This window comes from Fukomys damarensis, unplaced genomic scaffold (genome assembly GCF_012274545.1).
Source record: "Fukomys damarensis isolate Sample0158 unplaced genomic scaffold, DMR_v1.0_HiC HiC_scaffold_21, whole genome shotgun sequence".
NCBI classification, from domain to species: Eukaryota; Metazoa; Chordata; class Mammalia; order Rodentia; family Bathyergidae; genus Fukomys; species Fukomys damarensis.
In genome coordinates, this window is record NW_022900933.1 from 33,938,077 (window position 1) to 34,001,479 (window position 63,403).

A 63,403-nucleotide genomic window follows, 5' to 3' on the forward strand; every position below is an offset into this window, starting at 1 on the left:
ACATTTGATCCCAAAGGATCTTCAATACCTTCGACCCTTTGCCAGGGTTCCCCATTCTAACTCATAAAGAGGCTCTCAAAGGCCTCATTGTAATGCTGCCCCTGCCACAGGCTGTCAAGACTTGCCTACCCAGGAAAGGTAGCCGGGGCCGGGCCACACAGTGGCCTCTGTGTAGAGTGCAAAAAGGGCACCAAGATCCAGAGCTCAGGGGACCCCAGAGAACCCAGGCAGTGGTCCCTGCAGTTTCCCAATATTAGTATTTGGTGGCACAGGGATTTCTCCCAATCCAGTGTTACTAAGGGGGCAGCTCTGGCTGAGGCAGGAAGGAGGGAGGACAGTACCCTCCCTTCCCGGCAGCCACCTCGGTGCCTGTGCCACAGCTGGGGACCCTGTTTCTACTGGTGCTTCCTTCAATTTGGCTACACATGAGGATATTGGGCAATTTGTTTTAAAAGACAGGTGCCCAGGCCTCATCCCGGACTCTGGCTTTGTGTGCTTCGCTGGTGTGGCTGAGACCCATCTTACATTTGAGGAGCCAAGACTCCGAGAGGAAAAAAGATTTGCTTCAGAAAACAGTTTTAAACTACAATCTAGAAAAATACAGTCTGTCCTTAGGTTTGCAGGGATGTCATTATCCACACTGAAATTGTGACTTTGGGTTAAAACGTAAGTTAATTTTGGAGGATGTATAGTGATCACATACCTTAAATAATTCCTCAGAAGTATTCAGGGCTTTGTGAGCAACCCTTCACTGATCATCTAAGGAATAACATGGTCTCCTTAAGGGGCCCCAAATGTCCACGGCCCCACGAACCAACTACTAAGCGGAGATGCTCTGTGACAGTCAAACTGGTTCTTCAAAACCCTTCTGTGATAATCCCCTTAATCCTCTAATTGTTGTCTACTGTGCACTGGTCAGTCTTCATCAAAGGTGAAACTGTGTGGAAATTCAATTACACACGAACACAGTCACTGTGCTGAGCTCTGAATGTGGGGTCTGGGATACCTAGTTTTACTCATCTGTAGAATGGAAATGGTAGGGGTACCCACTCTTACATGAAGAGGGGAAAGTGCTTAGAACACGAAGCACTGAATCAATGTCAATGTTATTCAAGCTTAGTTACATTGTCACTCAGGTTATGTCCCTGTTTTAATGACCTTAGAGCAAGTGTCATGCCCAGAAGGTGCTAACCACATCGGACAGTGATCCGATGGTCATGAGTGAATGAAGTTTCTGCAGAAGAGAAAGAATGTGAGCGTGGTTTCAGGAAACTGCAGTGTTGACCATGATTCCCATTTCCCTCATTTCACAATGAAACTCTGGCTTTGAGATCTGTGAACTGTTGGTGAGGCCCTGAGAAGGCCAGGAGAGCTGGAGGCCTGGGTGGAGAGAGGCTGTGCAGAGCCACGGCCTTGCTCCCTCCCAAGTCCTTGGCACAGGAGGGGAAGTCAGATCGCCCAGGGGTGTGTCCAGGACACAGCAATTCCAGATGCCTAGAAATGCTCCACACTGCCTCTGTCAACAAAATCAGTCTCCATGAGATTGTGTTCTGGAAAGCCTGGGTTTTCTATTTATACACACAACCTCAAGTTGGGATGCTGGCTTGTTGGGGGGACTGACTCAGCCCTTTATTCCAAAATAAGCAAACAGAAGTTAAAAAAAAAAAACCCAATAACAACTAACCACCAAGCAAAACCCAAAGTGGGCCTTGCGGTTCTGAAAAAGAACGTAAAGCTCAAACACTCTTTCCAGAAAGCAGCTTACCTCCCACTGCCTGCTCTCGCTTCAGCCTGGGCTCTCAGGGCAGGAAAATGAGAATGCAATGTCCCAGGGTGGGGAGAGCACCTCAGCAGCCATGGGCACACAGCAGCACGAGCACAGGTGAACCAAAGCTGTGGCAGGAAGCCCCACCCACCTCCTCTGGGACGGTGTGGCTCGCCCGGGTCAGCGCTTAAGTACATTCTGGACCACAGTAGCAGTGTGTCTGTAGCCCATCCCTCTCCCAAGGCATCCACAGACCAGCGCAACAGTGCTGAAGCCAACATAGGGATGAGAGAAAAGGAGACAAATGGGGTGAGGAAAATGAGAAACTACTTCTCATAAAAACTCCGTGCTTTATAAACTACTACCCCTTGATTTGGCTGCAATTTTGCTTAGATAAGGAATCTACGAGGTAGATTCCTGCCTATGCAAGGACAGGAATGTCATGCTATTCACCGCTCGGTCCCCAGCTGCTAGAAGAATGCCTAAACGCTGAAGGTGAACAGCTGGACCCTGAGCTGCCTAGCAGTCAAAGTAAGAAGGGAAAGTATAGTACCAGCTCCAAAATGTATAATGTCCATTCCACTCAAATCTTCAGGGACTGCACGGGCCACGTATCCACTGTGTCCTCTCCAGTGCACACAACCTTGCTTTGTCAGACTGTCGGGTAGCCCACCCTTCTCCAAGACTGCAACGCGACAATATTCAGGAGGAACCTCCCCCAGCCACTTGGATCCAACATTAGTTAAAAACACAATCAAGAATTGTCCCAGCTCTCCTCTTCTGGTGGCCCTGCCACTCCTCTGTCCCTCTTTGCTGCCCTTCACCTCCCAGGGGGCCACTACTGCTGGCAGAGGCCAATGAAGCTGGATAGCACCTCATGACAACTGACAGACAACTACAGAGGCATGGCCCTCGGAGCTCAGAGCGTGTGGTGACGAGACACGAGAAGACGGTGCCCAGAGGGTGGGCGGTGTGTCCAGCACCTGGGCTTGGGCTGAGGAGGGCCTGGGCACAGGAGGTGGCACTGGGCACACAGAGGGACCTGTGAAAGCTGTGCAGGGGGTGGTAACAGGAAGACACGGCCCCTTGTCCTGAGATGAGCAGAGATGCAAGGGCTTGTGAATCACACTCCTCTGCCAGCGGTCAGCGTCTGCATGCGGCTGACCAGTACTGGAGGGCAGACTTGTTAGCAGGAGGTTCATTCACTCCATGGCCAGGAGCTATGAGCCAAGTTCAGCCAGCCACTGACACATTGCCTAGAAAACTTCCAGCTCACCCACTTTGGGGCTGTGACCGTGGGCCTGCTGGCTGGGCCACTAACAGGTGAGGTTCCCAGGTACCAACAGAGCTGGCTCACCCAGTGTCGGGTGCCCTTGGTAGGGCAAGTCTGATGCCTGCAGTTCAGGACCCACCAGAACCACAGGTCTACTGGGAAGGTGTCCGTGGCCTCCTAGGTTTCCAAAATGCAGCCCTTCAGAGCCCCCACGCACTTAGCAGAAGGACCTGAAAAGTCCTGCAAAGAATGTCCTCCCACTTCCTTTAACCCTGGATTGCTTGGATTTAGTTAACCAAGAACCACTTCTGTGGTCATATGGATTGGTATCCGTGGAAAAATCTCATTTATATCCCACAGGGCAGACTCAGGCACTAGAGAGAAGTAAGGAGGGGCCGGTGCAGCATCTTACAGTGAAGGGCAATAGGGCAATGTTCAAACCAAACCAAATGGGAGATGCTTGATGTTAGTTTTCTGCAGTCTCTAAGTGCCGTTTTTTTGTTTTGTTTTGTTTTGTTTTGGTACCGGGGATTGAACTTGGGTCCTTGCGCTTGCAAGGCAGGCCACCGAACCACTGACTAAATCCCTGGCCCGCCATTTTCTTCAGTTAGAAAAAATTATTCAAGATACAAATAGCGCCATAGAAGTGCCACTTCATTATCTAACGACTTCCTAAAGAGAATAAAATTCTCCATCACACTCATAACGACCACCACTACTCAAAGCTGGGAGAAGTTTCCAAGATCAGCAAACATCCTGTTCACTGCTGCTGTGGGTTTTTGCTGTGAGGCTGTGCATGTGTGTGCACGTGTGCATGTGTGCAAAGAGCAGGCACTCTGGAACCGCGGCTCCAGTGCCACACACTCAGAGCAGGGAGGCTCACTACCTTCCTTGTGCCATCTTGTCACCCAGCTGCACAGCCAATAAGCAGCTCCTTCGTTTTGGTCCTGAGACAGACACCTTACAGCATGACAGATGCAGATTACTGACATATGGCACCTTTTCATTTTCTTCAAAGTAGTGATTGTGAATCCGGAGGGGACAAGCAGAGGCTGAGACAAACAGGAGCTTTTTGTGGGGTTTAGCAGTGTTATTTCAATGAGGTGCCGTGGCTTACCATACCAAGACCAGCCTCGTGCACACAGCCCCGGAAGGCAGCTGTGTCCCTAACTGCTCTGGCGGATGTGAGCTGCGTAACATGTTGAGGGCCAGTAGGGTCCAACGCTGGCTGTACTCTAAGGAGGGAGACTAGGAAGGTCCTGTCTCCTTTGCAAAATAATTATGCTACAAGGGTTACAATATACAGCAATGAGTAAGTCCCATGATCGTGGCTTGTCTGGATTTCTTCTCAGCAGGAAATGTCTTACATACAACTCTGTATCCATACCTCTGAACACATTTTGGAGGCCCACCTTTATTTCAATAATACACACATACCTTCGACTATTAGAAAGTGGCTAAAATGCTCTCATGTTTAGACGGCCATGGGCTGTGTCTCACGCGAGTCACTTCCCTTGCCCTGCTTCATCTGGCCTTCTGTGGATGAGGACTGTGGGGACAGCTAGCACCGGCCTGGGCTGAGCTGCACACAAGGCAGTGCACGGACGCAGACCAACACGTAATCCTCATGACTCACCGTCTCTCAACCTGCCCAGAATCACCCAGTCCTGAAAAACAGGCAGGTGATCTGGGACCCACTCCCAGTCTGAGTGTCTGCAATCCATGCTCCAAAAGTAACCATTTTTACAATTGCTGTGGAGAATAAATTGCAAAAAATGTAGACATGTTAGCTACTTCAGGTCCAGAAGTTCTTATCTGAGATCTTTGAGGTCTTCAGACCAACATGTTTTCCAACCCTTTTTGGTTTTTAGAAGGGTTAACTCAGTGCATTTCCCATACATTGATAACAGCCACAGAAGGGTCTGCTTCCAGCTGGGAATGAGACATTTCTGTGGCAAGGCCCGTGAGCAAACACACTACATGGCACAGACCGAACAGGCACAACTGAGTGCAGCCAGGTTTTAAGTCAAGTTCCACAAAGTTGACTTGCAGTGACTTTCCAGACCTCGGGATTAGGAACCTGTCTGAGTGGCCAAACGTGTGGTGTTCTTCTCTATGCAGAGCAAGCACACGTGAGAATAACTATGCCTTTGTTTCTAACAAATAACTGCCAACAACAAAATCTTACAGGGAATGAGACAGTTCAGTGAGGGGACCTCCCTGCAGTGGAATAGCATGTGTCTGTTGCCAAGAGAGAGGCAGCCGAGCAAGTGGGTGCTCACACACACGTGCATACCTGCCTCACAGATATACATGCACAAAAATTCATGCACTGCATTCTGAAAATCAACATACTGTTCTCTATGAACATTACTAGGTTTTACTTCAATCATAAAGGTGAATCTGATAAGGATTATTCTCAAGTATGTTGATGTGTAGAAATGTGCTTAGGGACAGAACCATTTGTACTGCTTAAAATGTCTCTAAATATTCTCAAAGAGCCGGTTAGAGGTTGCTTTGGGAGAAACTACTGCACAGGGAGCTGTTTTCCACTGTAGAACATTCTGCACATCTTTAGGTGTTAAGCATGTGACTCGTTTCCTAAAGCAAAAATACTCTTCTAGAAAAACATGTTTACTATCTGAACCACTGAGATGAGCAGCAATTCCCCAAATTCCTTCCACCTGAGCCAGGGAGGGGTAAGAGCAATTGATTTCAGTGGCACTAGGGTTGCAATCAATTTGCAGGGTAAGGGGAGACACAGAATTGAAGTCATTAGCTGAATGGTGCTTTTAAGAGAGCTTAGGCTCTGAAAATGAGGATGCACAAAGGTAAATGCCCAACCCAAGCCGCCAGGATCTATGCTCCAGGTCAGGAAGGCAGCAACGAGCAAGAGCACAGAGCTCAGCACAGGTTTCTGGTGAGTGTGTAAAGAGATGTGCACCAGTGGGTGTTGGGCCCGGCGAATGCCCACCACCTGCCAACCGCCACAAATGGCTGGCTTAGGGGCACAGAGGATAATTGGGGAAACAAATGATGTTTGGTCCTGCGGTGATGTAATGCTCCTTATTCAAAGCTGGGTTTAGCCACAGTGAGTTAGACGAACATTTTCTCAAGTTTGGAGCTAGGTGCTGGGTCTCAGGTGTATAGCAAGACAAGGGCCTACTCTCAAGGAGAACCCCCTCTAGTCTAGGAGGTGTGAGACAGCTGGACGTAGGTGACACTGAGTGCACATGACAAGCACTCTCTCTAGTGGTGGTGAGAGCTGCCTTATATTCAATCAGGAGGAGACAGCTGAGTGGGGCCCTACGCCACAGGACCGAACATGCGAGGACACTTCCCCCAACCTGTGCTTCTCACACATCACGTCCAAACTGAATGCCTTCCCAGCACTCTCACCGCCACCCCTGCTGTCAATAAGTTACTAGGCACAGGAGTGTGTCACACCTGCCCCAGGCCACTCAGTGACCCCAGAGCCCACAGCAAGTTCTACACTAGACTAAGCTCAGCTGGGTCACTGAGGGAGGACTCGGACATCCAAGCCTGGCTCCCACAGGGCTTGGGAGGTCATAGGACGGATTTGCATCTATTTTAGTTTCTGTTTTAAACAGATTACTCTGGCTACAGAACAGGACAGAGAGGTACAAGGAGTGGAAGAAGGAAAGAGCAGTCAGGATGCTGTGACACAGCCCAGGTAAAGGCCAGGATGGGTGGGAGCACTGGAGACAGAATGAGGTTGTGTCTAGGAGGCCAAATCAACACCATCTGCTGACAGACCAACAGGATGCAAGACAGGAGGGAAGGAAAGAAACCAAGGATGACCTGTGTAAGCTTAGAGTTTGTGCAGCTGGAAGGGCAACCACTGTTTGCATAACGTTTGAACAGCTGAGGACTATAAAGATTCAAAAGAAAACCGGTGCTGGCAAAACAGGAAAGTTACATGCACGAGAATGAAGTTGAGAGAGAGAGAGAGAGAGAGAGAATATGAAGAATGAAGTTAAATCCTTACCACACACAAAATTAAAAAGAAGCAAAGTCCCAACATAAAAGCTAAAATTGTAATTCTTAGAAGACTAGAAACGATGCACTACAATGGATTTGGCAATGGTATCTTGGATAAAATACCCAAAGTACAGGAACAAAAGAAAAACTAATTGATAAATCAGATATCACCAAAATGAAAATCTTTTCAAATACCATGATGAAGAATAAAAAGCCTACCCAAAGAGTGGGAGATATTTGAAAAATCACGTATTTTTCAAATACCATGATGAAGAATAAAAAGCCTACCCAAAGAGTGGGAGATATTTGAAAAATCATTTGATTTTTGATAACATTAAATATATAAAGAATATATGTTAAGGCTACTACGCTGCTATGAAGAGTGACAAATCTGAGACATTTGTACAGAAGTGGATGTACCTGGAAACTATAATAACGAGTGAAATGCATCCGACACACAAGCTTAGATACTGTATGGTATCCCGTTTGGGTGAGGCAAAGTAGAAAGTGTTACAGAATGGATAGAAGGGACAAGGGGGCAGATCTCATCCAACAGGGAAGTGGTTCAATGAGCAGGAGGGGAAGAAGTGACAGGAATAAGGACGCACACTGCACAGGACCCTCATAACCGAGCGTAAGCACTGTGCCATGACAGCAGTCAAGACAAACAGTATCAAGGAGTATGCAAAAGGTAGGGGAAGATTAGAAAACAAAAACAAGCTGTAATCTGTACACGTAATCACTCCCAAGATGACCGTAAACTGTGTAAGTTGCAAACATGTACTAATAAAAATTTTAAAGTATATGTGCGTATGTAAAGAACTCCTAAAACAAACACTGACCTAATTCAAAAAAGGTAAGGATGTAAGACGTTTCTCCAAAGGAGATATACCAACCACCAAAAAACACCTGCACATGAAAAGGTGCCGAATGTTCTTAATCACTTGAGAAATGCAAATCAAAACCAACAGAAAAATACCACCTCATACCTATTAGGAATTATCAAAAACAGTGTGTTGGCAAGGTTGTGAAGAGACTGGAGCTCCATGTACACCCACTGGGATTGTAAAATGGTACATGTGGTGACTCATCAGGAAGTCACAAATGGAATTCCCACATGATCCAGCAACCCACTTCGGGGTACTCGCTCTGAAGAACTAGAAGCAGGGACAGGTACAGATATGTATCTACCGTGTTCGTAGCACTACTCACAACAGTCCAAATGTGGAAACAGCTGTGAAGGGCACATGAACGAACACACAAGATGTGGGATACACTGGAATATTATTCAGCCTTAGAAAGCAAATTCTGACACCCAGAACACCAATGAACCCTGACATTATGCTCAGTGAAATAAGACCAAAAAAAACAAAAAAAACAAAAAAACAAACAAGGCCTCCGGATTCCACACGTGAGGTATTTATGAAATTAACACAGACAAAAAGAACGAGGCTGTGAGAGACTTGCAAGTAAGGAAAAAGGGAGCTAGTGTTTTAAAGAGTACAGTTTCAGTTTGGGACAAAGAGAAAGTCCTAGAAATGGATGGATGGATGGTGCTGGGTGGTGCCACAACCCTGTGAAGATGCTTTAGGCCACGTTACAATGGTTGAAATGCAGCTTTATGTATACTTTACCACAGAAAGAAAAACAATTTAAAGGTTTGTGAACTGTCTCAAAAGACAGGTTAGGAAGCTTTTCCTCTGCCTGCACGTGTTTGTTCCTCGTGCCTTGGTGAGGACAAGTGACAGACAGCACGCACCTGAGATGACTGCCCTGGGATGCCCGGTCCATGTGGAGCCTGCACTGTGCCTTCAGACCCCAACCCGGAGCATCCCACTCCATCTGGATACTTTCCACGCACATCCTGGTCCGCAAAGTGAAACCCGTGGCTTGGCTGTTTTAGTCAGCATCAGCGTGTCTGTGGAGGGGCAGAGGGTTGGTGGGGGCAGGAAGGGGAGGTGGTACTACGGTGCAGCCTGAACTGTGAGTTCTGGGCAACAACCGGCACTCACCCAAATTCCTTCGATTCAAAATATATGCACTTTTCTTTAGAATAATCAGAGGGAGGGAAAATGAAGGGATTAATTTAAATTTATAAAAAGAAAACTAAATCTTTTCTCATTCTAAAAAACTTCTGCCAGGCTGGGGATTTAGCTCAATGGTTCCACTGCCTGTCTCTCAAGCGCAAGGAACCCAGTTTGATCCCTGGTACCAAAAAACCACAAAACACAAAAAACGAAACAAACTTCCGCCTACCATCTTCCTATAGCCAAGTGAACCCTCTTACTGTTTAGCTGCCTTATAAAAAGGTTGGTTCAAAAGCTTGAAATAACAGAGTTCTTAGTCGATTATCAATGTTGGAAATGTGTCCTAAAAACCTGAAGCCGATTATTCCGTCCACTCCACTTTAGAAAAACCAAATTCATGTAAGGAATGTGTCAAATATATCATAAATAATCCAGGGCCTGGAACATATCAATCAATTGTGATGGAACTGCAGAAAAAACACACTGGTATCATGTAAATACCAGGTCTTAAAAAAGACAATTGTGACCAAACCGTTCTGAAGGAGGACATGAAGCAGAGCTTAGTAAACACAACTTTATCATATTAAAACATGCATTTCCATATGATTCGTCATGGAATTAAAACATTTTAGAGATCCTCTACGCTACCACTATTTAAATATTATCATCCACTTCAATGAAATCAAAATAAGAAAGGAACGAGATAAAAGGACACAAAGTGAACAGACCATAACTTTATTGAAGATTTACTTGGCTACAATTATTACAAAAAAGAAAGAAAGAAAGAAAACTAACAGTAACTGTGATCCATAAGGTGCAGCCTGCAATTTTTTTGCAGTGTGATTACTGGATGAATGAATTACACTGTATTCCTTAAAAAACAGCTACAGCATGTGATAGTAAATATTTTATTGTCAATGAAATTACGTGTTAGTTTTGCTTGATTTTAGTCATTTTCCTTCATTCTATTTACAGCAGAAAAGGCAGTAATTTTCTTTCTGTTCACCTTTGCATTTCTGTTCTGCAACCTGCTCCTGCAGTGAATCGAGTGCATCTATAAAATTGAAATTGACTATAGCTGATGCCCAAATAGAAGTGGACCAGAAAAAACAAACAAGTAATGATTAAAATATATTTACAAGTTAGTTCTGAAAGGTCATTTTCACTGCTAGTAGACAATACAGCAGTCTCCACATAAATTCCACAGATACTGCTACTGGCATTTCCGATGACTTTGAAAATGATTTTACTATTCTTGGTCTTAACACTTTTATGTTTTAAATTTCTCATCACAATATAAAATAAAGAAGTTTATTTGGAAATAATTAAATTCCATAAAGACAATCAGTGGTTGTAAAAATATACCTAATTAAGATCATCACACAGATGCTAACACACGGCTGAGCTTCTCCTCCAGACAATGCAAACGCGTTCAGGGCTCAAACAGAGGTTTGGATGCAGATAAACGAAGATCCGTAGTCAGTCTGCTGTCTTACATTTTATGTAAAAGGATTAGAACCCCAAACTGAGTAAAACTGGGCCTTAGGAATGAGCTATGGTGGGCCTGGGTCTCCACCCTTCTCCAGGTCTGCAGCCCTGGCCGACTGCAGGTGCCAACTGAAGAGCAGACGGCTGGGTGAAGAGCGCTCCCAGGGACAGGGATGGAACCAACAGAGCCAAAGCAGTCTCGAGTCTCCCGCTACTTAGGTAAAGGGATCTGAGTCTTTCTGAGGGCGAGCTACTATTAAGGGAGTAAAAACATCAGTATGTTAAAGGTGATTACAGGAGTATTAACGGTCATTCTCAATTTAATCATTTCACATAATGCCAAACAAAAAAATATAACAAACATTCTTAAAACATAATTCGGAGTTAACAAATCTTTGCCATACGTTCACAAATAGTAAAAATGCCACAGACAAAAATGACCTATTTAAGTTGTGCAAGTATATGACACATCGCAGGCATTATAATTATCTTTTTAAAATTCAGTAAATTAGAACAGCAGCAAGGCCAAACCACATGTTCTCCTCTCAGTTAAGCTTCTGTTTCTTGAAATGAGGTAAAGCATGGTACCAAGTGCAATGCTTATCTGTGCTACATGAACAGAACAGAGGGGGAAAGCTATTCAAATGCAGCATAGTTAGGACTGCAGAAAGTCTATTATAAACGAAATAAAAACATTTACAATGAAAGTTCATGCCAACTGACCTGTACACCATCATCATAAGGAATTTCTGCAGCTGCTTTTTCAAGCTGCACCTCGCCAGTCCATTACACATGAGAGGGGCCATAGCCACACCCACCAGCCATGTCTACACTACACTCTGTCTCACACCGCAGTCACAGAGCCAAAAGGATGTACACATTTCGCAAAGTGGGGCAACAGAGAATGATGTTTTTCTTAAGTGACAAATGCAAAACATCTCAACAAACTGGGGAAAACTGGACAGCATTAAAATGCAGCAGCACAAAAGCGTTCATAACCATTTTGCAGGTCTAACTTATACATTTTATTTTTTAACTTAGCCACCAGGGGATCACAGAATAGTTCAAACTGTTAAAATCAGCTATTTTTCTCCAAAAGGGAGGGGGCTAAAGTTTGTCACTGATAAGACAATTTGATGGTAGCAGGAAATGTGAACCCCTGAGAATATATGACCTAATCATACCCAAGTCTAAACTTTTAGTATTAACACAAAATACTCTTCTTAAAGATTATAAAATATATCTTCTTCCACCAGGACTCACAACTGTGAAACAATCTGATTTTGGTGCCAAGAGGCAAGAGAATCCTGTAACCTGGGATGGGTGCATTACACACAACGCAAAGCCCTAAGCTCTTGGCATCAGGTAGTTTATAAATTAAGAGATCTGTGATATGATCACAAATCACCCTCATAAAACTCTTACCCAGCCTTACTTGTTAATTGTATATTTTACAGTTATATAATTCAAGAACTACTTGGTTTTAACTTGCCATGATATCTCATATTAAGGTGGTGTTTTCTATTTTTTTAAATAAAATAGATATCTAAGGTTCCAAATCAGAATTAAACATTTTGAAAACAAATCACCTCCATTAATTTGCTTAAAAACTCATTTAATACTTTAGATCTCAATTTAAATTTAAGGTCAGAGATAACAAGTTAACCTTGGAGAAGGCTCAACACCCCCTTCACCCAGGGCCCCTCCGAAAGCAGAGCCAACAGTTTCTCTGTGTGCACACAGGCGTTTCTCTGAAGGTGGATGGTGCAGGAAAAATCAACTGTAATTTAAAACACAAATGCAGCATTACATGAAGCATCAACTTCAGAACATTGTGCTGGAAAACGAGACCTCTGCTCAGCTTTCTTAAACTTCAAGCATAATTAATGGGGTAAATTGCAGCAAACCTCTACTGGTACATTGATGAGAGTGCAAGACTGACCCACAGCTTTGAAAAGGTAAATTAAGAGGTATTATAGTTACAGTGCAAAAAAAAAAAAAATTACATTTTCAAGCATAATACATAAACATAGCACCAACAGGGGAAAAAAATGCATGCAAAAGAAAAGAACTGAGGTATTTAAGTGAAGAGTGCCCTACAAGTCTAATTAAAGAAACTTAGGCAAATGCCTAAAAATGTTTTTTTGTCTTTTTCCTTTTTTCCCAGGATGGAAATAATGAGCTAGTTTATCTAAATTAATAACCTAAATCACAGATGTATCAAAATTATGGCAGTTTATCTCAAACTTCGTTAAACTTCCATGGCATTAACAGCACAGCTTTGGTAGGTGAAATACGCATGCAACATATGAAAAGCACAGTTAAGAAACTTATGTGAGAAGACTAAGGTAAAGGTGCTCTGTTTTGTTTAACTAAGTAACCAATCGATTATAAAATCTGCAGCATATTTTAGGTGTGATATGTCTAAGGTTTATTTTGTTAGAACAACAGCCTACAGGGCAAAATTTGCCACAAACATTTCCACCAGTGGAACTACCTAACAGGGGCTTTTACCAAAACTGAGTATTTAACCAAAGATCCATTTTATTATGACGTTTAAGAAAATCCAAAGACTACATATTCTGGTTGTTCAAATGTCTTCAGTACACATGACAGAAATGCTAGTATAATCCTGTAATAATTTAAGGTACAATGACACTGGCGACTATAAATATTACTGTCTCAACATCTAATGCATGAAAAATGAAGGGAATATAAAATAGTTCATTCCAAAAGGTCAGAAATTAAAAAAAAATACCCATGAAGATTTTACTTTTAAGGCAAGAACCTTTGTTATGCAAGACTATGTGGCATCGGAAAACTCAAATTTGATACACCAACATGCCAGCCAATGTTGAATGAGAATCTGTCCCTTACTGTCAAGTGCAATAGCGACCAGGAACATCCTTACACAAGGTAACACGGAAAGAAGACAACGCTGGCACATAGCTCTTGCAAACCATATTGTTCTACTGGGCTTTCCAACGATCACAGGACTGGCACCATGGCACAGATGCAGGGGTGTTCAGAGGCTCTACTCAATCTAGGGGCCGTTGTGAAGTTTAAGCTCCATGGCATCCTTAACACAAAGCAAAGCAGACAGAAAGTACACACACACACACACACACACACACAGAAAACAAAATAAAACAAAACCAAAACCAAAACCTGTCAATAATTATTCTGACCATTTGCTAAATGTCACCATTAAAGCACTCTTGTGATTTCAACAAAGCAGAAGTGAGGAAAGAAGACAAGATTGTGTCTGCGCAAAAAACTAAAACTACAATTAGTTCCAAAAGTTTTATACATACGTTAAATGTTTTATTCTGTCATCTATCTTGTTACCAAACAGATTTTAAATTCTGCTTTCAATTCATTCTGCTCAACATCCATTTTAAATCACCCTTCTGATTCAAATATTTCCCCTTAATCCTGTTTTTTGGGGGGCTGTTTTTAAAAGGGGCTTCAGCTGTTGGGAACCTGAGGTTGATTAGCTTTGAGGCTTCGTAGGGCTCTTCGTGCTGCTGCAGATTTGGCAATCCTATAACTTCGGCCAACACCTTTAAATTTCCCCTTTCCCACTACTTCCACGGTGACTCTGACCTTCCCATCGTAAGTCCTCTCAGCCGGGCTGTAAAAAACCCAAACAGCTTGAATTAGAAGTCAGAAGTGTTTACTATCATTGTCGGCCCACAGGCCAAGGCAAGCACCACGCACAAGCTGCAATGTACAATAGGACTTGTATAGGCCACCGACAGACAGGGCTGCTGTGTCTTCTTTAATTCAACTTTGCTTTGTAAAACCAAAAGAAGAAATGAGCACTCAGACTAAGAATGTTGCAGTGTAAATATTTTTCAGAACCATTAGTTTACGGTATCTTTGAGAACTGTGTGTTTCCGTACACATATTTTGCTTACCTAAATTTGGCAGTTTCTGGTTCCATTTCAAGTAATTCTCGCACAGGGGAACGGGGCACATTTGCAGAAAACTTTTCTGTTATCAAATTGAAAAAACAGTATGAATAATACTCTGGAAGTATGTTTTAATTTTGTTTTTGTTTCTTTTGAAAAAGAGCCAACAATACCTATTAGCGGCCTCATCATAGGATAGTACACCTGCCAGACCATTTCCAGTGACATCCCGCTATCCATGTAAATGGCACCAGCGAGTGATTCGAAAATATCCCCCATGGCCTTTGGGACTTCAATGTCCTCTTCCTTCTCTTCATCCTCCTCGGATCTCCTAAGCTATTATAGAGAAAAGTGACTCATAAGCAGAAAGGCCATTTTTTATTAATGACTTCTGCTTTCTTACAGTTTTCTAACAGTGTTATTATTTATTTAACAAGGGTAACAATAGATTCATTTATAGCATACCTACTACAATGTAACAGGTTTTCGCATAAACACCATTTTATCTTTAAAAAAAGAAATGAAAAAAATTCCTACCCCATTTAGTATTCTATACCTAGCAAAAGAAAAAAAAGATTACTTCTAAATTAAAACACACACATTCAATACAGAATTAGAAATAAAAGTAGTCAATAAATGTATGGGAAAAACTTCTCAAATTCACTGGGAAGCAAAGGATTGCACATTCCAACAGTTCTCGTCCCAGGGCTTGGCAAGGGCTGGCCAGGGTGTTCCTCAGGACAAAGCTGGCCTGGCTGGCCTCACACTGCTCTCGTGGCAGGGAAATTCTTTCTGTAAGATTCTTCCCTCCAGGCTCTCATGTCTCTACAACAGAGTTCCTAACACATTGTAGGTACTGTAGTCAGATTAAGAGAATAAAATCTTATGCATGTAACAAAAGCCTCTTGAAAGTTCTTAATTCCTTGATGTACCAATTCTGTCTCCCTGAACTTATCTTTTAAAAAGTGGAGATATATATCTCTATAGAGATATATATCTATACCTATAGATATATATATCACTCCCATGTTTAGTAAAAATCCTAACTAAAAGCCATAAAGGATCATTTAAACAAATCAGCCATATACTGACTAGAATGTGACTACTTAAAATCTTAGTGCCAAGCAATACATGGAAAGTCAGCTACAATACATTAAATAGAAAGAATAGATTCACTACGCACATATAATTCCATTTTCTACTGTATAAGTTAACCCACATATATATCAACAGTAATGCATCCCAAAAGGTTGACACTCAGGGTAGTATAACTAGATGACTTCATTTAATTTTTTACTTGCATTTTCTAATGTTCCTAAAACACAGATTATTTGTGAGATTTAAAGATAATAGAGAAAAACAATTTCTAAATAAACTGTTAGCCACACAAATTCTATACATTTAAAATCCTGACTGCTAGCAAAGATGATTGTTTCTATCATGATTTTTAACTAAAAAGGAATTTTAAAATTTACCAAGCTCAGTTCTCTCCATTTACAGCTGAGACCCAGACAGAAAGACTTCAGATCAAATACTGCTACAAAAGCCAGACTATGACATTTCTAATAAGTGTTTGTAACTTCCATACATACATTTATATAAACAAAGGGCAATAAAAGAAAAACAAGAACAGGACCAGGATGCCCCACAGGCATCAAAAGAGAACTTAAATCTCATTTCAGCAAACTCCTCACGTTTAGCCCTAACCCCTCCTCGAGGCAGCCAAGGAAGGGTGCTGGAGCACAGAGGAGATTGTCTCCCTGTGCGCTGTGTACTGTGCCCCCTGCACCACTCGCTGTGGGCATGTGCCGAGCAGCGCAGCAGGAGCCCTGCCTGTGGACTTGTCCTGCACACAACCTGCCGCTGCCCCAGGACCAGATCTCAGACCCTACACCAGTCGCAGCGAGAACACAACACGTGCACCGTCAGCAGCCTGGCCGTTAGCACTGAAAGCCCTAAAAGGTCCCCTATCACTGACCTAGACTCTCTTTTTTCTCACAAAAAGCGAAAGAAACTCATGATTCTCCAAAAACCAATGGGATAATATTTTTTAAAAAAGAGAAGGTACTAATTAAAGCGAGAACAAGTAAAGCAACTACAGAGTTAATATATTCTTTGACTCTTTATAAGAAACTTACCAAAATAAGGAAATGAAAGGCATTAAAAGGGGCAGAGTAAGAAATATGAGTGCTCTCCTGGGTCCACAGGTATGCAGATGGCTGCTACCGACAATCTGAGGAGACTGGCAAGACTGGAGCAGGATCCTTTCCTACAAAAATTCTTAGCTCACTGTGTACACACTGGAATTAGCTCCATCACCGAAGAACCTTTGGCTGAACTTACAGTAAATGCCTCCCAAATTTCAATGGTTAAAAATTTAAAAGTTTGGTTTTTAAATGAGATTTTCCTACTTCAAGTAAAGCAGAATATATATTTGTTATGCTTACCTGAGGTATCAAGAAATATTTGTTCTATTTAAAAAAGAAAGAAGCTACACTGACTTTGACTACGGTCAGGCTCTTCGGGGAAGGAGGGGCCACTTGGCACATCTGATCTGGAAGCCTCAGTGCGGGCTGGGACACCTCACTGAATACGGCTACTCCCGCCCTCCACCTGAGCGGCAGCACAGCACTCTCTGCGGGCAGAGGCCTCCCACACACTGAGGCCGTGCTCGGCTCTCCCCATTGTGTTGCACACGGGCTCATGGCCCTGACTGGCAGCTGCTCAGCTATGAAATCAGAGCTCAAACTACTGTGATCCCTACTTGGATGTCTTCCTTCGACACTGATTTCAGTGCAGTTTTAAACAGCACTAACCTCAGAATCCATCCCTTGCATCTCGTTCTTCTCAAGCTGAAACTGCACAAAGTCATCAATGACGTGGAAGAGCTCGGGAGAAACAGCTTTGAAGTACTTATGGTAGTCGTACTTCACAGCCAGGGACGCGAAGATGGTGTTGTTGACCAGCGCGGAGCGCAGGTCAGTCAGGACCCCAGGTGAGTGCTGCCGTGGGTCCTCGTAAAGGTGCTTGGTTATGAGGTAGTCCAAGATCGCATCTCCCAGGAATTCTAAGCGCTGGTAACAATCTGCATGAGGATCCAAAGAAGAATCAGCCTATGCAAAAATATTCATATACTATCCATGTACAAAGCTGACGTAAAATTCTCATCCCCAGGCCCATTTTAAAGTTTTCTACCTAGGATCATTTTCTCATGTCTTCCTCAATGAGAAAATTATTTGACATATCATACTTATTGGAGCTTCTGTAAAGTAAATTTTAATGGCAATTTAAAGCCAATTTCTTTAAAATAAACTGGGATTGGGGACAGGGATGTAGCTCAGTGACGTGTGCCATGCCTGCTTGGCAAGTGCAAGGTCCTGAGTTCGATCCCTGGTTCCATAAATAAATAAACAGACTAAACCGGGGTCATAAAAATCATTAAGTGGCCAATAGACTAATGTTTATTAAGAACAAAAGTGCTTTGCCAGGTATGGTCACTGTCCCTGGTGTCACTCTGGAGTCTCCACCACACCAGCACTCAAATGTGGCAGTTACTTGACACCACTCCTCACCACTCCTGAGTTACATGTGTTACACAGGGTGACCACGAGGAAAAGAACACTCTCTTCTCAACTTGAACTAGAAATGGTGACTCTGACACAATCCAAGACACTGAGAAAAAAGAGCAAAGGCCTTAGGCAAAAATGGCTGTCAAAATGTGAGATTATCAATGCTAAATGACATTACTGATTTTCTCATAGTGTCAAGAAGAACCCAACCTGCTGAGAAAACTGAGGCAGGGAAAACGTGGTGCTCCCAGATGCTCGGACTACCCACTGAGTTAGGAGGCAAGGGCTGCACCAGGCTAGATCCAGGTCTTACCACTCCCAGGAATGTGTGGGAAGCCATCTATCCTGTCTTCTCCTGAGAGAAAATCAGACTTTCTCATCCAGAATCAAGAGAGGTTTTAAGCTTTTTGGTTTTATATTAAGCAGATCATCTTAACCTATAGTATTCTTTTTGTTATATATTCTGCATACTTCTGGCTTTGCTTGTTATTTTGGATTTAAGTACTTACTACTCTTGTTTGTACAAAAAACAAAATACAAACTTTATGTGTGTTTCAGGTTGATTTTTGTTTTGGGGACTCACTCCCTTTCTACTCTTACAGATTAGGGGCTTATTAAATAAAGCAGGAGAAAAGTCACAGAGCACAATGGAAAGTAAAAGTTAACAGCAGAGTCAGCGAAAGCACAATGTAACCTTCCTATGAAAATTTTTTTATTTTGCCATCTTTGCATAAGAAAAGACCCTGAGAGGGGATCCTTTTTGCCCTCAACAACAACAACAACAACAACAACAACAGCAGCAAAGGTATAGAAACACATGCAGAGCATATGAAAAAACCAAGAACCAAAATCAGCATTAGACAGGCATCAGAAAGCTATCTGGGTAGAAGTAGATGGGCAAACACTGCAAAGTACTAAGGCCCAAATTTCTCTTAACTATGCAGCATATATACAATGACAACTACACAAGTAAACAAGATCACAGTACTCCCAAATGTCAAAGTTACAAAACGGTTAATGCTCCCATACAGACAAAAAAAATAAATAAAGATTTCTTTCCCCCAACCATGCATATTAAGCACAAAGACTGTACTGCAGAGAACCTTTCATCGCAAAGGCTCTATAACACAATCAACACAAAGCCTCTTTTTCAGGGACGGCAGGATGACCAGAGGCTCCTTACCAGTGATAGTGTTGTAGTGATAGGAAGCATGGGTAAAAGCCTGCAGAAGGTAAGCCTTATTCTTGAATCTGTAGTTGATTTTCTTCTCAAAGTTTTCAAATCCTGATATAAGATGAGTCAGGGTTTTATCTGCATCTGGATGGTCAAACATACACCTGGGTGGGATCTTCAAACAGCCGTACTCCAAGTCTTTCCATGCAGAGGAGCATGAGCTGGCCGCAGCCACAGAGGCATAGCTCCCTGAAAGGCTCTTTTGTTGGCTGCTGAAATTCTCCAGAGCAGGGCACAGGGCCTTTTCCCGACCAGTCCTTTTAATTACCGGGAGCACCTTCAGCCCCAGTGAACAGAGGAAAAGCTGAGCAGCCCTCTCGCCACAGCTGGTTAAATAGCAGCCCAGCAGAGCTTCCACACAGTCCGCTATGCTTTTGTCAGCAATGCACTGCTCGGTGTGCAAGTCATAAGAAATGGACTGTTTTCCTGTGTCAACACCACAGTTTTCTTCTGATGGATTCCAGAACCCCACCACGAAGTCATCCTCTTCAACAGCTTTGCTAGGATCCAGATAGCACATTGCATCCCAAGAGCTGTAGTCGAAATCCTCAAAGTCTGATGAAAACGGCATACTACCTATGGAGGATTTTTTGGGCATTTTCCACTCATATGCAGAATCAGTGGTTGAAAAAGGAGAAAGAGAAATTTTCTTTACAAAAGCTCCTGATCCCATTAACATGTTATCAATAAACTTGATATGTTCCTGATCATACTCCAGGAAGTCATCTTCATATTCAGCTTCCTCCTTTGGAGCCCTCCACATCAGGTCCTCTTCCTCCTCCTCCTCCTCCTCCTCTTCCTCCTCTTCTTCCTCCTCCTCCTCATACTCGTCGTCCAGTTTGCCATTAGCCAACATGCAGTCTTTTGTCTGAAACAAGGAATGGGGAAGGAGGGGAGACATAGCTGCTGTTTTTAAAAGGGTTTGAAACTCAATAAAAGCAAGGGTTACGGATAATTTCAAATGACAACCACAAATACTAAAAGGCAACTTTCAAATCATGGCCATTTGTTTTCAATTAACATAAAATAAGTTATTTAATCATATAAACAAAGTAAAACATGTTCTTTGAATGTTCATTTTCTAAGTTATAAAACAAACTTTATCCAGTACGAAGCTTAAAGTTAAGCATTTTGAACATGGATATAAAGTTAAAATTAATGTCCATAATGTGAAACCTCAACTAAGAAGCCTGACTCTGGCAGGACCCACAATGAAGGCACTCATGCTGATCACAGGGTTATTATATTTGTCTGACGAGGTTTTAAAACATGGTGACCTGATTTTCAAATTAATAAAATGAAGCTCCAGATGTAGAAAAAAGCATCATCTTTTTAATTAAGGGTATAATCCAAAAACAGAAAGTATTTTAAAAATTTTATAACACCCCCCCCAAAAAAGGCAGTAGGATTTTATAATAAAGTTTTTCTCCCTACTTCCACTTCAAATCAAAGTAAGTTTGCTACAACATAGAACTAAACTGCTTTGCTAAAAAAAAATAAATGTGACCACTGAAGCTATGAATTTTAAGAAATTATGCTTTTCCCCTCTACCCTGAGCTATAATAATCAGGGCAACAGATTATAGCATAACTGACAAAAATAGAAGAAAATTTAAACTAACATGAAACACAACAATCCAATTTCTGTCAAAAGATCCTTCCTAATTCCAATTTCTTTGGCAAAAGCTTATTTGTGAATGACAACCTTAATAACAGGCTAGGCTTCGGTGCTGATGTAACTTTTTGTAATGCTAGAAAGATGCCAAATTTCTGTTACCCAAGTTTTAAAAAACCAACAACAACAAAAATACTACTTTCTTTGGGGGGAAAGGCAGGAGGGGCACACTTCAATTTTGTAACAACGTTCCTGAGTATTCCGACAAAATGTTTTTCAAACTGTCTGCCAAGCCTTTTTCTAAGTAATGCAAGTATTTCATTTTAAACCAGACTCAAAAGATAGAAACACTATGTTTGTCTGAAAAGAAATTAACAACAGTAAGGCAAGCCATACATTTATGACTATACATCTTTCAAAGTTTTGTGGCGGAGCAAAGTTTCACATTTATTAAAGGTAGGGGAAAAAACAGGCTGTGTACAGCAAGTTTGGGCCAAGTAAAAGTAGCAAAAAATATTTTTAAACAAAGACCCTACACCAAATCGTGGGCTATCATGAAGAGACACCACAGCCCACCTTTCAAACTTTTAAATTAAAAAAAATTTTTGAAGAATAAAGAACACTGAAAGAAATTATAGTGGCAGACCTCAAGGAACTACTTTTTGTTAAAACCCCTACATTTTTTCAAAGTAACACAAGATGGTTTTGACTAATGTTTGGAGCTGAAAAGAGGGCAAATTACAATTTTAAAAGTCAGGCTGAATAATTTAAGAATTAATCTTTCAATAAGTTTTTCAGTAAGATGCTGGTGTAAGCTAAAATTGGCAGTGCACAAAAACATAAAGAACCGGCTTTTATCAGGAATAAACAGTGTAATCATGGGTAAAGTCCTTTAATGTCTCTAGCTTTCAGATTTTTTTAATCCATAAAATAAGAGGCTGTACCTCATGAAATGTTCCCTGAAATCACATCAAGCTCTTTCAGAAAAAAATAATGGAGTGCAAGCCTTTTCTCTTAGAACAAGTCACCCCCACAAGAGTTAATACTGAACTCTCCTTCCTTTGGAGGCATTCTTATGCAAAGGTGTAGCCCACACCCATCTACTGCCCACCAGGAGGAAGGTGGCCAGCACAGGAAAAGCAGAAGCAAGAGAACACAATGGAGCTTTCCCACGCAATGCAAGGGCCCACTTCAATACACACAAACCAGTGAATCAAAGACCGAACAGTATTTTTAATCTATTACAAAAATCAAAATCCCAAGTCATCACAGACAATAAAGAAAATAAAAACTTCATGTTTTATTAAAAAAAATAAAACTGACACGCCAATATCACCTTTATGCTACATTTTTTTAGAGTCAAATATATCATGAAACAGTATTTATAAAGGACAAATGCTATTGGAATGTTTTTCATAGAAATGCAATGTTTTTCTAAAGCTCAAAACTTACACACTTGCTACTAAAGTTTTATGTATTTACAAATTAATAACAAATGTAATTTTTGACCTATTTATAGTAAAACATTCTCTTAACCTCCTTCCATGTAAGTTCCATTTTTGCAATAGGCCAAACAGTTTATGAATTTAAAATGTGCTCAACAAATACAAATACTTAAAACATATCTAGGATCTACAGGTCAAAATGAAGGTATGAAGAGTACACTATTTATAAAATATAACCTGTGGGGAAAATGGTGTCATCATTGTCAGCCTAAAGTAAAAGCCAACTATGTAAAATAAATGTAATGTAAAATAAATGTGGAAAGCAAAGCTGCCGGAAGGCCGGAAAGATGGTCTGGAATTTGGAAGCAGCGCTAGGTCTCCCAGCCACCAGCTCACTCACTGGCCTTCAGCGCCTACAGTGCAGAGGCCCCAGCTGCCCTCTGGTGGCCTTCAGGACAAGACAAAGGGAAGCAGCTGGTGCTAAATACGAAGTTTCTGAAATCACTGGCAAGACTTAAATGATTTCCAGACGACTACAACCTTAGGGTAGATGATTTTTTTTTCAGTTCACAAGAGGAAAAATTGTCCTGAGAAAACCATGTACGAGTTCTACTGAAACTAATTATTTCAGACACAGCTCAGAGATTAGAGGGCACAGTATAGCCACTTCATTGAACAGAGAAGGATCTAGTAAATTGTGATACCTAACAGTACAGTGAAACTTTAAGGTTTCTCCGTCCCCTAGTCAAAACATAATGAAGTGTTCTGCCTTTGGAAAAGGAAGATAGAAACTGTCCTCCATCGAAATTATACAACTGATATTTCTACACACACAGAAGACAGTTTATTTTAAGAAGTTAATTTACTATATCAAATATTTACTCTCTTGTATATATTTGTAAGTGCCATGAAAACAAAAAATTGCACAAAATTGTCCAGCTCACCAGAAACTAAATGCCTCCCAGTTACCAAAAACTTACCATTTCATCTTTTTCCCATTTATCAGTGTTACTTTTGTCTTGATTTACTACATAACCAGGAGGAAGCCAATTCACAGGGGGATCAAATATTGACACCACCATGCGGCTGGGCAGTCCCTTCTTTTTGCCAAGGCGATAGAGATTACAGTTGCTGACCTTTGGCAGAAAAGATTCATTAAACACATCCATAAACGATCACTGCTGAAAATCCTACAAGGCATGTTAACATATTCTAGGCTAAATGTCCTACATTACTATTATGACTGTTCACCACACAGTTTTGCTACCTACTTACAATAGGAAAAGAATTTTAGATTCCCAAGTGTAAACGTTAGTGTAAATGTTTTTATATACAAAACGCAGTCTGCAAGAATCTATTTAAACCTCTTATAAACCAAAAGAAATGGTTTAATTTCAAAATTTTAAAAATACAACTTGATATAAAATGCAAGGTGCAAATTGGATCTATCAGAGTACACGAGAATATATTACAAAATTCAAGATATTACATTATCCTCAATGAATTAAGGGGAAAATACCATCAACCATAGTCACAAAGTAGAAATTGGGGTTGCAAAGAGTGAAAACCATGTTATATTCCCAGAATCTAAAGCACAGATGCGATTTCAACTGTAACATTTTCTCAAATACTATTCCTTTGTTTTGGATGGCGTTTTGAGACATTTTTGATCAATCATTTCAAAATGGAGCAAAGGTAATAAAGAACATTTGTTTATTCATGTCAATCGAATGGCTTTATTGTCCACCCTCCAGTCTATTTGCTTTTCCTGGGCCATCTTTATCTCTTCCCTCATTCGCTCAAATCAGTATATTTTTGTCTCATTTGTACTTGAAGACTGGAGTCTAGAACTGTTGCTCACAATTCTGTTTTCTAAAAATTTGCTATTGAAGTATTTCATGAGCTCTTTTCCACATAACTCAACTACTACTTAGCACCCCTGCTGAGCAGCACTTGGCCAGGCAGCCCAGAGGGGACATTCAGAGGGATAGAGAGCAGTCCCTGCAAAGTACAAAAAGCAGCAAGGGAAGGGGCTGCTAGGACTGAGTACTTGAAGCCCTTTCCCTACAGTCTAAAGTGCAACTGCTCAAATAAATGTTACTGCCCTACATTACTCTTCCATACTAGGAGAGTAAGGCAGCACAGAATGATGATGTGCAATGGGGACTCAAAGGAAGGGACAGCACATTCAAAGCTGTGGTTGGCAGGATGGAGAAAGGAGAAAGAAAAGGACTCAGGTATAAAGCAAAACTCAGGACAAGCAGAATGCAACAGGTGGCAATGGGAGAAGGCTCACAGAGAGAAGGACCATCAGCGTAGCCCCAGGGCTGGGAGGTGACTCTGTGGGCTCTAAGGAGGGAGCAGGAGGGCTGCAACCTGCTCAAGGCCTGCCAGGCAGTATCCTGACCAACCCTAACACCCGAGTCCTTTCTGGGGAAATCAGGAGTCAAAGCACATAAATAATGTATGAATTTTTACAACATAAAATAACCTGTTTCTTAATTAATAAAGTGTACTATTTCTTACTTCACACTCTCAGGCCTTGACAGCTTCTTCCTGCAACCATACCTTGGAAATTCCATTTGTCCTCAGTGCTTCAACTATCACTCTCAGGAAGACTAGTCCCCAAAATGTATCTGAGTCCTAAATCCTTGATTATCTGAACATTCTCACTGCACAGTCCATAAGGCCCAAAACCCCGATCTTAACTGACTTCCCTCATCTCCCCTCCCCACCCACAATTCACTGCCCCAGTGCCCAGCTTCCCAGCTTCTCCAGTTGTTATCTGGGCATCACCAGGCTGCCTCAAGCATCCAGAAGAAACAGCACTCTCTGGTCTCAGACACACTGACTATCCTGGCCCCGCAGGATGACCTTACACCTTAGCTTTCTAGGGATCAGTTTCCTCATCTGCAAAACAAGGACACGTTAGCTGCCTTTCAGAGGCTTATGGAGAAGATTATGCAGGACAGTATTTCTAAAAGGCTGTGTCCCACCTTGTGTCAGATAATACCAGACGCAGCGGAATGATAGTAATATGACAGTGAAAGACAAGGGCTCCAAAACCAGACTGCACTCCATCCCAGCCCTGCCCCTTACATACTATGTGACCGACCTTGAGCCAAATGAACCTCTCCTGCCTCAATGTCCTTATCTATACAATGGGGATAAGAAAAGTATACAACCCTCCAAATTATAGTAAGAACTCATTTAGGCAAGATATAAATAACTAGAGTTGGGTCTGGCAGAATAAGCCATTGTGTTAGCTAAATTTATCGTTTCTTCTGAAATTATCACTCACCTCATCCCTTCCTCACTACCAAAACTCTAGGCCCATCCCATTTTCTGCTCCTGCTTTTGATTTTGTTTTGCTTTTCAACCCACATTACATGCTGCTGCAAGGTTAGTCATTTCAAACTATTTATTCATTAACAAAATCCCTTTGTGCAGTGTCTACAGTGTTCAGACTACATGAAAGACTTGGGCCTGGGGCCACCCAGCATGGGCTTACACGGACTACCAGTCTTAGTGCAGCCATTTCCATTCTTCCAGCAACCCCCCGCCTTTATCCACTGAGTGAGCTAACTTGCTCTGTTGTTTTGTCTGCTCAGTGTGGCTCTGTACTGTGAATGTACCTTTTGCATTAATGGCTTCCCTGACTCACAAGTGAGAGTCTTTCCTCCTGAGCAGCTCTGTAAGCTTTTTAAATTATTCACCAAGGAGCCCACATTGCCTTGTGGTACCTGTTACTGTCATTTAAATATTGCACCTGAACTACTTTTTTCTACATTAAATTTATGAATGTGCCCTGCCTCGTGCCTATTAAGCAGTCTCTGTACACTGGTATTAACTGAGTTCTGTGAAGTCTTTTCTTTTTCTCCTGCATACTCCCTGGAACTTTACAGAGGATCTCCTTGGAAGACTTTGTCTTACATGTGGACACCTGTGTGCCAAAATACACCCTTCTAAGCTCTCCTGGGTTAAAGCATGAGCCCCTTGAACTGACTGCAATGTCTAGATGCAATGCCTTGACTGCAATGCCTGGATACTTCTCTCAGGATCTGGGTACAAACATTTGCACAAATGGGCACATATGAACTGAACTTCTTCAGTAAATAAGGAACACGGCAGTGAGTTAAGCTCCAAACCTGAGTGTGTCACCAGCATAAAGCACTCAAGTTACCTGCTGGCTGGTCCTCCATGGGCTTCAGCTGGCCCTGGCAGAAAAATGGAGCAATCTCTGGGAAACACTTCCCCATGCTCTGAGGTTCCCCAACACATCACTCAATTCTCAGGCACAATGAAGAATTATCTGCTCAAAATAAGAAATCATAACTTACCTTTTTGCTTCTCATATATGAAAGGCGGCCCTCATGAGCATCGGGGTAAGTGCAAAATAGGTATGTGGTGATGGCATGCTTTAAGAAGGAGTCACCAAGCATTTCAAGCCGCTCCAGGTTGAACCCATCACTAGCATTGGATAAAGTCAGAGCCTGAAGAATCAGTCCAGGATTGGGGCCAAGAGTCCTTGAGGAGTACCCAAGAGCAGGGCTCCGCTCAGAATCCATCCTGTCCTTGAGCACTTGAAAAGCATCTGTTGTACCGAGCATGGCAGCCATCTCGGGACTTCCATCTGAGGTAGATTTGTTAGCATTTCCATCAAGGTATTTATTACTCAGTAGAGTACATTCATCACTGGGCTTGGGCTGGTTCTCATAATTGTATAAATTCTGAATGGAATATGAGGTAGTTGGTTGTACAGGTATTTCCTGCTTGTAGTAATTCAGCTGATTTCCTTGGCAAAAGTCTCTGTTAGCTAAATTGTAACTGCCATTAGCCAGATTTTTATTGTATGCAAGACCATTAATTGCTGTAAGATCTGTCGAAACTTCAATTTGGAGCTTACCAGATGACTCGCTGAGTAACGTTCTGCAGTTCACAGACATTTGGTCATGATTTTCTAAGGAGGTTCTATTAGCACCTTGATGTGCAGCATTTTCAGGGACTACAAATGTGCTATGCTTACAGTAATTATCATTTTCAGCCAAAGAATTAGAAATTGAGATGAAAGATTTGCTGTCAATAGATTTTTTCCACCCGAAGTCTAAATTAGGGTATCTGCAAAGACATTTTTATAGATTTCATCAGATCCTTAAAAAAGACTAGGCTCAGAGAGTTATAGCAACATGAATTTTTAAAAAATATATAGAGAATGCTATAAAAATACACCTACTTTAGAAGAGGAACAAGTTTCTAAGCCATACCTGGATCACTCTACTGCTTTAATACATGTACGACAGGGACGTAATCCTTACATCTTACCCCACTGATGATACATACCTGTCCCATTGGGTGGCATAGGACAGTCATGCCCATACCAGTGGCAGTCAAGTCTATGGGGAGGGGTTGATCCCTACCCCAGAGCACAGCATAGAGATTGAGAAGATCACAGAGCCCAGAAGTAGCCTTCGGGGTCTGGATCCACAGAGCTCAAGGATAAAGCCACATGCCTGAATAACCAGGAAAGCAACTTTGGACAAGTGACACAGCCTCTCTGTGCCTAAGCTTCTGCAGTTAGGAACATGGCCTAAGGATCCTACCTCATGGGACCATCCTAAGACTTAAATGAGCTAATGCGGGCTAAGTCATTTCAAGTAGAGTCTGGTGCTGTAGTAAGTATTTAATAACTACAACTGTGATTTATCAATATTTAAAATTGTTTCACTCCCTAGAACTATGTGATTATTTATTAGATAACCAAAATTAATGTGAGTGATTAAGCCAAAAATTTATTTAAAATGCAGAGACTTTACTAATAAGAAAAAATAATGAGGGCAAAGAATACACTGAGGCAAGCAACTCCTTATTAATATATATTTAGTTTTTTGAAAGAAGAAGCAGTCTTAACTCTTGGTACTCTCACGTTCATGTCACCATGGAGAAGAAACAATAACTGGTATGTTAGGAGCGCACCTCCCCCAAAACTTCACAAGAACAGAAGGCTGAATAACTGAATGTGCAGATTTTCACTTAGGAGTTAAACAATTGCCCGTGATTTCTTCTCTCTGAAGAAATATTTTTATATAAAACTATGATTGTAACTTAATTCTGTTCTGTTGTAAATGGGATCTCATGACCTGTGTTCCCTCTGGCCAACAGCACAGGCATACCTAAAATCTGCAGGAAGTGACCTGACTCCCACACCAGCGTCACTAGCTGTCTGGGCTCTCAGCTCCTCTGCAGTCAAAAGGCAGTGAAGGCGATAAAGTATGCTGGGGAGACAAACTGCTTTTCTCCATAGTGATGCTGGAATTGGATGGATAGCACAGAGTTCTGGAACCAGTATCTTTGAGTAAGGAAAAAAAAAAGTAGGTAGATAAATATAAAGCACATACACAAAGAATAAAAAAAAGAAAATTAAAGACAAATTTCACTATTGGATAAAATTAAAGTCATAAATGTTAGTAAAATCTAATTTTAAAAAATATTTTTAAAGCCAGGTATGGTAGCACATGTTTGTAATTCCAGCTACTTGGAAGGCTGAAGCAGAAGGACTTCCAAGTTTGAAGTCAACCTGGACCTTAGCTGAGACAGGGAAACCTTATCTCAAAAAAAAAAAAAAAAAAATTTTTTCCCATAAAAAAAAAAAAAAAAAAAAAAAAGAAAAAAAAAAGAGGATGGGGGGAGAAGGGCAGGTGGGCGAGGAAGGAGGAGGAGGAAGAGAAGAAGAAAAAATTTTAAACAGCTTTCAATATAGCTCAGTGCTACCTAGTTGTCTCTACTACTGAAAAAAATATTTTTTGTTTTAAATCCTTTAAATCCAAATGAGACTTAAGCTAATAATTATGAGGTTGATTCCATGATAAAATTATATCGATGAACCAAGGGTAAAAGCAAAACTCTCAATACTTACTAATAAAGAGGGCATTCAAACAAGATGCAATAAAATTGATTAAATAAAACAAAATGTAAGAGTTGGATAACTTGCTAAATATTCACACATCACTCAGCCAACCTGATAATAAAAAACTGAAACTTATCTTAAAAATATTAAGTTATGCTAGTAACAACTTATCACCTGTTTATTCTGCAGACTTTCCCATTTGGCTTTTCTCTTTTCAGCACTGCTTAGCGGGAGCGCTTTCCCCTTCTGATTCAAATGCCGAGGTGTCAAAAGATTAAGTCTATAAAAATTTCAAAACAATTTTACCAAATACACAAAAATATACTCTCACAATGGTCTTCCAACTTCCACGTTCCTACGAATCAGCTAAAGAGCAAATCTAAACTGTAGACTTGTAAACTAGCCTCTGGACAATCTTTGTACAAAGGGGCCCTCGTGTGCAGAGTCCAGGAGTGGGTAAGGGCACAGTGACCCTCTGCGTGCCACTGCAAGCTGCAGGAAGAAAGCCTCAAGTGTGATCTAAGTGCTCTGAAGCTCTTACCTGGACGATGTGTGGTCCACATCTAGCAGTGGCTGGTTGAGATTGGTCAGGTCAAGATTATACTTTGTTTTATAATATTCTGCAAAAGTTTCATACTCAGGGGAAGGAAATTTACTGAGTGGAGTAAGGTCAGTGTACACATCAGCTACATAAAATCGATGAGGCTGATCAAAATTACGGTATCTAAAAAAAGAAAAACAATCAGTTGCTTTTTTGTTTAAATCCACTATTCTGAAAACAACTGTCTTACTATGGAAATAAAAACTATGACTAAGAAATCAAAGGCAACAGCTAGTAACATTAATGAAAATTATATTCCCAAGACAGGTTTAAAATGAATGAGATCTAAGAACTATAAATTTTTATCAAGTAAAAACTGACTTTCTATTCTCCCCTACTTTACTCTCCTTGTTCTATCTATCCTTTGATAACATGTAAGAATTTTAAATGGCACCTTCAAATATCTACTTTATCAATGGAGATTTTAATTAAAAAGACTATCAATAGATTATCTGAACTTCACACACACAACAAAAACCCTCAACCTGCAGAACTTTAGGTCTGGTTTTTAAACAAGTAAACCAGAGAAAACATGCCTGCTGTGAAAGACACTCAAATGTCCCCTATAAGTGCTACAGTCACAGCTCACAGACACTCCCACGTGAACTTGTGTCTTCTGAAGCAAAGCATCATTTCCCTTCTCATTTAAATAAATACCTACCTTGGAATGATGACTGCATCTTGGTAATCTTCTAATTTAAAAACAAATGGCGTTTCTTTTGAATACTTTGTACTGGGAATGCCTATGCGAGCTTCGGATTTCTCAATATCTTCCATAAATTTAAAGTCAATGTCCAAAGTGCTGGAGTCATTAACTTAGGGAAGGAAAAGGCTCTTTAGCTGGTTAACGTGTAATACAGATAAGACTTATCTAAGTTATACACTGATGCATGTATCTAATTTAGAGTTACTTCTATATATAGTAAGCTAACTACCAAGAAAAAGTTTCATTTTTAGTTACTATAAAAGTTCTCTAAAGCCCAGGACCTTCTTACCAACATTAAGAGGTAGAACACAGTATGCTGAATCAGCATCTGTAGGTTTAAATTCTAGTGCAGGTTTTTCAAGCCGAAGAATATGTGAGAATATATACTGGTGAAGTCTTGTAATCAACTCAAGCATTTGCAGAGACAAAGTGAAGCCAGATTTCTTCAACTCAATGGATATGGTAACTTCTCCAGAGCGTGTGTATACAGGAAAGTGCGGAATCTTAGGAAAAAGAAAAGCAACCCTTAATACATCAGCAGGTATTTTATTCCATTACAATTAACTTCAGAAGAGAACGTTTACTACAAGGAGAGCAGAAGAGATACTTGAAACTGTATTAAATACTATGACATAACAAAGGCACTTACTGCTAGATTCCTACCTTTTCCAAAATAGTAAAAAACAAACAAACAAACAAACAAAAAACCCTAAAGCCATGGTTTCTTCAACACTAACAGTCATTAGGAAGGGACTACCTGAGGTATGGGTTTGGCTGTCAGTATCCCAAAGCACCTCGTGGTATCTTCCGGGGGATAGAGCTTCCGCCTTCTGAAGTTGAGCTCGTCGGGTAATGGAGTAGTTAAGACCATTCCTATCACATACAGGTAACAAGGCTGACTGGGTTTAGGGTAACTGTCCCTTAAACACTCTGGAATCTAGAGATGGAAAGAAAAATTAAGCATCATGTTCAAGTACAAGTGGCCACTATTCCAGATGTTAGCAAAAAAAGAAATTTATTCCTAGCTGTACCTAAAGCTGATTTAAAAAGCTTTAAAAACAAAACAAAACTCTCCGGGAACAAGACCTCTCAACCATTTAGCTCCGCTGGGTAAGTCAACATTCTTAGGCCTGGGCAACGTAGTTGTCCAAGTCTGCATACATTATAAATACACTGTCCCATATATATATCAATATAGATATCCATGAATATAAATAAACCAACAACATAACTGAACTTGCCAGGGTCTTTTTAAAAATACTACTTATTTGATCTCTTATGTATTTATTTATTTTTTTATCTTATGTATTTATTTTGATCAGAAAATTCTTCTTTCTTGGGCTTTCACAGTATCTACTCACTGTAGCAGATTGAAAATAAAGATAGATAAATTTTTTTAAATCACACATAATCCTATCACTCAAAGATAACTATTAACGTTCTGTTACATTATATAAGCTTTTTTCTATGTATAAATGCCTGTAAATATAAACATTTTCATATTTTTCAATAAAAAGGAATCATACAACAGAGTGGTGTGAGGCTGGGCGTGGTGGCACACGCCTGTAATCCCAGCACTCGGGAGGCTGAGGCAGGAGGATTGCTGTGAGTTGAGACTAGCCTGGACTACAAAGTGAGTTCTGGGTCAGTCTCAACTACACAGTGAGACCCTGTCTCAAAAAAAGCTGACTGGTGTGTACACACATGCAAAATAATCTGATTTTCGTCCCCAGTTACTACAATGAAATACCTCTCACTGAATCAATACCATCATATTTCACAACTACCTCATTACATAACTGAGCCATAATTAAATTTTCTCAGATTGTTTCTAAGCTTTCAATATTAACACAACCTTACAGATTAGGGTCTATCAGTTTCTGAGATTCAATTACAAATCACTACATCTGCACTTAAAAGATATAGAAATATTGCCCAAGAAAACACAGATAATACAGAATGGGTGTAAAGCACTATATGATTCCTCTCAGAATACTTATCATTAGTGGCACTAATCATAAGAAACTGGTCCAATAGAAAAATTGGGTATAAAGGGAACAAGCATTTCACAAAAGTAGGTAATAGTTATGATTTTTGAAAAACCAGTATGATTTTCAATCTTGAAAATGCTTAGGTAGGGGCCGGGGATTTAGCTCAGTGGTTCCACCGTCTGCCTGGCAAGCGCGAGGACCTGAGTTCAATCTCCGGTACCAAAAAAAAAGAAAGAAAGAGAATGCTTAGGTAGACACAATTTTTAAAATGTAAGAACTCAATAACAACTGCAAAAACAAAAGAACCACACATATAGGCTAAGGCCAAAGTACACGGCAAAATTTCCTGTTTGTTTGGGATTTTTATGAAACAAAAATACTGTCATAGCAAATATTTGATACTTCAGTTAAGTAAGGCATAACTAGAAGTCTCAAGAATGTTTAAGTGTGAACTCCGCTAGGATTCCACTGAAATAACCTATTCAGCTCTTAGTGGCCCTCGTCCACATTGGTGACTCACATCTGTGCTTCCACCTTCGCAGGCACTGCCGCCCCAAGAGAACACTTTCACTCGCCTCCCTGTGTCAGTGACAAGGGGAGGTACGGCAATAATCACACCACTAAACTGAATCAAACAAAGACTGTCTTTCAATCATATAAACTCATACTGGGAGGATCCGATCGAGGAGTCCAAGAAACCTTTTGAGGTAAAAAATAACAACAAAGATAGCAGCATCTAATGTGAAAGGGGCTAATCTGAGAGCAGCTGTGAGTCATGGAAATGCATTGAGATCCACAGAGTGGGTCGCATTGCAAAGGTCTGGGAAACAACTACACAGAGGAAGTTGGATTCAATGCAGCAGGAAATGAAAAGACCAGATTTTTATTCACTTCTAATCAATACTGACTGCTTTGGGGTAGCACTGCCTTCGTTTTGTGGAACCTGGTCTCCCTGGAACACTGGTCTCCTCTTCATCATGTAAATCAAGCTCCTCTTCATATTTAACAGTCTCTTTCCCAACTGGCATCAAATGTTCATCCAGTTCACCTAAGAAATTTAGAAAGGGAATTAATGCAAACCAGCCAGACTTTGCCAGTCTGATTCATAAGTAAATAATCTAGAACAGCACCACTTTCTGAAACAAGTAGAAAAGCAATGGAAACTAGTTGTGTGACAGTAACCAGAAATGAGACTTTAGGCAGAGTCTGAGGAGCAGGATGGCAGATCTTGTTCTCAGATTCAAAATAAAAATGCCTAAACAGACTACAGCATAGAATCCTTCTAAACAAAAAGTCCATGGAAAATAAGTTCTCCCAATTAGGAAGGAAGGGAGGGAGGGAGGGAAAGTAAGTCAGTTTTATACTGACAGACTATGTTTATGATGCATGATCTCATGGTTACCAGAAGTTACTTACTGTAGTTTATCTGTCTGTCCATTCATTCATGTATGATCCTACACAATTATAACAGTAGTAGGTATTTACCATTGCATTCCTTTTTTATATAATTTTTCCTCCTTTTTTCTTGGGAGGGTTCACTATATAGTCTAGGCTGGCCTCAAACTCACTGTGTAGCCCAGGCTGCATTGGAATTCAGTGATCCTCCTGCCTCAGCCTCCTCAGTGCTAGAATTATGGGCATGTGCCACCATCACTAGCCCTAAAACCTTCATATACAGTATTTAAGAAGGCTTATTAGAGGCCGGGGATTTAGATCAGTGGTGTGCCGCCTGCCTTGCAAGTGCAAAGATCCGAGTTTGATCCCCAGCACAAAATAAATAAATACATAAAATAATTAATTAAATAAAAAGGGTTACTAAAAGAGGCAAATGAATGGCAGCTGTTTACAGTTCAGCTGCGGAGGATATTTCAATCCATAGTACCAAAAAAAAAAAAAAAAAAAAAAAAAAAAAAAAAAAAAAAACAGCTGCAGAGGATAGAGATCTCAGAACCCTGCAGTCTTTGAATTATGTAATATTTACCTTTACACTCACCAAGCACACCAAGAGCAGAAGTCCACAGCCCTACAAACTCCCCAGACACCTGAAAGTCCTTAAAATGATTTTTAAAAACATTTATAATTTATTTTTTACATGTTTCTCAAGCATTTACTTACCAATTTTGTGCAGTTTTTCACAGCAAATGAGCGCTACAACTCTTTCAGCCAATCGTACACAGCTCATTGGTGGACCCTGCAGACAACAAAAAACTTTTCCATTCCAAGTCCACTGCTATATTATCACTGACACATGCAATCCCCACGTAACTGTGCCCTACTATCTCCAAAGCTCACTCTACCCAAAGGTACTTACTTCAAAATATCCAACTTTAAAAATACTGCCTTTTAAAAAAGGTCATGACTATGATTTTATAATTTTGATAAATTTAAATAAAAAATACCTTAGACTATAACCATAACAAAGATTAACAGTACTAAGCTGCTTTCTGTGTGCAATAGAATTAGTCATAGAGTATTTGCAAGTCAGTGTTAAGATCAAGGAAAGAACTGAAATTTTACAAAAGGATATTCTTATTTTTTATTTTACTTATCTTTTTAACTTTTTAGAGTACTAGGGTGTGGACCAAGGTCTCCATATATGATTGACAAGATCTATACCACTGAGCTACACCCCAAGCCTAAAAGGCAGATTTCTGAGTAGTTGACGACAACTGGAGTAACCCAACTATATTTAATGAATACTTTTTCACTGTTAGGCATTAAATTACAACTCAATAATGCTACGAAAAAGGTTCACATCAATAAGGAAAACTCAGAAGTCATCTAGTCCAATTCTAGGAATCTGTAAGTTATACAGTCTATTAAAAATCTGAACACAGACTACAAAAGTTTTATAAATTGTTTTAAAAATAATTTTAAAATCAAATTTTTAACTTGTATGTCTAAGAGAAATTAGGAAAAACAAATCCACTAGTGACACACTTTAAGAGGTATAATCACTTCTTTTTCTAAACTTACAACAATGGAGGCTCGAAGAGGTGAATTAATCGGCAGATAAAGAGTTGAATAAAATGTACCATCAGGCAACTCTCGGGTTCTACACTTGGGAGCTAGATGAGTAAACGGATCACTTGGTAACCTAGCACAGTACCTGTAAAGAAACAGAAACTCTGAAACTGAATCTACATGAGAAAAACATGGAAAAATCTATACTGATACTCACATCCTAAAGTGTTTTTCTTACGTTCTCTTTCCCCCCACTTGACTGACAATTGCACATGGAGTTTCTACTTCACTGCATCGAACTTTCAATAAGACAGAACCAATCACCTGAAATTGCTGTGTTCGACTCCAAAAGAACCTTTTAGTTTAACTTAGGCTGACCATTCAACTTAAATAGCTCTGTGTCTAGTGTCAGCATACTGCTAGTGCACAAAGTACCGCTTGGGATCCATGAAGAGACTACACTGCCAGTGCTTATTCCTTAATAATTGGACATTTGCCACAACCATCAGGACATGTGTAAAGCAAAGCATCAATGAATGCTCTGAATGGGTTCCCACTGGGCAAACAGGATACAATTTTAACATGGAAATAGTAACTGGTAGTAACATTACAATCAAAGCAGGATCTATAGATTCAGAGATTAAAAAACAGTAAGAATAAATAAATGCAAAGAAAAAAGCCTTTCCTGAACAGTAGAATGCCAACTAACAGAGAAAGAATAACGGGATCAGAAAAATCACCATTTAGTAGCCATCATAATTATCATCAGTTTAGACAAGAGCTACCAATGGATATTACATTAATGAATCTACTGGGAAAGAGAGTAAATTTTATGCAGTCTCGAAGTTTCTACTAACTACAAAGGGATAAACAACAGGCCACCTTACAATACATACAACAGGTGGATCTTACCAAGTGGTCAATGTCACACCACCAGTTAGCACACAAAGCAGCACGGCGAGCCCAAGTGAGACGAACACACTAACTAGCACTTCAGCGCCATGCTGACCAGAATACTACACTGAGCCCCAACTGTGTGGCAGACTACAAACGACCTCCAAGGTGCCGAGGCTGACAAAGCCAAGGCAAGACTCAGGAGGGGAGAGGCCACAGCAGGGTACCCGGCGCGATCCTGGCCTGGATGCTCAGGCTAGAAAGAGCACTCCTGTGAGAACTGCCAGGTCTCTGGGTGAAGGGTATACGAGTGCTCTCTGCAGTACTCTGGCAACATTTTAATTTCTGAAATTGTTTTAAAATAAAAGGCTAAAGAAATTCTTACACATGCTCCTTTATTTTGTATCTGAATGAAATTTATCTTGATTTATAACCCAGGTATATACCTGCTTTTCTTAGTTCTTTATCTGCTTTTCTTTAGCTCTTAGAAATGTCACTAAGTCAGAAAAAGTAAACTGAAACATATTCAAAAGTAAAAATTAATTTATAACAATCTCACTTCATTGCTAATGAAAAATTCAACATTACCCAACATTTTTGGTGCAAAATAACAAATTTCATAATTCAATAAAAAAATGAGTATTGTAAAATTAAATTAAATCCAATTAAATGATGTATGTCAGGGCCAGGGATTTAGCTCAGTGGTTCTGCCACCTGCCTTAAAAGCACAAGGTCCTGAGTTCGATCCCTGGCACACACACACACACAAAAAATGATTGACCATTAAATGAAGCATGGCATTGCATTAGCCTTGCTAAACATTTATTACTATACAATTTTGCTTTTGCAAGGGGGGGGAACCTACAAAAACTTTTCTTCAAAATACAAGGCATAAAAGCAAAGACTGTTGATTGTAAAAGGTAAACAACAGAATACTTACAGATTTATTATGCTTAAATCTTGCGATATTCACAGGCTTCCACAGAAATAGTCTGAGAGCCTACCTATTGATGTGTCCAATGGCCGTGTTGATTGTAACTCGGGGACCCCCGTCATCAGGCCTCAACACATATGGTGGGAAAACATCATCATCATCCACGACAGAATCAACGTCAGTCTCGCCAGTATCAACTGACTTGGAACATTTGTTTCTCAAGATCTGAACATTTTAAAACAGAACTGAGGATGAGAACAAATGTCTTCTTTGCTATGTTAGCTGTCTGCCTCTACACCTACAGAAAAAAAAGTTCTTTTGACATGACATACCCACTGTTCTGAAGCATTTATCAAAACTCCAAAATTGCTTGCTACAAAAAAAATCTCCCATGGAATGCCTCCTAGCCCTAACACATGGAGACATTAACCATGCAACGTAGGTCTACACTGTACCAGACACACACACGACTGTAATCCATGAGGAAGGCTATGGCATTTTGTCTCACTGTCCACACTCGACACAATCCTGACCAGACACCCTTTCCCAGGGTGCAAGATGACCATGTGCACAGCCAGTCTACTGGGACTTTCTAATCACTTGTAAAAAGGTGCCAGGTCTTGGTAATCACAACTTCCTTATAATATACACACTTCATAACCCTGTGAAGACGAGACACTGCTCTGTCAATACACTTTCTGTCAACAAAGGGTGACTGAAAAATACAGCGAATGTTTACATTTTTAAAAATTCAATCAGTAGAAGACACATTGTCATCATTTTCCCTCAAAATACTCCCTCACTTCAAAAACATTTATCTCTTCGTTCTTCCCAGTTTCTGAAGCAGTTCGAGTCTTCTTTTGTATCTTTTATGAGGTATGATCAAAAATATAGGGAATGCTGCTAGAAAGTGCCATCCCATGGAAAGATTGGCGCATTAAAAACATCACAGTACATCCTCATCCTCCCTGCTCATTGGATCTCACACTGTGCAACTTCTAGCTCTTTCCCACGGTCAAAATGGCCGTGAAAAGCAACAATTTTAGATCATTTCAGAATACTGAGGTAACCACAATGGTGCAACTGAAGACACTCACAGAACAGGATTTCAAGAACTGCTGCAGAAAGAAGCAAGGACAGGGATAAGTGTCTTGGGGGGGTATTTAATGGTAATGTGACTTCCGCTGTTATGTTTCCGTCACACCTCTCACTCTATGTACACAAAGACTAACAAAGACACCAAGTTAACTTTTTGATCTTACCTTTTCAATAGCTTTGTAGGTTTTAAGGTCTTCTTCAAAACTTTTTATTTTGTCTGTATCTGCTAACATTATGTAATTAGAGATTGGTGCCCTTGCTCTTCCTTTGGACTGAACATAGGATCGATACTCTGTGGGCAAATCAAAACGAACCACCAAGTTGCACTTTGGTATATCAACACCTTCTTCTACAATACTTGTTGCAATGAGCAGGTTGGTCTCATGTGCTCGAAATTTCCTAAGTACCTGAAAAAAATCCACCAAAAAAGCAATTCTAAGAAATTTTCCAAAGAAAAGAATATCAAAATAAGTAACAATGGTTATCTCTGACACATATCCTGGGCATACTAGGTCTCTACGGTCAATCTAAAGAAGATGACAACTATCGCAGGAACCCCGGTATACAGCCACATGAACTCAGAAATCTTGATTTAATGACAGGAAGTGTTAGCTACATATGAATGGAGAATCAAAGTGCCTATTTTACAGAAATACCAAAGCCACTAATCACGGAAAGCCTTCAGGATGAAGGGGTGGGCTTCTTTAACAAACACAAGTAGATCTGACTACCTACCCAAATGAATCCACTTCTGCAGTCCCACTGATACCCTGAACCTCCAGAATGATAATGGGTGCCTCTGAGAAGGCAACCAAGAGGCCTCCAAAGATTCAAAACTCTTATCATTAAAAGCTCTAACTCACCTGGGATTTAGCTCAGTGGTTCTGCTTCCTGCCTCACAAACACCAGGTCCTGAGTTTGATCTCCAGTACCCCCCTAAAAAAAGCTCTAATTCATCTGGAATTAAAAATGACGAGCAGAGCATTGCTTTTCTAGCACCTCAAAAAATTTTCAATTTAAGGAGTCAGAATTAGTGAAAGAAAATGAAAGATTTTTCACTTGAGATTGAAAATAGTACCACTCCCCAATCTAAGATACAAGGTGACTGAAATATATAGCGAATGTTAACATTTTTTAAAATAAATATAACAGCTGTGCAAGGTGGCATATGCTTATAATCCCAGCACTTAGAAGGCTGAGGAAGGAGGTTCACCCCAAGTTTGAGACTAGACTGAGCTACATAATGAGCTCAAGGCCAGCCTGAACTGTGTAGCAAGACCTGACTCAAAAACATAAAATAAAATACAATAATTACAATAAAAAAAAGACACAGTGCTATTAACATGGCTTAAAATAGTCTCCTGCCCCTCACACTCATCCCATCACTCTTGCCATTTTCTCAAGCACTTCCGGAAGTCCTCTTCTGTAGGTGTCTGTATGAGTTATGGTTAAAAAAATTCAGTAAATGCGCTGCCAAGTACTGAATAGAAAAGCAGACACCTAAACATTATCCTCATCCATTCTATTCCCCAATCTGGGTACCATATGACTTCTGGCTCTTCCCCAAAGTCAAAACGACCACCAAGGGTAAAGGTTTTGAATCCATTCGGGACATCGAGGCAGCCTCAACTGCACAACTAATGACACAAGAAAATGACTTGTAGAACTGCGGCAAGAAAGATGGGTAAGAGTGTTTAAGAAAGGGGGAGTACTTTAAGGAGTTAATGACAGCGTGCCTTTTATGGTAATAAATTTTTAAAAGTTTAAACTTTTACCATATATTTCAATCACACCTTGTGAGTTAAGAAATAACATAAGCTGGTTCTCATATAGATCTATCAGACCAGCTCCTGCAATCCCTAAACCTAGACTATTATCAAACAGTTGTAACAAAAATGTCTTCAGCAGAAATTATTCCGCTAAATTTAAAGAACAAATTTTAATGAAAGGTTTTACTTGCAAGCCAGAACACTAAATTAGCTTTCAGCATATTTATGTTTCCTACATAAAACATTAAAAAGCATGAGAAAATTTAACTTAAAATCTATATAGTTTTTCAAAAAATATTTGAGAGCCAGGCATGGTGGCGCACCCAGCACTCGGGAGGCTGAGGCAGGAGGACTGCTCCAAGCTTCAGACCAGCCTGGGCTACACAGTGAGTTCCAGAGCAGTTTGAAGTACACAGTGAGACCCTGTCTCAAAAAAAAAAAAAAAAAAAAAAAAAAAATTTTTTTTTTTGGACCCAGGTAGGACTTTAAATGAAAAAGAAAATACATTGTAGGGGAAAAGACATCCTCTTGTTTCAAAGCCATATAGTCTACAGGAGTTACCATTACCCATGTTTCATGTTTCTATGATATTACAGCAGTTGTGAAATGCCAATCCAATAAAGGGGAATGAACTAGTTAATGACAATTAAGACATAATTAATTTACCAGAGAGCTTCTCTAGTTCTAATTATGTAAATCACCACAGCCATAGGAGACAGTGGTCTATATACGGTCTGAACAAGTACCCCATATTATAAGAGAGAGAGAGAGAGAGAGAGAGAGAGAGAGGGAGAGAGAGAGAAAGAGAAAGAAAAGAGAGAGAGAGCTAGCCAAGGGGGCTACACCACAGGGAATTCCTGTGTGCAAAGTGTATTTGTGTGCGTTCTGACAAGCGCCACTGTATAGTTACTGATGTTACCTCTTCCTGTTTTCTGAACTCTGCTTCCATCTGTTTGTTCCGAGGCTGATTCTTCCCAATGCCATGTCCAGTTATAAAGTTGCTGCTGATATAAGCCAGCTCTGGATCTTGTTTGCCAGCTTCCTTTATCAATCTAAGAAAATTATATATATTTGGAAGTTAAACAGTCCTGAGGGAAAAACATTTAAGGTTTTGTTTCTAAGGTCTTCTTTAAAATAGAAATATATACATACTATTTTTTTGCCAACATACCTAACAAAATAGTCTTGGTGTTTTTCTTTCTAACTAGAATGGACAGAAATCACTGCCCATGCTGCACCATACAGATCTGTGGACCAAGTACTTACAACACAGAATACATGGCTGATTATACCAACAAATGAAACAGTCTCATTACCTCCAACTTTTGCTTTGGCGATGATGACCTAATAGAAACATGACCCAGGGTAGGACAGCAACTTAACATACTTCCCATGCACTTGGCTTCAGCTGCCTCTATGCTCCTTCCTCGGTGGCCATTTTCACAAGGAACAAGCTTGACACCAAGGGGACTGTCACATTCCCCACCAGATGTGGGAAGAGTTCCAGCCGCACGAGACGGAAGAATGGCTGCATCTTCTCATCTTATCCAACAGCCTTTATTACTGGGAGCAGCGCTCTTGGGAAAGAAATGCCTCCTCATTTCATTGCCAACACATTCTGGTCCCCAGGCAGCTAAACATGGTTTGGCACAACTGAGTGCTGTGCCAGCACAAACCATAGCAGTCCTCCCACCCAGAGTCATGAAAGAGAAGAGAGCCCTGAGCTGCAGTCTCCTTCGCTCTTGCTCCTTGTAGTAACACAAAGTGCAAGTAATGTAGAGCTAGCCTCCTGGCTAAGACACAGCAAAGAGCTACAAAACGGGACAGGATCAGATTACGTGGGCACCGAAGGTTAACAGTTCGTGCTGCCATTACAGCTATTTTGGAAATACGTACATTCAAAAACTCAGCACACAGGATAAATGGTTCCACACCTGACATAAGTGACTCCATATGGTTCCTCTAAGTCATACTGCATAGAATAAATTCCTAATAGAAAATTACATTTTAAAGTCAAACCACTCTTTCTTTCTTTTAAATACATAGGCTAATATCAAAGAGCTGGAAGAAAATGAGTGGATATCTAAAATATCCCCTGCCTCCAATCAACAGAACACTTGCATGTCCAGGCTAGCTGGAGAATTTGTTCTACAGTTCAAGTACTTTTTGTCTAGAATCAGAAATTTCCTTATTATGTTTCAAGGTTTAATTATAATAAATGTATGACATCAGTAACAGAGAACAGCTTTACATGCAAACAAAATGTGCTCAAAAGCCTAAAAATCTGAAATAAATTATCTTAGCAATAACATGTACAGGAAAGAAGGGAAAAGAGTAAATATGAGAAAAGGAAAAAAACAGAAACAAAGTATTTGTAAATGGGGGGTGTGGAGAGGATGACAGAAAGGCAGGGGAATGGGAAAAAAAAATAAGAACCAAGATATATCATGTAAACATACACATTCCCAATGATGAATGTCATCACATTGTATACTTAAAATATACCAATAAACTTAATGAATAAAAAAGAAATAACATGTACTTCCAAATTTTAGTTTATATAAGTATCATTTTGAATGTAAAAGAAATTTCTAAAAATCATTTTAAACTATTCTTAATTAAGCAAAGAGTACACTTCACCAAAACTGGCAGGCTTCAATTAGCTAAGAAATAAAAATACTAATAGTAATTTATTTCTCCTTAATGACAAACATGTCAAAACTGAGGAAAACAGAAGAGACATGACATTTTTTTTTTAATCTTGCAAGCAATAATTCAATGTCATACACCTATGCTGGTAATATTTACAGAGGAAAATGATTTTTGTACTGGATAAATTTAAGAGATGCTTAATCATGTCCCAAAGCCATAGACTTCAGGGGAAACAAGTATCTGTTGTCCTCAAGAAGTTCAAAGTAACTATCACAAACTGCTTAAAGATTTCCTCAGGTCATGAAATGGGTCAGAAATCATGTTTCTTTTATTTTTAAAATGAATTTATATGAACGGTTCCATAATCAAGATACTGTTTTCCAGTGCACACAGGACTGCTCACACTGTTGCTAGTGAAGAGTAGATTTTTTAAAAATCTCCAATCAGAGACCAATTTTTGCAAAATTAAAGTGCCAACTTTATTTAGTAGATATAAAGTTACTGTCAAACTGCTTATAAGAGTATCCATACTTACTTTCAAGCTATGTATGCAACTTCTAGCAGAGGTAAGATCACATTGTGTGTATATGCAAATGCCTCTCCCAAAACAGAAAATACATAAATGAAAATTATGGCTGAAACTTGTGATTTGACTAAACATGTTAGTTAATTCAGACAACTTTTAAATGAAAACTTCAAAGACATAAATATACTGTAGCTTTCTACCATGTACCTCAAATGTATTATCAATAGTACCTCTAATAGTATCCCTTCTTACATTTCATTGTCAATGTGAAGAAAGCAAATACAATTCCTCTATACTCTTACAAAAAACAAAAACAGAATAAAAAGAACTATTCCCAACAGGACAGTACACTGATACTACATTCCAAAAATACGTCCACAAAGAACTGTCAGGTGATTAAACACTCATTCCTGTATATGTTGTCTTTCATTGATAAACCAATTAAGAAAGGGAGATATCATTAATCTTCAACAGATACTGAGGCTATAAAAAGTTAAATTTATAAAAAATAATCTATAAATGTCTACTAAGGTATATGGGGTAATAAAGCATCATGTTACCAAATTAAAAAATACTAGAAAAGAATGAGGGTATGTCAAAGAGACAAAGGAGCTAACTTCAAATAGTTTCCAATGGCCAAAAAATAAGTTAACAGAGTAATGAATTATAATCTAAAGTTTAAAATAAACATGGGGCCGTACTGACAAATACATGCTTAAATAACTATAAATAGAAAGGTAAATAGATAGGATAAAAGAACAAATTTCTCTTACAGGAGAATCCCAAACAATGTATGTGGACACATTGTTCTCAAAAAAGTAGAGATTAGTCCCTCCCTGCCAGGATGGGATAGGCTTGGAAATCTGCTTCCATAGCATAGATTTAAGGGCCAAGGATTTAGCTCAGTGGTACTGGTGCCTGCATTGTAAGCACAAAGTCCTAAATTCAATCCCCAGTACCGGGGTGTAGGAGTAGGGACATAGATTTAAGAAAAGGAAAAAGAAATACTTCACAAAGTAGAAAGCAAGCAAATCCTATCATAACCAAATGATGAAGTTCAGCATCACCAATGTTTCATGTTTATATTTTGAACCCCAATAAATGTGACCAGAGGGCATGTGACCTCCATGTACTCTTCCACATCCTGTAACACTAGCCTAATCCTGAGGAAAACGTCATACAACTCAGAAGAGAGGGGCATTCTTTGAAATGCTTGACTAGTAGTAGTACTCTCTAAGACTGCCAAGCTCATCAAAAGCAAGAAAAGACAGAGAAACTGCTAATACACCAAAGGAGACTTGGGAGATATGATAATAATGTGATATAATCCCTGGAATTTAAAACAGGAAAGCAGAAAAAAATAGCAAAATCTAAATAAAGCTTGAAATTTCGTAAATAAGCAATGTATCAATGTCAGTTTTCACAAATAGTGACATGCAATATTAACAATGAGGGAAAATAGGTGAGGAGAATATGGGAACTTTCTGCACCTTCTTTTTAACTTTTCCATAAATCTAAATCATTCCAAAATTAAAAGATATTAAGGGGAAAAGGGTGAGGAGGAAGTCAGGATGTGAACTCAGGCTTGTCTATCACCAATGTCACTCCATACCAGTAAGTCACATGGTGAAAGGCCTGAGAGACGTTTTCTGCCACTTGATACCTGTAACTGCTGCAGGGTCACAAACAGAACTGGTTTCTTCATCTGCAATATAGTAAGAACATCTACTTTCCTCCTCATGGAGTGCTGTGAAAATTTTTCAAGTGTGTATAAAAGTGGCCTCTAAATCCCTGTATGAGTTAAAAGCAAAGCTGTAAACATGAGACTGAGCACCTATCTATCTACACTGCACAGAGAAGTAGCTGGGATTGATTTTTTATCAGGAAAATAGAAAACTACATGTGTACTGCCAGAGCTTCTATTCCTATGAAACTTCACTGAAGGAGGGTTTTTCCTCCCATTAAACTGACGGAAGGAAAGAATCTGGATTTCAGGAAGTTTTTCTAAGCTTATTAAAAAGCTTACTGGAACAAGACTTCTATTGTACATTTAATTAGCTGCTCATAAAGTCAACCTGAAACTGCTCTTGATTCACCCTATAACACTAAATTCCAGCCACATTTTCTGAAAGGTGATCACAATCTGATCCTTAAAGTCAATAGGAAGTAACTGACTGACTGTGGATAAACTTCGTCAAGCCAATATACCTGCAAAGAAAACTGACATATTTCTACATAAAAATGCACGTGGGTGGATTCTCAGTAAGACACTAAAAGGGTGGGGCTGGGGAGGAGATAAACTCCCATTCTTCTAAGCCCCAGAAAATTTATTCAATCCTAAAATTATCCTCTCTAAGGCAGGGAGCACAGCCATAACTAGACTTAGAACTGAGCCAGCATTAAACTTTTTGATCCCCAAATGCTTTCTCTCCATTTTAAGAAACAGTCCCTCGTCACTCAAGCAGTTCCTGGCTCTCTCCTGGCTGTCTTCCCACTGTAAAGCACCAGTTTCCAGGATTCTATGCCACTCAGGGGCATTTTGACAGTAGAAACAAATGGAAATTTAGGAGTTAGGATATTAGGATTCTAGAACTGTCTCCACCACTGACAAGCAATTTAACATAGAGCAAATCACTTTTCCTCCTGAGGCACTTTTTCTTTTTTATAAAAATAAGTGTGTTGGATTAGATAGTCAATTGAGGTCCCTTTCCAACCTTTAACTTCTGATTTGAATGTAATTCAGTACCTGAAGTTACTGTACTTTATATTCATCGGAAGGTTCAGGCTCAATGACTATGAAAATTACCAGACTAAAAACTGCCAGATGACTACCCTCGAGTCCAATTTCTCATTACTCAAAAAATTTTAAAACCCTTAAACATTTACAAGCAGTTTTTTAAAAAAAATTACCTCAGGAAACATAGCTTAATTTTTCCTCAGAGATCACTACTTGTGGAAAAGGCTTCTTAGAGATCAGCTTTGGTCAATTAATGGATCTCCTAAAAAAGTAGATTGTCTTAAGCACAAAATAAGGTGCCTATTTTGACAGAAATAGGTCTACAACCCAAAAGGACCATACATTAAGTGATCATTTAACACAAAATTAAACTAGAGTTCCTTGCCTGTCTCTCATCAGTAAAAAATTAACCTCTTATGAAGAAGGGAAAGAGATCAGAATCTACAACTTAACTAACATACAGATTCACTGTCACCTGTACTCATTCTCAGAACTCCGCATCTAACTCTTTCCTTCCAATTCAGAAAATGTTATTATATAATCTATAAACCCAAATTATAAATCCAGTTATTCTAGACTTTCTCACTACAGCTCTAAAAACAGGCAAAAGTCTTTCCTCTGCTCTCACACCACAAGCAATAAAGACGACTTCTGACACCGCAAAAGGTGTGAGGATTTTCCCCAGCAAGCAGCCGGTTCTGTGGCAGTGGACACCAGCCAGCTGGATGTTCTCTAATTTAATTCCATTTTGACACTATCTACCTAGAGGTACCATCAGATCCCACAGGTTGTAAGGTTCAGCCCTCAAGACTACTCCCTGAATTCAGGTGCTATTTTAAGCCCTAAGCTGTTTTATCTGTGTGTCCAACCCAGAAGTTACAAGTCAGGATGCCCACAACTTTCTCCTTGGATTTGATTAATTTGCTGCAGCAGCTCACAAGACTCAGAATGCACAATGCAAACAGATACAGATGAAGAGGTCCACAGGGCAAGGCGTGTGTGAAGGGACACAGACCTCAAAGTGAGCCACCCTCCAGGAACCTCCAACGTGTTCAGGATCTAGAAACTCTCAGATCCTGTCTTTAGGGTTTTTATGCAGGCTTCATGATATAGGCAAGACTGCCAGCATCAACTCAGCCTTCCAACTCCTTTCTTCTTGGAGGGTTGGTGTAGGGCTAAAAGACCCAATCCTCTGATCTTGCCTGGTCTTTCCTAAAACCAGCCCCAATCTGAAGCAATGGAGAGTCAGACACCCATAAAGCAACTAATTAGCATACAAATGAAGATTGTAAAGGTTTTAAAAGTTGTATGCCAGTAAACAGTAAGGAGACCACAGGGGTATTTCACAATACCACAATGCATTAAGAAAAAAATTAACATAATATTCAGATAAAGTTTATCCTATCACCCTAAGGATGAGCAAGGTGGTGCAAGCCTGTAATCCCAGCACTTGGAAGGCTGAGGCAGAAGGACTGCCTTGAGTTCAAGGCCAGCCTGGACTACACAGTGAGTTCAAGGCTAGCCTGAGTTACGCAGCAGGACTCTTGTATCAAAACTCAAAAGAAAAAAAGAAAGATTACCCTAAGGAGAAAGCTTGGTGAGAAATGCTTAATACCATGTCTGATAAATGAATATAAAAATTAAATACAAGACAAGGGATTCATCTTTTAAATATAAATTTTTATACTTGTTCTCTATTTCTGTTTTGAATAGAGTAGCATCCTTTAAGACAAAAATCTCAGTTATGCCAAAATCAACTTGGGGAAAGCTTCTGTATTTGTAAGCATCCCCAACACACAGACACCCACATCCAATCCCAAGACAGCAGTACCTGTAAGTTATGGCTGGGACTGAGTGGGGGACCCTGGCCAGTCATGCTGGCTCTTGCACCATTACAATCTATCCCTTCACAGCACAGAAAGCTGCCTTTGTTCTACTCGGAAACAATGTAAACCTAAGAGATTTACCTGTTTAGGACAACTGCTGTGTATCTTCTTTCCACAAAAATAATTCCACATAAAATATTGGTAAATGGAGAAGGAAAATTTGTCTCTGGCTTTTCTTTTTCTTCAATTTCTTCATCCTCATCCTCATCCTCAGAATCACTCCAAGACACATAATTATCCTGATTCCTATTATTGTACCACTCAACACTTTCAAACTGCTGTCGCTCATATGGTTTATATTTGCGCAAGATTTCAAGCAGTTTTATTACTTTAGGAGTTACAAATTTCAGGTCAAGTGAGGCAGGTGAGAAGTGCTCTTCACACAGTGCATGTATTTTCCTTAGGAAAGTGTCTGTAAACAATAAAAACTTCCTGTGCAGCTCCTCTTGTTCATGTTTGATATATTTCTGAAGTTCTCTTACCATCATTCCAGCTACTTTATCTGCACACCAGGGTCCCAGAACTATCAATACTGCACGACAATCTGATAGAATCTACAATTAAAAAAGAAGCAGCCAAATAACAGGTAATAATCGTGTAGCATTTTCACACAGGGTGCAGCTAGAATTTAAGTGTCTACAAGCTGCCCCTTCAAAATTAATTTATCCTACCAATACCCCTAATATTGGGGAAAGGGGTCAGTTGTTTTCTCAGTCTCTGCTATTTCACGCATCTATGCCTAGAATCATCTCTTTTTCTCCCAGCAATAATCTAATAGAAAAGATGAAACTGGGTTTTTTTTTGTTTTGGTTTTTTGGGGTTTTGTTTTTTTTGTTACTGGGGATCGAACTCAGGTCCTTATGCTTGCAAGGCAGGCACCAGAACCACTGAGCTAAATCCCTGGCCCTGAAAAGATGCAACTGTATAATGTTAATAAGATCTAATAAAACTTAATTTTTATATCTGTGACTAATGAGAACTACAGTCACTTACTTCCTGAAAAATTATTCAAAAAAATACGTTAGCAGAGCAATTTTACTTTAGCAATTTTTGCTCTTCCAGAAAGAATGGTATGATTTTCCTTAAACTTTACACATAACATCCCCTAGTCATACATATTCACATGGTGGGGGGTCATTATAATATCAAAGAGAGAAAGATTAGGAATTATGAATGAATTTTGGCCTGTCTACAGCGAGTACTATATTTTAAACTACAAAGGTTAAGAGTGTTTAAAACCTATACAACTGCCTTAAGGCATTATTTCAATGAAAACTTAAGAGCAGGGCTCCTTCTCATCTTTAAGCTAAATCCAGATCATGATTTTGGAGCCTACCCAGAATGTCACATTTTACAACTCTAGCTGAGAGCAGAATAAAAATCCACAGCCAAGCTAAGATGCAGAAATCGCTGGTCTATATTCCAGCCAAAGACACAATATGGACTCAGCAGGAACTCAAAGGGTGAGAAAAACCTAAGCATTGCTACTCTAGAAAAAAATCAGCATGAGCAAAATGAAGAAATACATTCAAGACAGTACTAACATGCAAAAGCAGCAGCAAATGCCCAGGCAGTGGTTCTCAAGCTCCAAGTCGTCAGGAACACTGGAGAGCTTGACAAAACTCAAAAGTCAGAGTTTTTTTTAATACTCAAAACTCAATTCTGGGGACCCCAGCCCAGAATTTCTGACTCAGCAGGTCTGTTGAGGGGCCCCTAATTTGTGTATCTAAAAAGCTGAGGGTAAGGAAGGAGCTGCTGCTCTCAGCATGAGGTCCAACTCAGGATCACTGCTCTCAAGGATCCCATCTCGAGCTGGATCTCTGATGGACAGTAGACTCATGTCCAGATACACACCAGAAGATAGCAGAACACTCATTTAGTTCACAAGTTGGAGAAGGAACTAACTCACCAGATCAAAAGCAAAATAACAAAACTTGAACTCCTTCCTCATACTAAAACAATAACATGAATTCTAACTCATAGCCTTAAAATAAGGAAGCCCTATACTTAAAAGTATAAATATCAAGTAACTTAACCTTCAATCTAATATGATGTATTCAATGAAAAACATCCAAGGAAATAAAGATAAGGCCTTCAACTAAAATGTATAGAAACTAGCTTTCCATTTCAATATTAAAAATAAATAAAAACTTTATTATATTATACTTTATATGTGCTTACCTGTTTAGAAATTAAAGTAGAATCTCTTTCTTTTGAATGTACAGATACATTACAGTCATTGATAAAATTAAGTGCTTCTTCTAATTCCATCAGCAGTCTTTCATAAAGCCCACTTCTGTCAGTAAATGGTCCACAATCCACCACAATCTCACATGGCTGAGAAGTGTATCTTTAAGAACAGAAACAAAAAAGTCACTACTATTGCAATGTTGAAAATACATTAAAACCATTTTTGCAAAAAACAAAGAAAAGAGAAAAATACTAAGCAAATAGTCCAAAACGTTAGCAGTGGGATGGGATCTTAGGTATTTATTCTTTCTGTATTACTGTATTTCTCCACAGAAAATATTTAACATTTTTTATAAACAAAGAATTATTTATAAGATATTTTCTAAAGGAAAAAGGGGAAAAAGAGAGTTCAAACTGGGCATCTACAACATTGCAAGCATTATGCCAGGAACCTTACATACTCTCTATCTTAATCCTCGCACAGGGAAAATTAGGAAGAAAATAAGAGTTCAAAGAAAGAAAATGATTCTAGTAAAACTCCGTCCTGCCTTCCTGTGAAGGCTCTTTCAGCTGCCCCAGTGCCTGCTGGAACACCCGTACTTCTCCTTTTTAAAACTCACTACAACCAAAGATCTTCTGTGTATCTAACTCGTTTCAGTTTCTATTTCCACTCAGGCCAACAGGCAAAGTCAGTCTTCCTAGATCTACACTTTTATGGGTGCCAGGTGTGCCCGAAAGTTTAGAAGGAACACCGGCAGAAGACTGATGTTCAAAGAATTGTATGGATACATTTCATTATTATCTCAGGGGTATTTGTCTTGTTTATTAAATTTAGATTTCCAAGTTTTGCTACCTTAGGCACTGGGCAACATGAAGATCAAAAATGTTGAAAAGATTTAAGAAACTCAATTAGTAATTATTTTTAAAAAGTGTAAACAGGGATGTGGTAGCAGGGGGGATATTTTGCCATTAAGTATACTGTATTGTTTCCACACTGTCTGAAACCTTTAACATTTGCAAATGTCAATTTCATTTTTAATGTATCTCCCTAAGGAAAATTCCTCAGCTTTCATGCACTCCTGATATCATTCCTTCCACAAAATATGAGAACCAAAAGGCACACAGTCGTATCCTAAAAGCACATGTTGTGATTTTAATTAAGAAATACAGTGAGGACATTTTTAATACTATAGTTTTCATTTTTCTTAACCAAAACTAGAATGTATACTATACTAGAGTGTCACATGTAGACAACTAGATAATGCTTAAGCCAAAAGATTACTTAGCAGTTAACTCTTAAAATGCTCTAATAGCTGTACTTCTCCCAAAAACTTGCACTAGTAAAGAAAACATAAACAAATTCAGGCCAGAGAAAAACACAAGTATAACCTTTTAACTTCTACATTATATCTAGTGTTGACTCAGGGAAGTCAAAAGTAGAATATACTAAAGTCTTAAGATTTTTATTTCATATGGCATTGGACATCTAAATTGGATGAAGCTAAAATGTTACCTTTTCTCTCTCCACAAAGAAAACTTCCCAAATTTTTACTGACTGCCAAGCACACTACAAGGCATTTTCCACACATCCATGTAACTGCCCATCAAAGGATCCTCTGAAAACATTGCCAATGCCACTTGGTTCAGGGAGGTGAACCACCCGAATCACACAGCCCAGAATTAGCGGAGCACATAGTCCATGTATGACTCAACTCCAGAACCCAAGTAGTTTTCTCTGTTATACCGTCCTAAGAACCACCATTTGGCAATCTTTGGCTTTTTTTTTAAGACTACAGTACTTAAGGTTGTGATTATTTTGACATGAACTGAGTTTTTTGGGTTTTGTTTTTTTTTTTTTTTTTTTTTTTGGTACTGGGGATCGAACTCGGGTCCTTGTGCTTGCAAGGCAGGCCACCGAACCACTGAGCTAAATCCCTGGCCCTGAACTGAATTATTTAAAGATCCATATTTCTTCTGATTTACACAAGCTCCAGCTCTCTTGCCCCAACTTAAGAAAATCATGTGTGTCCATGAATAAATTACTGAAGCTCAAAACTGAAACATCCTAACAAAGGGACAAGCCTACAAGTTATAAATGGTCTTTCTCAAAAATACGCAACCTATTTTAAAAATAGTAAGATGCCTGTACATATTTTAAAGTATACTACTGAAGTTTCTAAATAAATTAATGTTTCAAAACATCACACGCAACATCTAGGTCAGAATAACAAAGCACACATTTTGACAAAAAAGAACCCATATTTACTATCAAAATCTTTAGTCTCAGGTAATATCAGGAAACAAAAGGAGCTGACATTTGCAACATAATCTGTTAATATAGAAAGGCCTTGTCTGCTGCTTTCTGAAACAAGACTGGATTCTTGTACCTGCATGTAATAAAATTATAAAGAATTCTTAAGTCTTAACAGTTATTGAACAACTTAAACTGGTATCTTGAAGCACTACAAAAGAAATAGAAGGCTTTTAGTATCAGTTACAGCTAGTCTTATTCAAGCCATGCCTATCAGAACTATTTACCTGTCTAACACCACCAGGTCCGTTGCAGTTTCCGCATTACTCTTAAGAATTTTCTCCAGTTTCTGAATCTTTTCTTCTAATTCCTCTGGATCACATTTCCCATTTAAAATGGAAGCAGTTAGTCCCAAAATGCGAGGACATGAAGGACAATTTTCACAGAGCTAACAAAATGAAAGACACTGACAATAAAGACCTCATTTTTCAAGGTCATAACAGAGACACTACCATATTAAAACGTATCAAAATTACTGACAAACACTAAAAGCAATATGTTCAGTGGAAACACCAATATACCGTGGTCAACATAATATTACAGAATTACACAAGTTTCTTTAAAAGGTCAGTTTTTCAAAAGGCAGACTTAGATACATTACAAAATTTTAGTATATGCAATTTACATTATGTTTACAAAGCTACAGATTTAAATAAACATTAATGTTCATTTGTTCATTCATACACTGCAATCAAGTTCCAAATATTGTTAATTAATATTACTGCTTTTCACGTCTTAAAAGAAAACTGTACATGCTCTGTCATTTACTTTGACTTGTTAAGAAATAGTCTAAAAACCTACCTTCATAATTTCTCGATAGGGGTGGTCTAGAATCGCAAGATGACACTCATCAAATACCAGGAGATTAATGTCTGATAATGATAAGTACCCATTTTTCAGAACATTCAAGGCGACAGAACAAGTCATAATGAGAACCTAAAATAAAACTGGCATTAGTACAAACACACCATTCACCTGCTGGATATACTTATATGAGATCAGATCATGGAAGCCACTGTATCACAGGTGAGAATTGAGATATTCATTGGTCAAAAATTTTTTAAAATTCTAAATGTATACCAGTGATGACGAATCTATAGCACTCACACCAGAGCAGGCTGACTGCTATGGTTGAAAGCTCTAAAAGGTTTACCATCACTGGTACAGACATTCAGACATTGGAATCAAGAATCAAGGAAAACATGGGAAAAGATTATGAGTAAACAATTCTGGATAAGTGAGAACTTTTTTTTTATAATAAATCTACCAAACCTACTTCAGACCATATTTTGACTGATAAGACCCGTTAATTTAGTCAAATCACAAAACAATTCACTGTTTTTACTTTTTACCCCCTCTACTAATCTGGCAAGGTTTTCTGGGTGACTAACTATTCATGTTATAGTCTGTGATTCTGTGGTTATATAAGTGCTTTATTTATTCCAATATGTGAGAAATACTAGTTGGCTGCAGGCTGTTCATAAAGTTAGTAGGAAGCAGATCCTCACCACTCTGTATCTCCCAGCACCACACCTAAAGACCCTCAGAATATGCTGCCCATGTAGAAAAATGAACTTAGAGGAAATCTGCACCAAAGATTGAAAGTCAGCAAAAAAATTTGTCTAGTTTCAATATATTTAACTCAAGAGTAAATTTTCTAAAAGCAGATTATCTGCAAGTTGGAAAAAGTTACAGGAATTTGTTTTTCAAGTAAGTAAATAACTACGAATGTTGATTTCTTTTCCTACAGATTAAAAGCAATGCAAATTAGTAATTTACATGATGGTCAAACCAGAGCAAGCACACAAGGGCTCTTCTTTAGGCTGAGAAAGAGCAGGAAACAGCTGCTTAACCCATCCCTACGAAGGATACAAACCATCTTACAAACTAAGTCAAGGACTCATAGGATTTATAAAGTGAAACTTTTCTACAAGTCTTACCTGGTGCCTAGTAAACTCTTGGTTCCATCTCTCTTTTGTCCAAGATGAATTCACTTCTAGGTTTGAGTATTCCCCAACCTTTAGATCTGAATGAGTTCTGACAGCTGACACTTGTTGAGCAACCTGGTTCGCTGATTACAAATACACTTTGTGTAAATATGAGAAGTCTGGCCTAGTTGGCTCTTTGGACAACTAATGATTAAGACAGTTGTGAAAATCTTATGGTTCTTACACCTAAGCCCTAGCTTTTAAAATTGCCAATTTAAAATCAAAGTTCCAAAGTCATCCCCCAAAATGCACTTACAAGACTTGCCACTTGGCCTGTCACTCACTCCAAAAAATCTTACACCCCCCTTTCTTCTTCCCGATTGGTTTCCTCTAATCTGAGACTATCCCTTCCAGGTTGGAATGGCAGCCATACCAGATTCACCCCTTCTGCTTTCCTCAGTAAAACCAGATTAGTTCACCAAAAATGAGACCATCTCATATGGCTTTTTAAAACAGGGTCTCACTATGTACTTGAGACTAACCTGGGACTCACTATTAGCCCAGGCTGGTCTCCAACTCACAGTGATCCTCCTGCCACAGCCTCCCGAGTGCTGGGATTACAGGCATGCACCACCACGCCCAGCTCCATCGCATATGCTTTAACGTACATAGTTATTCTGAGACCATCTACAAAAAGGGAAGGCGTGGCACGGTTATATAAGGACCCATTAGCTTAGGTTCACAATTTGTTTATTATAATCCCAAATATACAAAAATCTGTACTTTGAACTCTTACTGAATAACCTATTTTTTGTTTTGTTTTGTTTTTGGTACCAGGGATTGAACTCGGGTCCTTGTGCTTGCAAGGCAGGCCACCAAACTGCTGAGCTAAATCCCCGGCTGAATAACCTGTTTTTAAGAAGCATATAATTTTCTTTCACAAAATTATAAATCAAAAAGTATGCACCTCATAATCTAGCACATACTTTGGGTGAAAATAAACTATCAAGAATAAAAATAACTATAACTTAGATTAGATTATGTTCCTAAAGTAATTCATTCAAAAGAAATGCAGGATTACAGCAACTGAAATACTATAAAGAAACAAAATACTTCTAACAGAGCTTCACATTACTGTGTCCAACTCTCTTCACTTTCAATAATTTAACTTAATATCCACTGAGACAATCTGCTTAAACATAAAACTTCATCCAATTTCCTCCACACAATTGATAAAATAATTTTTTATTACCAGAGTTGACCAAGAACACAGTCCTCTTTCCATTTGGGCTGAAGTCTCCCCTGATCTGATAGGACAGCTCTTTAGTGAGTAGTACTGCAATAAATGTCTTCCCTGAGCCAGTGTTTAAACAGACGATGGTATTATGATCCAGAGCTGCTTCAAGCAGTTCAACCTAGAAATATGGTGGAGAAAAAGATTATATAATCTGTCCTAGGTACAAAATCTAGAAAATTGAATTCTATTTTAAATCAGGAAATTTCACTATTTCTAAAATCTTCCTCCAATAACTTTGCCCAAAAGAGAAAACCTTTCTATAACTTTATACAATAATAAACAGAAACAAAATGCTTGTATACAGCTGTACTATAAAAACATGCTGAAATGGCACTTAAAATTTCTTCATTTAAGAGTTACTTTTGCACAGAATATTTCTGTAAAATAATATGAATGACTAAACTTACAATAATGTAGTTCTGAAGTTCATGGTTGAATATTCTCAAAACAATCTCAACTCTTACCTAGCTCCTTAGGACAGACGCACCCAAATGGATGTTAAAGAAGAATAAGTTTATAGAAAACAAATAAGGAACTTCACAAATAGAATTAACAAATCAATTACCCAGCAGATGTTAGAAAAGGACTATTAAGAACAAGTATTTTGAATGAGAAAATTAATCAGAAGAGGGAGGCTTAGAAGGGTAAATGAGTTTTATAAGTCATGTCAACTATATAACTAATGTACCCCATTTTAGTGAAAAATGCTCCAGTATTAGTGTTTTCATTAGTACCTGATATTTTCTTGGCGTATAAATGTTATCATGAATTGCTTCTTGTTGCCATGGCAGTCCAAAGAAAGGACCCATTGGTGAGGAAGCAGGGGTCATGAGCTGCAGGCCTGCCATGCTGAGGGGTTGCAAAGCAGGGCTTTTCATTCATCCAGTGTTTCTTTCATTGCATTTTTGTTCTAGCACAGCTTACTACAAAAGGGAAAAAGAATACCATTACACAACCATGCAGGGTTAAAACAAAAGAAAGCACAGAAACAAGAGAAACATCAGAATATCATTTCCAGAGGCCTTTTGAAACTCTTCCTATAGTTGTTTTAGCTTTCACTTAATTTAGAGTTTTGTTTTAGAAGTCAAGCATTGCATACCTGACCCAGAAGCTCTCCACTTTGAAATGTGTCTTAAAGCATCAGAAAACTACAAAGATGTAAGTACATGAGTATGTGTTGTTGCATTATCTAAAAACAAGAACTTTAAAACCTATTAGTAGAAAATTAGCTAAATAATGTATAGCTCATGAAATACTTTACATCTTTTAAGACTATAATGTGTATCTATATTGACTGACATAGAATCGTATCCAAAATATGTTTTTAAAATAAAATGTGTATAGTATGATGTCTTGTTAAATATGTTAAAGACTATAAGGGTTGGGGATTTAGCTCAGTGGTGCCGCAGCCTGCCTCACAAGCTCAAAGACCTGAGATCAATCCCCAGTACCAAAATAATAATAATAATAATAATGATGATGATGATGATGATGATGATGATGATGATGTTAAAGACTATAAATATATAATATATAAAAGCACAAAAATCGTCTTTATAAATTATATATTACTGATAAAATAATGACATAGCTCAGCACTGTACCTACACCATAGAAAAGATGTAAACGCCTGAACTGATTACATCCTTTATCAAAAGATGATGAACACATAAGGTTATATGCCCAACTAACAATCTACCACAACTGGACACTGACCAACTATTTAGACGTGTATCTTTGAAACTATAATTATCCTAGATAAATTCAACTACTCCATTCTGTGAAATGAAAATTTTTTTATGCTAAGCACTCTTCCATATTTCATATATTTTCTACACTTTTATTTTGTAAGATGACAAAATAAAAATCAGATTTTAAAAAAATTCATAATCAGAACAGAGGGCTAGGGTTCTGAATCTCTATAGCAGTCCACCACTAGCATTCTGGATGGTCAGCAGAATGTAGCGTCTCTGGGGAGGGGGGTCCTCCCTTAGGCCGCTTTGAAGAGTTCCTTGCTATCACCCTGTGAAACTGGACAGAGAATTCCATTCTTTGTTCTTTGACAAGACTTCTGGCTCTTCCTGACATGTTGCATTTATAACCTGTGTACAAAACACAATTAAGGTGTTCTATCCAATGCAACAAGAAACCTTACGAATGGAGTCTATTTCATGCCTAGGCAAAATACTCAACTCTGATTTCAGAGATTAATTCTGTCTACAAAATCAACACCCCACTACTATAAAGTGCTACCTCCAGGAAATGGCCCTAGGGCGCCTTGCTGGAGGTGCTAAGGTTGTCCTCTAGAAGGCAGTTTGCAGATCAGAGTGCAACCATTCTCCTTACCTTTCTCAGAGGAAGATGGCATGCAAAGTACAACAGAGTACTTTAAAAGTACCAGGCCATGATTTTCCCTGGATCTAATAAACTGTTCATTCTGTACTGAGCCAAAGCCCCATCTGCCACTGTTTTCACCCTGTACCTGACATCCACTTTTACAGGTCCTCAGGATCTGTAGGCTCATCAGTCCAACTTTCTTTTTCTCAGGAACAGCTACCAATAATGCATTCGGTATCAGACAAGTATGATGGCACATGGCTGTAACCCCCAGCACTCTGGGAGGATGCAGCACGAGACCAAGTTTGCATCCAGCTTGGCCAATTTTGTGACACTCTGTCTCAAAATTTTAAAAGGGTGGGGATGCAGCTCAGTGTGAAGGCCCTGGTTCATTCTCCCACACTACACTACACAAACACACACACACACACACACACACACAACACACACACAAAAGGTGACTGTCACAAAATATAAACTATGAAAGTGGTATAGCTTAAAGGGGCATGACAACTAAACATAAAAGCTGATCTCAGATGAGATCTCGTACCGAAGAACAATGCCATAAAGGATTATGCCACAAAGGATTTAAACTGATTATATTAAAGGTTAAGTGGTGTGATGCTTTGATATACATAATGAACTGATTATTACAGTCAAGCTAATTAATACATTTACCTCTTTACACTTACCAGCCTTTGGAGTGGTAAGAAAACTTTAAGAACTACTTCTTTAGCAAGTTCTGGTACACAATACATATAATTATTACTAACTACTGCCCTCAGGTCATACAGTAGGTTTCCAGAACTTATTCACTCTTTATAAGAGCACTCCTTCATCAATATCTCATTTCCCCCACCCTCCTGCGTCTGATAATCACCATTCTATTCTCTGCCTGCGGAAGTTCTACTTTTATACATTTCACATAGAAGTGCGAGCATGCGCTAATTGTTGTTCCGTGCCTGGCTTAATTTACTGAGCACAATGTCTTAAATGTTCATTTACGCTATGTTAGCGTAAATGGCAAGATCTCTTCTTTCTAGAGTGAATATTCTCCAGAGCATGTATATGTGTGAGAGAGACTTCTCATTTGAGGATACAAACAAGACTATTTCAGTATTTTAGTGAATGTAGATGTGATGTAACAAATATGAGAGTGCAAATATCTCTTAGCGATACTGATTTCACTCATAAAGAGTTTTGAACAGGTTTTTTAAACTGTAGGTAACAGCAACATTAAAACTCCCTGAAGCTGATAATAAGCACTATCAGAGAATATTCTTATCCTTCGGTAATACATACTTACATACTTCGTGGCAGAGGGCCATGATGTATAAAACTTACTCTTGAATGCTTCAGAAAAAGAATCTACATCTAAGAGGAAAAAGAAAATGAGGCCAAAAGGGTAAAATAGATATAAGGTATGATCAAAAAATAGAGAACGTTTAAATTTTCAAAAATTATTATAGTAAAAGACATGTCACCATTAATTCCTACCTTTAAAAAAAACTTTCCTTTTCTTTGAAAACGCTTATGCTATCATTCTTGCCACTTTTTCAAAGCAGTTCTAGAAACCCTCTTGTGTGAATCTTTTTAGTTCGGCTGTCACGGCTGCCTCGATGTCCTGAATCAGATCAAAATGTTAACCTTTCATGATCATTTTGAGTATGAGGAAGCCCCAGAAGCCACGTGGTGCCAAATCTACTGAACAGGAGGGTAAGGACAAATAATATTTTCACAAGCCTGCCTTTCTGTTGGATGCCCTTGGTGGGTGCATTCACCATATTTTTTATCACACCCCATGAAGAAACTTGCTGCTTCAGAAAGTGTCAAGAGTGATGAGGTAGGTGTGTCTGAAGTCACACAGTATTCTGAGGGGATTATGGCAGTGTCTCTCACTGTAGTAAAATTTTTATGTGTACATTAACCATATTTTATGATCATTCCTCATATTCTGTATCTTATTCTAATTCTTGCAACCTTTTCCTTCATTTCCTGAATAATATTCCTGTGTTTATCTGTGTACAATTCATCTACTGACAGACGTTGGGTTGGTTAAATTGGCCATTGTGAATAATGCAATAAAGACACAAGTGAGGGTTATCTCTTAGAGATATTGGTCTCAATCATAATATTACTGAAACTTTAAAAATTTATCTTGTAACTTAAATAAATACTCCATTCTTTTATGTATCCAAAGCTACAATCACAATGGATTCTGTGACTGTTTCTCAAATACTACTTGCATTTACTCTACAAAACAGCTGGTGCCCAACTGTGTAGTCTCAGTCACACAGCAGCTCGCTGAATGCACCAAGGATGCAGTTTCTTATTTTCTGCCAGTCACCCAGACCTAAGCCCATGGGCACAGGACTCTCCCTTGGCCAGTACAGCTGGTTGATGCTAATCCAATGGCAAAATGTTTAGGACTTTCACTTGGTGGTTGAAAAGAAAGTCTTTCTCTCCCTATGAACATGGTACAAATTATCAGCCCATCTGCTGCTCAAATTACCCTACATCTACAAAAAACCCCAGTCTTAGGATGAAACCAGCACTGCAGAAAGCAAAAATTAGAGATCAAGCTCTCGGTAACACCAACAAACTGCTGGGTTGCTGGATCCACCAACCTCGAAAACCCAGCCTCAATTATATGAGCCAACAAATTTCCTGATTATCCAAGCTAGATTGAAATTTCTGAGACCCATTAACAACAGCAAAGTATTATCCCTCCCTGTAAAAGGTCTAGGTAGAAAAGGGGAGGTAAGAGAATAGAAACAAACAGAAAAGAAAGGAGGGGAACAAGGGAGGAAAGGAAAAATAAAAGTCAGGGATAGACACAAAGGCAATCACAGGAAATTAAAAAGCTCTGTAGGAGAAAAATTCTGAATCTAGTACCACTCTCACCCCAAGAAACAAGGGAGGAGTTACATCTAGAGTCTCTGAGACTTCAGAAACAGAAACTTACTTCTTGTCTTTATGAGTTGTTTTTTTTTTTTTTTTTACTTTCTGCTGCCTGTAAATTTTTTTAAAACTACAGAGGATCAAATGCTTGTTTCAGAAACAAATTAAGGAAAAATCTGGACAGTTTTCCCTCCACAGTCAAGGAAAGACATAAATCTTGTTCAAAAATATGAAAATAAGAGCACAAAGGAGCAGAGGCAAGCCAGGGAAGCTGGCCCAAGACCAACAAGGCAGACCAAAATTCCAGCTGAAAAATAAGTCACTGATTGCCACTGATGCTCGTGCCCAGTATCATGTCCAGACACCAACTTCACCCATGTGACACTCCTACTCCTGCAAGCCAGCAGGCAAAAGGCTCAGAGAAGGAAGAGGTGCAAGTTGATTCAGTGTCCAGGCTACGTTACCAGAGTCTCAAAACACAGAAATCATTTGTTACCAAGATACTCTACACAACTTTTCATACCCCTCCCTACATTCTCCACAAAGTCTGGGGTAAAGACTAGATGGGTTGGTCTCTTTAAGAATCAATGTGAAAATTAAAGTGGGGAAAACACATAGTGAAAGTATACAGTATATCAGCATTTTGGCTCTATATAAAGAAAAACATATATTCCACCGTAAAAGAAAAATTTCAAAAATATGTCAGTACAGACTTGAAGTTTACTCTATTTGCTTTCACAAAACAAAATGAAACAAAACAACAACAAAAAAAGCTATACGGAGTGATAAAACTATTAGAAGAGTATTTGTAGAAAAGAAACCTGACATGAAATAGGAAAAGAGCCAAGCACATTCCTCTGTGCTATCCGGTCTCAAAGTGTACTCTGAACACCGCTGCCCGACACTCAGGACTGTATAACGCTGCCACCCCTACACTCTTGGTCAGATTATTTACCCAGCATACAAAGCTACCTCTGTTTCACCACCAGCCACCAACCATCTCCACAACTGAAGAGCAATCTCACCTGGCTAAATGCCTACTGCACCTTAATGACCATCTCCTAAATGTGTCTATTCCTATATTTTAATCCTATGAGTTCAACCCAGTTCACTCAGTTATTCTATGCAAATGTAGAGTATACTAATTTCCACAAATTAAAGTATACTTTAATTTAAAAACAGTTCTCCCTCAGATAATTTCTTCTGAAACTCTACTGTTAGTAAAATATTATTGATTAAATTAGACTAGAATTTTCTTGAGTACAGGTGCCAAATATCTTCACTTTTATTGTATTACTCACTGGACTAAATCATTCCCAGAACATGGTAAACAAACAACACAGAACAAAAACAATGGCGCCTGAGTGTTCAGTTTCTATTTGCTTTCACCATTTAAATCGTATTACATATATTCCTAGAGACACACATGAACACACTTTATTCTCTTAATGGAAAGCATGCTCCAGAACAAAATGTGTCTCTCATTCTCTGTATCTCTTAAATTTTCTACTAGAATATTCCATATATACAGTGAAGTGTTACACAAAATGAGCCAGAGACTCATGAATGCCTATACCATACAGTACAGTACAGAATCACAGATGGTTCCCTATGTATTTCTATTTGGTTTAAAAATGTACACCTACCCAACTCCTACCAGTCCTGGAGGATGAGTATAGGAGAAAAGATTTACAAAGGCATAGAAGATAGCAACTGAACCCTTTCAATTACCTTTTCATAGTATTTAAATTAATTTTCATTCATTTCATATATGAATTACCAGCTGGCCCCAGCAATATACTATTTAGGGAAAGCAAATCTAAGATTTTAAAATTCAATAGATAATCTAATAATATAAAATTAGAAAAGCCTATAATTTCATCAATTTTTACTTCCTTTAACATGTTTGAATATATTTTTTTCAACCTGGCCTTAATAAAAGAGGCCTAAATACTCGCAAGTAAACGTTCTACAGTTTCATAGATGAACCAACTACCGTTAAGCACTCTGACACAATCAAAAAGAGCAAGTTCAGGCCAGGGATGTAGCTCAGTAGTTTGTTGCCTGCCTTGTAAGCACAAGGACCCAAGTTCAATGCCCAGTATGGGAAAAAAAAAAAAGCAACTTCAATCGACTTTTTTTTTTTCTTTCTTTTTATTGAGTTAATTGGTACATTCCAGGTATACAATACAGTTACATTCATCATTGGAATTCTGTACCTTTACATAATAGGTCTTGATTCACATTTTTTCCCCTTGTCCCTGCCCTCCTTTCACCCCCTCCTCCCCTCCCCATTTACAAACACTTTATTTCCATTTTTTCAGTTTCTCATATTTTTTTCCTCTCCCTTATTACCTTTCCCCCACCCTTCCCACTTTCCCTACACCTTTAGCCCTTTACTTCCTATTTCACATTATTAATTATCTCATTAGGATCCTGTGTACTA

General features: G+C 39.2%; 1 protein-coding gene across 3 annotated transcripts; it reads right to left on the reverse strand.

Annotated features, from left to right (window-relative positions):
* Positions 1-12,187: 12,187 nt before the first annotated feature.
* Dicer1 (dicer 1, ribonuclease III) lies at positions 12,188-59,405 on the reverse strand. Of its 3 annotated transcripts, XM_010609162.3 has the most exons (27): positions 59,363-59,405; positions 56,454-56,642; positions 55,675-55,837; positions 54,435-54,565; positions 53,296-53,430; positions 52,722-52,882; positions 50,175-50,343; positions 48,075-48,547; positions 41,112-41,244; positions 38,588-38,830; positions 37,396-37,550; positions 35,510-35,642; positions 34,649-34,724; positions 33,442-33,581; positions 31,300-31,479; positions 30,832-31,045; positions 30,498-30,651; positions 29,777-29,959; positions 29,410-29,515; positions 28,502-28,677; positions 26,672-27,449; positions 23,312-23,467; positions 19,222-20,140; positions 17,286-17,554; positions 14,643-14,805; positions 14,476-14,551; positions 12,188-14,189 (listed from the first exon to the last, which is right to left on the reverse strand). In XM_010609162.3, the coding sequence occupies exons 2-27, from the start codon at positions 56,595-56,597 to the stop codon at positions 14,024-14,026; spliced, it is 5,796 nt and encodes a 1,931-aa protein (XP_010607464.1). In that variant the 5' UTR covers positions 56,598-56,642; positions 59,363-59,405; the 3' UTR covers positions 12,188-14,023. The 3 variants fall into 3 exon arrangements, with proteins under 3 accessions (XP_010607464.1, XP_010607463.1, XP_010607465.1); XM_010609161.3 differs by lacking the exon at positions 59,363-59,405 and having other exon boundaries at positions 56,454-56,689; XM_010609163.3 differs by lacking the exons at positions 14,643-14,805; positions 59,363-59,405 and having other exon boundaries at positions 14,140-14,189; positions 56,454-56,719.
* Between the last annotated feature and the right edge of the window lie 3,998 nt (positions 59,406-63,403).

Bases quoted from the DNA above. Each gene is read 5' to 3' on its own strand.
- Dicer1 (XM_010609162.3), bottom strand. From the start codon at position 56,597: ATGAAAAGCCCTGCTTTGCAACCCCTCAGCATGGCAGGCCTGCAGCTC. The intron at 53,431-54,434 runs GTAAGACTTGTA...GTTTTATTTTAG, and splicing joins AAGAGTTTACTAGGCACCAG to GTTCTCATTATGACTTGTTC. The intron at 38,831-41,111 runs GTAACATCAGTA...GATTTTTTTCAG, and splicing joins AGTTCAGAAAACAGGAAGAG to GTACTTAGGAAATTTCGAGC.